General features: G+C 53.8%; 2 protein-coding genes and 1 long non-coding RNA gene across 3 annotated transcripts; 2 read left to right on the top strand and 1 right to left on the bottom strand.

Moving 5' to 3' along the window:
* Positions 1–14,389: 14,389 nt before the first annotated feature.
* LOC309684588 (acrosin-like) lies at positions 14,390–23,937 on the bottom strand (the record flags this gene model as incomplete). Its single annotated transcript, XM_082500475.1, has 4 exons — positions 14,390–14,749; positions 15,223–15,368; positions 15,634–15,838; positions 23,929–23,937. The coding sequence occupies 4 exons, from the start codon at positions 23,935–23,937 to the stop codon at positions 14,390–14,392; spliced, it is 720 nt and encodes a 239-aa protein (XP_082356601.1).
* Positions 23,938–31,568: 7,631 nt separating this feature from the next.
* Positions 31,569–32,592, top strand: LOC309684598. Its single transcript, XR_014270310.1, has 3 exons — positions 31,569–32,035; positions 32,243–32,404; positions 32,489–32,592. It is a non-coding gene; the product is annotated as an uncharacterized lncRNA (long non-coding RNA).
* Positions 32,593–33,104: 512 nt separating this feature from the next.
* On the top strand, positions 33,105–34,644 carry LOC309684594 (uncharacterized protein). The gene is made up of 5 exons (XM_082500480.1): positions 33,105–33,150; positions 33,377–33,494; positions 33,723–33,767; positions 34,328–34,419; positions 34,504–34,644. Exons 1-5 carry the CDS (start codon positions 33,130–33,132, stop codon positions 34,528–34,530), a joined length of 303 nt encoding a protein of 100 aa, XP_082356606.1. The 5' UTR covers positions 33,105–33,129; the 3' UTR covers positions 34,531–34,644.
* The last annotated feature ends 35,477 nt before the right edge of the window (positions 34,645–70,121 follow it).

Genomic DNA, 70,121 nt, shown 5'->3' on the forward strand with positions numbered 1-70,121 from the left:
GTGAGCCAGATGAGATCATGAGCAGTGCCTTCAAACTAAAGGTCACTCGCGAAGACATCCACACGCTCAGGAACCTTTGCTGGCTAAACGATGAGGTAAAACCAGCTGCAGCACAGGGCTAGTCTCACTCAGCCTTTATTGAAAAATACCCCTCCGCCCTGTACAGAAGTCGCGTCAACGTTCTTTGACGACCTCCGCTGCAGAGCCTAGAAATCTCTGTACACTTCTTATTTGAGGTGTTGAAGGGTCGAGCGTTTCGGGAAGTTCCGTTACTTCTTGTATGACGCAGCTTCCAGGAGTTCGTCCGGGTTATTGGCGTGGGTGGCAGGTGTTTTGATCAAACTGCCGATGTAGCCCCGTGTGAAATCCTGGGAACAAAAGCCTCCAGCTGAGGCTGGAGTTCTCTGCGCTGCGTGCTTAAGGGTGGCCAGAAAAGAGGTGGTGCTGTATTTTTGGTTGGGGAAGGCAGCGTCATATGTTTACACCTCACGTTTCCTCTTTATGGTACAGGTGGTTAATTTCTACATGGGTCTGCTGATGGAAAGAGGCAAGAAGGAAGGCTATCCAGCGGTCCACGCGTTCAGTACTTTCTTTTATGCCAAACTAACATCTGGGGGCTACGAAGCAGTAAGAAGATGGACCAGAAGTGTGGATGTCTTCAAGCAGGACATCATCTTTGTGCCTGTGAACTTGCAAGCACACTGGACACTAGCCGTGAGTCCCACGGGCTTTTTCTTTAGAATTGGACGGGGAGCAAAAACTGGCAAGAGAAGTCATGTAGGTGTTGGGGGGTGTGCGGCACAAGGTTGTGCTTTGCCTAACGGTCACCTTTTAATAACAGGTCATAGATCTGAGGAAGAACACCATCACGTACTTGGACTCGCTTGGGCAGAAAGGGGACAAGATTTGTCAGACTTTGCTGTAAGTAACCGCTCCGTCACTGCTTTTCTGGTGTGAATGAGGAGAGGGGTTTTAGATTTAGTCCCTGTAAGGCGACTGCCAGTTTTCACGTGGCTTGTAGATAACCAAGCAGGAATCTTGGCGTTGCTTGCTGCGACTTGTCTGGCATCGACTGCTTATCTGCTGTCACAGCGTCCCCTGCACCCAGGGTCTGGGGTGCCTGGATTCTGCCACCTTCCCGTGAGAGGCACAGCCAAATACGCCATAGCCCCGTGGCACACGTGTGCCGACTTTGTTAGTCGGAGCCCAGGATGTGGGATCAAGGCACCCGGTGGAATTACGGCATTACAGTTCCTTGCTTGGTTTGTCTCTTTGTGCTCTGATAACATGTGATTTGGGGCTTTTTGACCTCTCCGAAGCAATGGAGTCGTTGGCCTCGTTCTTGACCATTAGCTCACAGCCTCTCCCCGTGTTTGTAAGTTTCAGATTGGGATTTTTCCTCAAAATCAGCCTTAAATCAGCTGCGGTGAGGATCCTCTGACATTTTACCGTCCTGCCGTCCGTCTTCCTGTGATCCTTCAGCCGCTTTATTTTGTTGTTGGCCTAAATTACAGAGATGAAAAGGGATTTTTTTTTTTCCTTTTGTTTTAACCAGCCAATACCTGCAAAAAGAAAGCTGGGAAAAAAGACAGCTGGAGCTGGATGTTTCAGAGTGGACTCTTCACAGCATGGAGCCACGTGTACGTGAGCACCCCTTGGGTTTGAAATGGGAACTGTAAGTGCTTCTTTGGGGCCCAGATCCTGGCCCGTGGCAAAGAAAGGGTTGAGCTGATGTTTCTCGAGGAGTTGATAGTAAAAAGCAGTCCCTAAAGACCGGATTTAAGAAAGGTCACTTAAGAAAGAGGCGGTGCGAACCTTGAGACACCTCGCAGGGGGGAGGGCTGCTGCGCCTTCTGGGCCTGCCAAAAATTTGGATCGTAGTGTCCGAGTCCGGGAGGCAGAGGGGAGGGATGGTGAGCAGTGAACTGGGTCTGTTCCTCGTGGGCGGGAGTGGGTATCGGGGATTAGGCAAGTAGGGTCAGGAGTGTGCGGTGAGCGCAGTGTCGGTGTGGGTAATGTGCGCTGCTTCCAAGTTGCTTTTCTTTTGAGACAGAGGGAAATCCTCCATCTTCTTTGCATTTCTTAGGAGATCCCTCAGCAGCTGAATGGAAGCGACTGCGGCGTCTTTATGTGTAAATACGCAGATTACATCGCCAGAGAGAAACCATTCAACTTTAGCCAGGTGAGTGAAGGTCATAAACCCCTCCAAGCCCCTCTCGCCCAGGGACAGGAGCCAGGGAGGTTAGGCAGCAGCTCTTCATTGTGTCCGGGGCAGGGGCTGAGGTTTCGTACCCCGTTTCGGTGCGTAGTTGCTGGGGTCAGAACTTCCAAGTGGCCTGGGCAGGGCAGAGCTGTGGTTCTCCATCCCCGCCTTTGGGAGCTGCTGCCGGTGAGATTCCTCTTGGGCAAGATACTGCCGCCAGCGGGTTTGGCATATCTGGGCTCGATATCTTTTGGAGAAATGGCTTCTACCCTTTGACCAGTCAAGACACCGCTTCTTTTTATTGATTTCGTTTTAGACGGGTCTTTTATTAGCGTGCTTGTAAGCTGTCGCGCGGTCAAGTCAATCTGGTTTTGTCGGGTTGTCGTGTCACCCTCTTAGGAACCGCGTGGGGTGTTGTACCCAAACGGTTGACAGTTCCTAAAGGGAACTTCCTATTAAGGACTCCGCTGGGCGTTTATGCGTGTTTGCTGCCTCTTTCTACCGTGACGTCATTATTTAATTTCTCTTTTCTTTCTCTTCTCTTTTCAGACTCACATGCCATACTTCCGGAAGAAGATGGTGTGGGAGATAATCCACCAACAGCTGCTGTGACACGTGGACTCTTAGAGTTCTTATTTTGATTACGTTTCTTCGACCTTAGTTACTTTTCTTAGGCCTTTAGTTAGTTTTCTTAGACCTTTAGTTACATTTCTTAGACGAATTTTCCTCTTTAGGTTATGAAGTAGAAGTTAAGATGGTTTATTCCCCCCACCTCCCTTATTTTGGAGACAGTAACTCTGGGGTTTTGGTACACAAGTTTTCCTCTTTAGCTTATGAAGTAGAAGTTAAGATGGTTTGTTCCCCCCACCTCCCTTATTTTGGAGACAGTAACTCTGGGGTTTTGGTACACAAGTTTTCCTCTTTAGCTTATGAAGGAGAAGTTAAGATGGTTTATTCCCCCCACCTCCCTTATTTTGGAGACAGTAACTCTGGGGTTTTGGTACACAAGTTTTCCTCTTCAAGTTATGAAGTAGTGGTTAAGACAGTTTATTTCCCCACCACCACCCCCCACCCCCCCTTATTTTGGAGACAGTAACTCTCTGTTTCTGGAATATCTACCATCTCCTTGATTCCTAAAACTGGATTTGTCACGACCACGGAAAGAAAGCGTTTACCATCTCTTGATTTCTCACCAAAGCCCCTGTCCTTTGGGCTGGTTTGGGGTTGGCTTTTTTTGCTGCCTCCAGGGAGTGATCTAATGTGAAAAGAGAAGTATTTATTTCTTTATATAATATAAATATTTATTTTAATAAAAAGAGCCTTAATGGAAGGAAACTCTCCCTGTGTCCTGGTTTGAGGTAAAAGAGAACCAATTTTGTTCAGTAACTTGGCTTCTTAGCTGGGCCTCTTCTACCAACTGAAATTAACTGCCTATTGTGCCGTCAGCGTTCACTCTCTCAGAGCGATAAGAGCAATGGTTACAGCTGATGCCCAGGCATGGGATGCAGAGAGGCTCTTGCTTATACTTATTGCTATAACCCCCACGGCCAACCAGCTTTGTTATTTGCCCCGTTGGAGGGTCGGAAGCGGAAAAGCATAGTGGGGTCCCACCTGCGGGGAGGAGCGACAGGACAGGTGACCCAAAACTGACCAACAGGGTATTCCATCCCATCTGCCTCATGCTCAGTAGAAAAGGGACCAAAGGATCAAAGGGTTCTTCTACCTGGGGAATGTTTACTTCGCCCTTTGATAATTATGCTGATGTGACCCCATCAGAGCTGGGGCATGGCAACCTTCTGGGCTCTGAGGATAAGGACTGGTACCTTGTTAAGATCGTGATTTTGTTGTTGATGCTCCTGAATGTGGTGCAGGGGTGGTTTCTTGTGAAACATCTGTGCAGGGGCTGCTGGAGGGGACCGTGCGCTGCCGCCACTCAGACCCGCGCAGCCGCTCGGCGATCTGCAGCGGCGCGAACCGCGGCCCCGCCCGGCCCGGCCGCAGCTGCCCCCCCCGGAGCAACGGCACCACCGGCAGCCGTCTTCCGCACCGCCACGGCACAGGCGCCTCCGCCGCCGCCTGCACCGGCACCGGCACCCGCACCACCGGCAGCCGCCCCCCCCACCGCAACAACACCGGCCCCTCCGCCGCCCGTCCCGGCACAAGCCGCGCCCCCCCCTGCAGCGGCACAAGCCACGCCGCCGCCTCTCCCGGCACAACCTACTGCAGCCACTACAACCAGTACCAAAACTACTCCAACTCCATCAAAATCGGTACAAGCCGCCCCGGTAACCAGGAGCAGGAAGAGGAGGTCAACTCCTTCCCCTGCCCCTTACCACAAAGACCACCTCAAGTCACATAGCTTGGGGGAGAGTTCTGAACAAGATCCAGGGGAGGGTCCTTCAAGACCACAGAAGGGAAAGAGACCTTTGAAAACAGACAAAGGCCAGAGTCCTTCTAGAGCAGATGCTGGAGAGGCCCCTTCTGGGGCAGCCTCACCACAGGAGGACTCAGATGTAGAGGGAGTTGTTCAATCCTTCTCCGTGAAAGATCTGAGAAGTATCAGGAAGGACTTTAGTCGTCATGAAGGCGAAACACTTGTCTCCTGGTTGCTCCGATGCTGGGATAGCGGGGCAGATACCCTAGACTGAGATGGCAGAGAAGCTAGGCGATTGGGAAACCTGGCCAAGGATGGAGGGATTGATAAAGAAATTGGGAGAAAGACAAGCACTCTCAGTCTCTGGAGGCGACTGGTGTCAGCCATAAAGCGCAGGTATCCCTTCAAGGACGATATCGAATGCCGTCCAAGTAAATGGACCAACATGGGAAAAGGTATGAAGTACCTGAGAGAACTGCCTGTGCGAGAGGTGATTTATAGTGATGGGCAAGCGACAGTAGACCCTGATGAAATGCCATGCAAACGATCTCTGCTCAAAAAGTTTGTACAAAGTGCACCATCAACATATTCCCACACATTGTCAACAATGGTCTGGGGAGGATCCGATACTGACACACCAACTGTAAATGAAGGGGTTAAGAAGGTACGACAGTATGAAGACAGTCTCTCTGGTCCCTTCTCTATGGCAGCCATAGAAAAGCTGACTGTGACCACCGAGAAAATGACTGAGAAACTGACTGAGAAAATAGAGCAAATGACCCAGAGATTAGTTGAGCAAACCGATAAACTGTTTGATAAACTAACCAAGGTGGAGGAAAAACTCCATGCTTTCCCTGTACAGACTCATGTTGCAGCTGCTAAGAGGAAACGCCCTCCTACTCAAGAGAAAAACCACCCTCCGACTCAAGACAAATCAAAGCTGATGCGAGATATCCTGTGGGTTTGCCTCTGTGAATATGGAGAAGACATGAAGAAGTGGGATGGAGAACCTACCTCAGCCCTACAGGTACGGGTGCTTGAGCTGCAAAATGAAGCAGATAGGAGAAAGGATTCTTACAGGAAGAAGGCTGCTCCAACCTACAGTAGGCGATCCTACGGACCAGGTAGGAACCAATCTGATAATCGTAGGTACTACGGTCAACAGTAGAGGTGCCCTGCCTCCAGCCAGGAGGAGGAGAGGGACAACCGACTTTATTGGACTGTGTGGATTCGATGGCCTGGCACATGAGAGCCACAAAAGTATAAAGCCCTGGTGGACACTGGTGCACAGTGGTGGTGGGGTTTTTTTGCTGTCTCCAGGGAGTTATCTAATGTGAAAAGAGAAGTATTTATTTCTTTATATAATTTAAATATTTATTTTAATAAAAAGAGCCTTAATGGAACAAAACTCTACCTGGTAATAAGAGAGGGTGATTTATTCTTTTTTTTATTTAACTGAAAAAAAGTTGGATGTAGCGATGTGGTTTTTCGCTCCCTCACAATCCCCCAGGAAGAGGATTGGAGCCAGGATGAGCATCGGAGCACAAAAGCCACGAAGCGATGGTCACACAGTGCTGCAGGGGCAATCGAGGTGTCGTTCAGTGGTGAGATGAGCAAGCAGCATCCCGAAAATCCGCCCCTGGAGAGGGTTTAGTGGTGTACGGACACTCTCTGTGTTCTGTAAACCCCCTGTGGGGAGCCCCTGCTGCCCCCTTGGCAGCGCCCGGGTGGCTGTGACTGCTGAAAGCTGCTTTGGTGCGTTGAGGTGTTAGGTGGGGTGGCAGCAGCCCCTGCCCGCCCCGGGAGGGGGGACACCACCTCTCCGGTGGCACTGGATGGGTGGGAGGGAGGGAGGGAGCACAGCTCTGGAAGCCATGGAGAAAGGCATGGGGGTGTCCCTCATCGTGGCAGCCCCCAGCAGCCCTACCCCGCCACCCGGCCACCCCAAGGGACACCCAAGCCCCATCTTGGTCTTCTCCCCGTTGGGTGACGCCCTTCCACCCACCCCGGAGGTGCGCTCCTCTCCTGCGGGGGGGACGCCCAGCGCTCGCCTGGCTAGAGAAGCACCCGGGGAGGGGGGATGGGGGTGGGTGACTGGGGGCATCTGAGCTTCCCAGTTACACGGGCGTAATTAGTGCACCATTAATAACCATTAGTAACCACTTTGGCTCTGCTAACCAACTGCGGCGAGGCCCCCACCCCGCTTTAGCACAGGCTTCCTGATGCCAACACCTCCCCGAGCCACTGGGTAAAGCTGCGCCTGGCAAAAAACCACCACCACCCCAAAAAAACCCCACAGCACAGCCCCCACTCCCCACCCACCCCTTCTCCCCCCATCACAGCCATGGGGCAAACTCCCACCACCACCACCCCCCAATCTCAGCTCGGCCATGACCCCCCCGAGACACTGGAAAGAGCGCAACGGAGAGCGAGCTCAGGCTCGTGTGAGCTGCAGAGATTTCTCTTTTTCTTGTGATGATGTTGTCGTTGGGTGGGGTTTGGTTGTTTTTTTTTCACGGAACACTTTGCCCCCACTCCCCCCCCCCCCCCTTCGCTCCCGTCCCTCGTCCCTCCTCTTCCCAGCGGCTTTCACCACTTTCCTTGCTTGGTTTTGTTTTGTGTTTGTTTTTTTTTTTTTTTTTCTTACAACCTTTTTTTATATTTGAGTTGGGGTTCTTTTTCCCTTTTTTTTCCGCCTTTCTTCCCCCCCTTTTTTCTCTTTCTCTTTTTTTTTTCTTTTCTCCTTTTTTCTTTTGCTTTTTTTTCTTTTCCCCCTTTTTCTTTCCACCACTTTTTTCCCCTTTTTTTTTCTCCTTTTTAACATTTCTCAAGCTTTCTCCAAAGGAACAGCCCCTGGCTCTCAGCTAGCCAAAGGAGACTACGGAAGAGCATTGGCACCCGTGGGAGTGGTTTCCTTCTCCTGCTTCACACTCGGTCGAGATCGTTTTTTCCAACTCGTCTTTTTTTTTTTAACAAATTAAACAAAAAAAAAAGCTCCAAGTATCAGTTTTACAAGGCACACAAAATCTCTAGAAGGGAAACACAAACGCAAGGTGCTGAGGTATGAAAACCTGAGGTGTTTTTTTCTGTGTGGATGTGTGTGTGTCATCTGGGGTTGGGGGTTGTGTGTGCTTTATTTTTGAAATTTAAAAAAAATAATAATTTTGCTAGGTTTTTTGTTGGTTTTTTTTTTTTTTTTTTTTCCCCAGCCCTGGGCTGACAACCTCTTGGAAATCCGGTGTTTCCCCCGTCGTGGTTTGGCCTCAGCCGGCAACAAAGAACCACGCGGCCGCTCGCTCCACTCCCGCAGCCGGGGGCAAAATCGGAAGAAAAAGGCAAAAAACTCGCGGGTTGAGATAAAGGCAGTTTAAGAGAAGAGCAACGGGAAGGGCAAACAATCCCAATAACAGCGGTAAAGGAATAGACGGACGCGATGACAGCGCCTCCGCGCACCGACCGGCCCCGCACCGCCGCAGCCCGCTCCCAGCCGCGACTTCCCGCCCCCTCCCCCGGCGAGCTCCCCCCAGCCCCGGGCATGGCTCACAGGGGATGGGATACCTGTGTCCCTGCCGGCTCCTCGGGGAAATTAACCCCATCCCTGCCGGAACCAGGACACCCCCCGCCCCTCTTTCCCCCCTTCTCTCCTGCAACCCGCATCTTTCAGCCGCGTCGGGGCGGTGATGGAGAGCGAAGGGACAGAGGGACAGCCGGGACAGGGGGACGCAGCAGATGCCAACCCCAGTTTGGGACTCAGGGAAGCAAAGAGGAAAGGGCGCGTGAAAGAGAAATGCCTCTTTGAGGAGACGGGATCCCTTCTCTTGGCTCATACAGGCACTGCTCTTCTCAAAGCCCTTAAGAAATCGCTTTTTAACGCTCCTTTAATTATTATGGGGGGTTTCACCCCCTGCTGGCAATCCTACATCCCTGCTCTACTGGGCATTAGAGAACCACTGGACTAGTTCCTGTCCTTGAACCTCGAGAAAAGCCGGCTTTGGCTAAAAACCAAACATCCTCCTCCCGCCCCCACCCCCTCTGAAAAGAAAAAAAATAAATTAAAATCCAATACAAAACTGAAAAATCCTCTGGCTCCTCCGGCTGTGCCTGAGGTGAAAAACAGGTGGCTTTTAGTAAATTAAAAATAATAATAAAAAAAATACTAAAAACTCTCTCTCTCTCTGCCTCTGTTAGTCCAACTAAAGGGATAGCGTCGGGAGGCGACGGAGGAGGAAGGGGGAGGCTGTGGGATGGAGAGAGCCCTCCCCGTACCCCTCGGCTGTGCATCCTCGCAGCGCCGCGGGGAATGGGGGGCTGTGTGTTTGGGGGGGTCTTTGGTTTGCTCCCCTGACCTGCTGGGGGTGGGGGAGGAGGGTTTGGGGAGGGGGGGGTGGGATATCCGGCAGTGGGGTTACATTTATCGGGCGGTGCTGGGCGGCACGACAGGAGCATCACTTGCTGTGCTGCGAGGCCGGGGCTCCCGGAGCGTGTTTCTGCTCCTGCTGCTTCACCTGCTGGAGCATTTCCCTCATCTTGCGCTGTGCAGTCTTGGGGAAGAGAGGGGAAAAGCAAGAGGTGGGGGTCAGGGCACTGTTTCTCCCACCACCACCCACCCCCGAGCCCCCACCGAGCATCTCACTGCTCCCAACTTGTCACTCTGGACAAGCCATAATTAATTCTGGGGGCGGTTTTGGGTGTTGTTTTTTTTTGTTTGTTTTGTTTTTGTTTTTTTTAACTTGTGCTTCCTCCATCGCTCCTCAAGAGCACCTGAATTTTTCTGGGGGGCTGCGATCCTGCTTGAGTGGACAGGAGACAAGGTTATGGAAGATGCACCCAGGTGGGATGCGCATGGCTTTGCCTGCATAGAGGAGTCCATTCACACCCTGGGTGCTGCTCTGCACGGCATTCAAAACACCCATTTTTAGCTCAATCGAGCCAATCTTCAATTTCAGTTCTCGCACAGCCAGGGGGAGCTACCAAAACACCTTCAGTGCCTCTTGGGGGCACAGGGACCTCCCAAAAGAAGAGTGGCAGGACGCTCGGGTGCTGCTGGGCTCAGCAAGCCCTGTGCCTTTCCTCGGTAGACAAAAGCGGCCGGGGAGGATCGGGTAAAGCCACGGCCAAACTGTACCTGACTGGCAAAGAAATGCCCAATGATTTTAATGATGACCTCCTCGTTCTTGTCCGGGGTTTGGTCTCGTGGCACAAGGACTTCCGCGCTGGTTAAGTTTTACAGTTCGTTCACCTGGAGCGAACCACAAGAGGCTTCTGTTGTGGAAGAGCCAAAATCCTCCACTGCCACAGTCACGACAGCACCAGGCACCCTGTGTGTCTCCCCCTTCCTTGGGACCAACGAGAACCACCACCAGAACATGGGGGCTGAGGGTCAAGACATCGCTGAGACCACTGAGCACCCGGGATTTGTCCCCCTGGGGTGGGCAGGGGTGATAGGTGATTCCCAACTTTGCATGCCCGGGGCACCACCCCCCACCGTTTTGCCACCTTTGCCTGTCACGTGGCCGGCGGCGAAGGAAGGCACCTTGATGTGGACTTCAAGCTTCACTTCTTCTTTCAGGTTAAAGAAGTTATCCTCTTTCAGCTTCCCAAATATTCACCCCTGGGCCTGGGGAGGAGACGGACAGGAAGGAAAACCATCAGGCAGCGCCCGCTGTGCCCCTCCATCCCCAAAGCTGATGATGTCCCCACGTCCAGCAGCATCAAAACCACGGTACCCAACAAAGAGCTCCCCTGGTGCTGAGGGAGGCCAAGCCAGGCTGGCAGCACAGTGGTGACCACAGGGATGCTCTCGACTTGGCCCTTACTGTCCCCCCCACCCACAGCCCCCACCCAGCGCACCTTGAACTGAGTCTCGGGCGGCCCCATGATGATGACCATCCGCTCGCTGCCCTCGGGACCTTCTGACGGGGCGATCTGGGGAGGGATGAGGGAGAGGGAGCATGAGTGCGGCCCCCACTTCGGCAAGACCTTCCCTCGGTGGGATGTACCCCCCCAGCACAGGGCAACCTCCCCATGTAGGAGCATCCCCTCCCACCAGAGCTGGGCTGATAACCGGGGTGCTGCAGGCCTGGCCTTCTACTAACGACAGGCTGGAGAGGTGGGCACATGCCAACCTCATCAAGTTCAATGAGGCCCAGTGCAAGGTCCTGCACCTGGGTCGGGGCAATCCAAGCCCAAATCCAGGCTGGGCGGAGAATGGATGGAGAACAGCCCTGAGGAGAAGGTCCTGGGGGTGCTGACTGATGAGAAGCTCAACATGAGATGGCAATGCGTGATCACAGCCCAGAAAACCACACATATCCCAGCCTGCATCAGAAGTGTGGCCAGCAGGGCGAAGGATGGGGTTCTGTCACTCTGCTTTGCTCTGGTGATACACCACCTGGAGTACTGCATCCAGCTCTGGAGCCCACAACATAGGAAAGACATGGACCTGCTGGAGTGGGGCCAGAGGAGGCCACGGAGATGCTGTGAGGGCTGGAGCCCCTCTGCTGGGAGGACAGGCTGAGAGTTGAGGTTGTTCAGCCTGGAGCAGGCGCCGGCCAGGGGGACTCCGTACAGACCTGAGAGGTACGCCCAGGAGCTCTATGGTGGGAGAGAAAATGAGAGTCAGTGATGGCCCCAGCGTGCCAGACCCTTCCCGGCCACCCCCAGCCTGACGCAGAGCAGCATGCCACCACTGTGAGCCCGGCAGGGACACGGGGACAACCCTTCAAGCCCTGAAACCCTGGGGTGATGTGCAACCCCATCCCAGCGCGATGGGGCTGGGAGGCGGATGGGAGGTCCCAGTTACTCCCAGTCCCTCCCCACTGCCACGTTTCCACCCATGTCTTGCCTTTGTAGGGGAAAACCAGGACACAACTCTCTCCTGCTCTGCGTTCCAGCAAGTGCAACCAGATGCTACCTGCAAACCACCATTTCTCACATGGAGGACGAGCAGACCCAGCTCCCCTGCCCAGGCTGGACGCCACTCTCGCTCCCAGCCCTCTAGTTAAACCCGCTGCGCCGAGGTCATGCTCCCTCTCACATTGAGCCCATGCTCCCTGTGTCCACCCTCTGCTTCTGGCCACAGGCTGCTCCATGGCTCCTACACCAACATGTCCTCTCCTGCCCAGCCACTCCTCAAGGCCAGTGTGGACATCGCACCTCCTCACTTCCCTCCCTTCACCAGGAGCCTCATTCCTTCTCCTCCATCCTTGCCAGGTCTCTACAGCTCCACAGTTGAAGATACAGCCACAGGCCCCAGGTCCTGCTGAGGATGCAGTCAGAAATGACCACTCCATGGTGTGAAACATAAAGTACTTGGGTGGAAGGAGCAGAGGCCTCACCAGGGTGGCTTCAAAAAGGTCCCACAAAGCTTTGGGGTGAAGGAGGTCCCACCAAACGCTGCCCTTTGGGACACCTGCCCAGCTCTTCTCCAGCACACCAACAAACGCTCAACCAGATGCTTCCCCAAGGCCACGCTTGCTCAGGCGGTTGCCGCGGGCAGAACATCCTCCCGCACAGCCAGACCAACCGACCCTTCTCAGTGCCCTCCGGGGCCACCGCGCACATCACACTCACGCCCCTCCGCACCACCAGCCTGGCACTCACCCTTCTCCTCCGACCGCTCTGCTGCTGGCGTTGCCAGGAGAAGAAAACAGCACAAGTAAATGAACCCGCACGAAAATAGAAGTTAAAGAGGTCCGGCCAGTAAGGATAAAACAATATCCCGTATCTTATGAGGGGAGGAAAGGTCTAAAACCAGAAATTGATTCATTGTTGAAGGATGGATTGTTGGAACCCTGGATGTCACCTTACAATAGTCCAATTCTACCGGTCAGGATGGCTGAGGGGAGATAGAGATTAGTCACAGACCTACGAGAAGTCAATAAACAAGTACAGACTAGGCAGACTGTGGTTTCGAACCCATATACCCTCCTGAGTAAAATATCGCATAATCGTAAATGGTTTAGTGTAATAGACCTTAAAGATGCCTTTTGGGCCTGTCCATTAGCAGAGGAGACTAGAAACTTATTTGCCTTTGAATGGGAAGATCTGGACACTGGGAGGAAGCAGCAACTCCGCTGGACCTCCCTGCCTCAAGGGTTCACAGAATCCCCAAATCTATTTGGACAGACGCTAGAGAAAATTTTAGGGGAGTTCCAGGCAGAACCCCCAGTAAGAATCTTGCAATATGTAAATGATCTGTTGGTATCAGGAGAGAAAGAGCAGAAAGTCAGAGAGACATCGATACGTTCGCTGAATTTTTTAGGAGAACACGGATTAAGAGTGTCAAAGGCAAAACTGCAGTTTGTACAAAAGGAAGTAAGGTATTTAGAGCATTTAATTAGTGGAGGAAAAAGAGAAATCAATCCAGAACGAATTTCTGGGATTACAGCTTTAAGTGTCCCAAGAACAAAAAGAGAAATAAGGAAGATTTTAGGGTTACTAGGGTACTGTAGACTATGGGTTGAGGGATACACTCAATTAGTAAAATTTCTGTATGACAAACTAGTAAAAGAAGGTCCACTACAGTGGACAGAAGACAAACAGGAGCCATTACAAAAACTGAAGCAGAAGCTAATAAAAGCCCTGGTTTTAGCCCTCCCCTCCCTAGAAAAAAAAAAAAAGAAACCAAAACCATTTCACCTTCTTGTAAACGTGGAAGAAGGGATAGCGCATGGAGTCCTAATGGAGGGATGGGGCGGAGAAAGGAAACCAGTGGCATACCTGTCCAAATTAATGGACCCAGTACGTGGGGGTGGCCCACATGCATGCAGGCAGTGGCGGGGACCGAGGCAGTCCCAGGCGACCGAGCTACCAGCACCTGAAACACCCCATCTCTTCAGCGATGGAGCAAACCTTCTTCTGTGGGTACTCTGCTATTCCAGCACCACGTTTGGCAGGTGGTCAAGGAGGAATGATGAGAGTGGCCACACTGCACAGACAACTGGAGGAATGGTTGGGGTCCGTGTGGGCAGAGGCATCTAGCAGGGCCAGCAGTGCCCAGGAAGCCGCATCAGTAATGCCATGGCGGTCCCAGGCGACCGAGCTACCAGCACCTGAAACACCAAATCTCTTCAGCGATGGAGCAAACCTGGGAGGAGAGGAAGTGACCTGGGGTGGGTCCCTTGTTTGGGAGGAGAGACAAGGGAGGAGAAAGGGAGGAGTCAAGGAAGATGAGGGGGATGTTCAAGCAGGGAAAATGGAGACAAGGGGGGATCAATCCCCCGTTAACTACCCCTGAAATCCGGCTCTTCCTTCTGGGACTGAGAGCCCTGTTGGCTTCTCACTCTTTGCTGTGGTCAGCAATTTCTCTTGTCACGCTCAGCAGTTTCACACCGTCTGTTCAATTAGCTACGGCTTACACTGGGCCCTAATCTCCAGCTGTGTGCCTTAATGCATACCCCCAAAGTCATCTGCAGGTCACATCACTGTTTCCTATCCTCCATGTGCCAGTCTTCTCCGTCCCATGGTGGCTCTGAGCACCCTCCTCTCTGACCAGGCACCGTTTCAGCCCTTGGGAGTCACTCTTTCCCTTCGTGCCCTGCTGTCTGCCTGCGGCCTCATTGGCAGGCGCCGGGCACGCAAGTCCTTGCCTTGCACCGGAGACTGAATTGGACTCAAGCACGCTCAGCTGTGAAAATCAGGAACTTTATTTCTACAACCGAGTCAACATCAGCCCTTCTGCGCTCAGAGGAGCGCGGGCAGGACAGAGCAGGCCTTGGCACTGAGGCTGCCTTTGGCTCAGCAGGCATTGCCCCGGAAGGAAATGGTCGTGGAACAGGGCGGCCTGCTCTGGAGCCTCTTCGTCACGCTGCTCAAGCCTTTTTCCCCCACAGGACCTGCAGCAGCTCCTGCACCCGAGTAAAGAATTCCACCAGCTTCTGGAGTGGAAATGGGCAGGAGCTAATCGTGCCCGGTGGTGTTGGTGTTGGCCTTGGCCTCTGATAAGGGGTTGAGGCAGTGAGAAAATGACTCCAAGCCCGTGCTGTTGGAGTACCCCTTACTGCTGGGCTCAGTCCCATCTGGACCAGGATCCAGTTGTAGAAGTGCTGGGTGGAGGTGTAGACTCCGGGCCGTTTGGCTCTGGCACAGCCTCTCCCCCAGCTGGTCACCCCAACAAGCCAGAAGTAGTCCGCGTTGTTGTCTTTGCACACCAGAGGACCACCACTGTCACCCTGCAGGGAAGGAGAGAGGGTTGAGGTGGTGTTGGGTGGCCGCTGTCAGCGCTCTGGCCGGCTCCTTCTCTCTCCCAGCACCTGCCAGAGCTCTGCTCACTGCACACAACGGCGCTGCTCCGGTGCTGGAGCCTACAGAGCCTCGTGTGGGAGAGGGTGGAGGGCCTGTAAGGTCGGGCGCTCTCTCATCTCTGCACAGTGCTCCCGGCTGTGTGGAAGGGGGATGCTTTGGGATCTGGACCTATGGGCTGCCGGGAGCACAGGATGGGCTTTCTGGGCAGCGTCCCCGGGCTCTGGGACAAGGTGGGCACTGGGCAAGGACCTGCAGCTGGGGAAGGGGAGGTGAGCACCAGCAGCGGTGGAGACCCAGCGGTGGCAGGGTGACTTGCCAGGCCAAGCACGTGCCGGGCGATGTTTGGGCGTTGTGAGAGGGCTGCCGGTGCTGCCGGGGCTTGACTTGCAGCACGTCCTACCTGGCAGGTGTCGATGCCACCCTGCGGATAGCCAGCACACAGGTTGTGGCTGTGGACGGCCCCTCTGTACCACCCGCTGCTGTTGCAGAGGTTGACATCAATGAGCTGGACCTTGGCCTCCTGCAGGACATCCGTTGACCCTGCAGCTGTGAGCACAGAAAGCAATGAAGCCCCAGCAGCTCCCCCCCGTCTGGGTGAACCCCTTCCCTAGGGCTTGGCTTTGCGTCCTGAAGGCACTGTGCCCGTGTTTCCCCTCTGTCTGGCTTTGGGCGGTGGGTCAGCCCATTCTCTCCGGAGGCATACGTCCCCACAGCCTGACTGCGGCTTTCGCCTCCGCTCTCGGGAAGCCCAACCCCTCTCCCCAGTGTGCCGAGCTTGCACTCAGGACACCAGCACTTTTGGGGAACTCACATCTTGCAGTGGTGGCGCCCCAACCGCTGACGTAGCAGGTGTGCAGCTCTGACACTCTAAGTGAGGCGTCGGGCACACAGGCAAGCTGGGTGTAGGAGTTGCACTGGACCGGCTGGTCCAGCTCCAGCAGGGCGATGTCGTTCCTCTGCGTGATATTCCTGTAGTGCTCGTGAATCAGCAGCCGCTTAATATGGCGCACTTGGGCCTCGGGGCCCAGCCGAGTCAACTGGGTGGCCCCGATCACCACGCGCCACATGCTGATGTTCCTGGAAGGCAGATGGAGAGGGGGGTCAGAGGGAGCGGAGCCACGCGCTGCAGCAGCCCCGCCGTTCCCTGCCTTCTGCTTCCCAGGGCAGAGAGGAGAGCAGTGCCACGCAGGCTGCCACCGCCCTGGCATGCCTTAGGCACGAGCCATGTGGCGCTGGAGGCTGCTAGGAAGCAGTGGCCCGAGCCCAGCCTTCTCCTCAGCAGTCTCTGGGCTGGGCTCGGCAGTGCCCAGGCACTGGGCGTACTGGCAGGAACGGGGATGGGAGTAGCAGGCGGTGCTGCGCGCAGGGCACCCGCGAGGGTGGTGGGGACAGCCCCCTTCCCTGGCCCTCCTTACCTGGCCTCGATGAAGCAGTGTGCCGCCGTCAGCACCCACTGTGGGCTGATGAGGGACCCTCCGCAGATGTGCCCCGTGCCTGCTTCCCAGGGGTCCTGGATGCTGACGATCCAGGGCCAGGCTCCTGGACGGGCATTGGTGCCACCCACCACGCGCGACATGCCGTACTGGTAAGCCATGGGCCGGAGCCCGCAGGTCCCTCTGTAACCAGAAACTCATGACTGTCCTGCTCCACGCGTGCTGCGGTTCAGGCTGAAGGTCAGCCCTCTTCCCTCCCCACAAGGCGCTGCACGGACAGCAGGGCCAGGGAACCCCCTGGGGCGGGCGTGCGTGCGCCCCTGTTTCTGCCTGAGCCCCGCAGAGGAGCTGTGCCAGCAGCCGGGGTGCTGGCCAGGATCTGAGGCTCCCAGGCGGGGTTGGGGAAGCTGTGGCCACGGGGGACAAGCGGGCTCCCTCCAGTGAACCCCATCAGGGTTGCCCAAGCTCCCCCCCAGAGCCTGGGGCCACTTACCCACAGCTGTCCCACGCGCCTTGCACAGGCCAGCACAGGGCCAGCAGGACGACGACGAGGAGCAGTTTCATTGCTGCCAGTGGCGGCACGTGGCACCTGCAAGAAGCGAACCGAGGGCCTGTCGCCACCAGTGCCGCAGCCGACGTAGTGCCCGCAGTGCTCACGCTGCCCACGGTGCTCTTGTTCCCGGGGCTGATGTCACAGAGTCGCTGGTTCCGGGCACCGGGCCCGGTGGCCTCTTGGCAGAAGGGGGGGCACCATGGGGGGTTCCCGGCAGGAGGGGAGGCAGAAGCCGGCATGGGACACCCCCGACAGACCCCCGCTGAACGCTCTGCCTGCGGGACGAGGCTGTGCAGGCCCCACGGCAGGCAGCAGCGCCTGGCTGCGAGCGCTGCCTGCTGACAGCTGGCAGCAAAAAACCCCGTGTGGCATCGCGGCCTCTTGGGGAAGTTCACTGCCACCCCGCTCTCTGCAGCCCTGTGCCACCAGGGCCTTCCCAAAACACATACACCAGAGAACAGAACAGAACTGCTACAGGCAGCATGCACGGTTTTGGGTGTTGAGGGGCCCATCTGGCTACAGCCGCAGCAGGCAAGCGGTGATGTGCGAGCGGGACGAGTCCAGCACACCCACATGCTGCACTCCGTACCTATGCGCACGCCTGGGCGCACACACAGAATCACAGAATGGTTTAGGTTGGAAGGGACCTTGAACACCATCAAGTTCCAACCCCCCTGCCCTGGGCAGGGACACCTCCCACCAGCCCAGGTTGCTCCAAGCCCCGTCCAACCTGGCCTTGATCACTTCCAGGGATGGGGCAGCCACAGCTTCTCTGGGCAACCTGCGCCAGGGTCCAACAGCCTCACAGTCAACAATTTCTTCCTAAGATCTATTCTAAACCTCCCCTCTTCCAGTTTGAAGCCATTCCCCCTCACCCTGTCACTACACGCCCTTGTAAAAAGTCCCTCCCCAGCTCTCCCGTCGGCCCTTCAGGGACTGGGAAATGCCGGCACGTCAGTTTGTGTGCTGCACTCTGTGTGTGCACGCATCGTGTGTGCCCTGTGTGTGGGTGCACTCGGTGTCTGGGTGCACTCCGTGTCCCGGTACCCACACGGTGGGTGCACACTGTTTACGTGCAGTGTGGTGTAGATGAGCCTGTGAGCGTGCGCACTGCAGGTATGCGTTTACTGGGTCGAGCGCGTGCCGTGTGGGCGCGCATTTTGTGCGTATGCTGGCAGGCTGTGTGTGCCCGCACTGCGTGTGTGTGTGCGTGCTGCGTGTGCATGCCTTCCACGCTCTGTGCATGACGTGCACGAGCACTGTGTGCATTACGTGGGGTGTTCCATGTGTGGTGGGGGCGTGTGTGGGATGTTAGTGTGTGTTGGTCTGTATCAGTGTGTGTGTTCCTATGCAGTCGGGGTGTGTGTCAGTGTGTGTTGCTGTTGTAATAAGTAATTTAGCAAAAGAATTTTGCTTCAGCTCAAATGAATGTGTGCCCTCTATGGCTTCAGCTAAGATGGGTCTGTGCTCGCTGTGTGTTTGGGAAAGGGATAGCGTTAGACAGGATATCAGATGAGAGCAACAGTTGGAAGTACAGAAACTTGCAGGGCAAAGGGTGGTGTCGTTAGCTAAGATAACCACAGGAGTGTAAAGATTGAGGAAGCCACAAGAAGGACATGGTGGTAAAGACTTCGAGCCTCCCTCCAGTGACTGTCAGGAAGACCCCTGAGGCAGCACAGCGCCTGCGCCGCTGGAAGGGAGGGGGCATGTTCGGGGGTGGGCTGCATTCCAAGAACTCATTGATTATGTATTTCGGGGTGGGTTGTGTTCCAAAAACTCATTGATTATGTAAATTATGTTCCAAGAAAAAACATGAATAAATATAAGGAATACAAAATAAAAACAAGTGTTTGTGAAGGAAAAAATGAGCCACAGGAGGAGAAATCCCCCATGTAACTCCCAGCGCTGTAATAAATATTCTTTGCTCCACCGAATTTGCCCCGGACTAAAATTCAATACAGTGAGCGTGTTTCTCACAATCTGGGGGCTCGTCCGGGAGACCTGAAGCCCATGTTTGGAGCCTTGGACGGGTGAGTAGACCGGGACAGCGCGCCACTGCCGATTTCAGCAATCCTCGGATTCTCCCCGCCCTCAGTGACGGACCAGCGGCAACAGCCCAGTGAAGGGGCTCGTGGACACAAGGGGGGTCCCAGGGATAACCGCGGCAGCCGATAATACTTGTGCACGAGACCCGGGTAAGAAAATTGACTGTTAAGTATTGCTCAGGCGGCTGAGTGACGGGGGATTGAGAGTGGTGTGAGTGAGACGCGGACTAGATCTGCGAAGCGAGTGCGGAGTCTTTCTAACCGCGGTTCCATATCTCCGCGAGGAGACCGGCCAGTGAAGAGACGAAGCGAAAGGCTGGAGTTGAGAGATCCCCCGGGGGAAAAAAATGGGACAAGGGAAAAGTAAAGAGGAATCTAAGGGAAAAGCTGATCAGGGAATTCCAGAAATGCCTCCGGACAGTCCATTCGGGAGGATGTTGTTACAACGGGGGCAGGAAGGAGAGTCCTGCACCCGGGGTAAGGACAAAGCAAAGATGATCCATTACTGTATGTTTAAATGGACCAAAGAGCCCATAAGGCCAGAGAAGTACTGGCCAAAGTATGATTCTATAGAGGGACAGCTGTGTCAAGCACTAAATGTATACGTTAACTCTAAAGAATCATTTGATGAAGAAGAGAGCGAATATGCAGCGTGTTGGAAAGGAGCTGCAGGGGTTTTTAAATGGGAAATACAAAAGGAGAAGGAGGAGGACCAGAGACCAGTCTGGGATCCTCTTGAATACTTACCTCCCCCATATAACCCGGACCCTCCGGAAAGCGCAAGAGAGCCTCAGGTCCCCGTTAGAAGGGAAAGCCAGAGGAAATGGAGGTGGGAAGTGGGGAGGTCCATAGTGGAAGAAAATGAGAAGATGACAGAACCAATCGGGCTGCATCCTTTATGGGAAGTCCCGATTCCAGGAGTTCAAAATGGGGCAGGATTTGTGAATGTGCCCCTAACCAGTACAGAAGTCAAGAACTTTAAAAAAGAAATGAAGAAATTGTTGGAAGATCTCCTAAGTTTGTCAGAACAATTAGACCAATTTTTAAGTCCAAATGTATACACTTGGGAAGAAATGCAATCCATCATGGGAACTTTGTTCTCCCCGGAAGACAGACAAATGATTTGTTTAGCAGGGATGAGAATATGAGAAAGGAAAAACGTTCATAGAGTGGCGGGGGACCAAAAGTTACCCCTACGAAGAACTGATTGGAATCAAAATGACCCCGCAGGAAGGAGAAACGTGTCTGATTATCCGACGTTAATTATAAGGGGACTTAAAGAAGCAGCCCTGATGGAGTCAAATGTGAGCAAAACTTTTAATAAGTAAATAAGGGAAAGAGGAATCTCCGACGGAGTGGTTGGAGAGGCTCCGAAGGAATATTCAGCAGTTTTCTAAGAATGACCCAGAGACTGTGGCTGGCCAGGAATTATTAAAAAGTAAATTTTGTCACCCATGCCTGGCCAGATATTAAGAAAAAAAATGAAAAAGATGGAAAACTGACATAAGAGAAGAATCAATGAGTTGTTACGAGAAGCACAAAAAGTACATATGTGAGGCGTGATGAAGAGAAGCAGAGGGCAAAAGCAAAACTAATGGTAGCGACTGTAAAAGAAATAACAAAAACTAAAGCGCTCCAGAATCCAGGGCCAGGGATGAGACCATACAAGATACAAGGAGCCCATCTGCCACCGCTCAAAAAAGCCCATATGAATGAAATCAGGAGCCCCAGAGGGCGGAAAGTGTTACTATTGTGGGCAGGAAGAACATTTTAAGAAAGAGTGTCCCAGGCAAGAGAGAGATCGAGTGTTACCTCAACAGGAAGAATACACTACCAATTAAGGGTGTCAAAGGCTCTACCTCCTGGGGGAAGAAAGAATTAGTGAGCCCTTGATAAATTTGAAATTAGGCCCCCAGGAGGAAATTTACACCTTTTTAGTAGACTCAGGAGCTGAGAAGTCTTGTATTATGAAATTGCCTTTGAATGGGAAGATCCGGACACCGGGAAGAAGCAGCAAGTCCGCTGGACCTTCCTGCCTCAAGGATTCACAAAATCCCCAAATCTATTTGAACAGATGCTAGAGAAAATTTTAGAGGAGTTCCAGGCAGAACCCGGAGTAAGAATCTTGCAATATGGAAATGACCTGTTGGTATCAGGAGAGAGGGAGCAAAAAGTCAGAAGGAGACATCGATACGTTTGCTGTATTTTTTTTTTTGAAGAACAAGAGTTAAGAGTCTCAACAACAAAACTGCAGTTTGTACAAAAGAAAATAAGAGCATCTAATTAGTGAAAGAACAAGAAAAACCAATCCAGAACAAATTACAGCATTAAGTATCCCCCAAATGAAATGAGAAATAAAGAGGATTTTAAGGTTACTAGAGTACTGTAAATTATGGGTTAAAGGATACACTCAATCAATAAAATTTCTGTATGACAAACTTGTAAAAAAAAGTCCAATACAGTGGACAGAAGACAAACAAAACCAATTTAAAGAAGCAGAGATTAATACAAGCCCTAGTTTTAGCCCTCCCCTTCCTAGGAAAAAAAACCCAAAAACTTTCACCTTTTTGTAAACGCGACAGAAGGGATATGGAGTCATAATGCAGGAATGCGTCGGAAAAAGAAAACCGGTGACATATCTATTCAAAATTAATAGACCCAGTATGTTGGGGGTGGCCCACATGCATACAGGAAGTAGTGGCCACAGCAATATTAGTAGAAAAAAAGCCAAAAATTAACTTCCAGAAGAACCCTAATCATACATACCCCACACACACTGTAAGAACTATCTTATCTCAAAAGTCTGGCCGGTGGTTAACAGATTCCAGAATTGTGAAATACGAAACCATTTTAATAGAAAAGAATGATTTGACCCTCGTAATAGACGGAAACACAAATCCTTCACAATTCTTGTATAGACAGACAAGTGGGGAGATGGAACATGATTGTTTAGACTTTATAGATTACCAAACCAGGATAAGAGAAGACCTAATAAACTCGCTGATGCCATATATCTCTCTCTCTCTATATATATATATAAAACAACAACAACAACAAAAACAACAACAAAAATATAAAAAAAAATTTTTATAGACGATTCCTCCTGATGTATAGACGGAAAGAGAGCAAGTAGTTATGTCGTCATCGATGGGGAAAAAAAAGCAGTAATTGAAGAAGGAGGATTACCAGCAAATTAGTCAGCCCAGAGTTGTGAACTATACACTCTGAAGAGAGCTTTAGATTATCTCCAGGGAAAAGAAGGCATTATCTATACAGATTCAAAGTACGCATATGGAAATTAACCATGAGAAGGAAGTCTCGTGTTTTTGCTTTGACAGCAAAAAGCCCTGGAGAGCCTTCAGAAGGCGCATAAGAGTCAGTACTGCTGCATGAGAGCAACAGACAGCAAAAGCCTCGAAAGTGCCTTCGGACTGGGGCAGCACCAAACCCCTTCGACTCTACTTTGCTGCGATTGTAACTGTTGTGCGTATACACGGGTTAAGTGTAAGAATTGTAATAAGGTCATTTTAGGTCCCCGTGGCAGACAGGAGCAGTACCTCTCCCAAGTCCTCGATCTTTAGTGTATCCAATGTGAGTATACAACCCCAATAGATAAGTGTATTATTGTTGCAGAATCCACAGAAAATCACTTAATGTGGACCGACCCAACCAGAATGTTCACAGATCCTCGAAATATCAACTCCCATATGAGTTCCAGGACCAAAGATAGAACCCTATTGTGCCACAAGGACCAGAGATACCGAACTAAAGAGGATGGAGGGCAAGACCACGTTGGCCTCTGGACTTGCTGCCAAGAAGAACTATTTCTCGGCTGTTGGAGGCACCCCAATAGGCACGAGAGGTAGGAGTATAAGCCATGCTGGACCTCCACTTCTAGTGGTATTATCACTAGTGGTATCTCTAGTATCTGGTAACGAATGCCAGAAGTGCTCTCAGACGGTCTCCTGGGGTAGACGATCCTTTTATACTGTGACTGTGCACACGCATATCAATCACCAGTGTTATACCCGTGAGAGTTTAAAAGTGTGCAAATACGGCAGACAAGAATATTGGGTTGGACAGAATTTAGGAATAGGCGGAACAAGATTAGGAGTAGGGTGTCCTAGAGGGGAAAAATGGCTCTGCTTCACTAAGGCAGGACACTGGGATATTCCAGACGGAGGGGGAGTACAAGAGATGGTGAAGGAAGAACTAGTGAAGAGCGTGACAAAGGTCACAAAACAGAGAAGAAAAAAATTAAAAGTACAAAACGAGAGCATATACCAGAAGCTGCAAAAACAGTTACAAAAAGAGTTAGGATTCCCCACTCTTGGGCAAAACTTGTTTTTAAATCTAGCAACAGACATAGCTAAAGAATTAAATGTGACTGACTGCTGGGTCTGTGGGGGAGCTTGAATGGCTGAAGAGTGGCTGTGGAGAGGCACAAGTTTGAGTCCGATTGAAATCCTGGAATGGAATTATACCCTCACCATGAGAAAAAAAAAAAAAAAAAGGAGGCCTGACAAGTGAGTGATAAGTTCCACAGTAATTGGAAAAGTCAGTTTGACTTGGGAGGGAGGGAACTTTTCAGATCAAATGGGGGAGACCCCATGTAAAAAAAAAAAAAAAAAAAAAAGTCTTAAAAATAGATTCAAATTTCACCCAAACTTGGTTTCCTTGAAAACCAAGGTCATACCTAACGTTTCAAAACGAAACCAAAAATTGTACCCGGTGTCCTGGTTTGGGGTAAACCAGAACCAATTTGGTTCAGTAACTTTGTTTCTTAATTAATGAAAACATTCTGTCGGTCCCATCTGGGGTCAAATTTTGGCCTAAACCACAACACCCGGGTACCAAAAAATAGTCTCTTTAAACGTAAGAAGGAGGGTATGAATCCATTCTCAGGAATGAAAAACAGCTCACAATATTAAGAAAATGTAGAAGATACAATGAAAGAGTTTTGGCAGGCACCGGATGAGTTGTTCTGGATATGTAAAAACTGGGCATTCCCAGAATTACCACCTCACTGAAGAAAGACCTGCACCTTGAGAGTAATTCAACCAGGACACACAAACCAGCCACATGGGCCCAAGATGGTAGCTGGGGATATAAACCCCCACCTATATGCTGAATCAAATTATAAGACTACAAGCAGTAGTTGAGCTGATCACTAACAAAACGGCTTCAGGACTAAAACTGTTAACCCACCAACAAACTCAGACAACGGCGGCAGTCAACCAGAATCGGCTCGCAGTAGACTATCTGCTAGCAGTAAAAGGAGAGATGTGTAGAAAATTTAACATATCTGATTGTTGTTTAAAAATTGATGATAATGAAAAAGCAGTACGAGAAATCGCTGCTGATATCAAAAAAAAATAACATGTGCTGGTGCAAAAAAGAAATTAAATGGTAAACGCCAGTTGGTGAAATGAATTACTGAAAATCGCTTGGTGGAAGAAATTAAGACTGATTCTGCTGTGTGCCTTTTGAAAGTTTCTTATTTCTGCCTTGTTTAAATACCCCGTTTCATAAGATTAATTCACAGTGTAGTCCAAAGACTGCAAGTGGCAGCCGCTCCTCAGAAAATCATGATCTTGAGAAAAGCCAAAAAAGAAGAAAACCTCGAAGAAGCCACTCAAATTCTTGCTAAAATGGAAGAATCCTGTGAGATAGATGTAAAACGCTTCAGCAAAATTAGATGATAAAAAGAATAAGGATGGAATTGTAATAAGTAATTTGGCAAAAATTTTGCTTCAGCTCAAATGAATGTGTGCTCGCTATGGCTTCAGCTAAGATGGGTGTGCGCTCGCTGTGCGTTTGGGAAAGGGATAGTGTTAGACAGGATATCAGACGAGAGCAACAGTTGGAAGTATAGAAACTTGCAGGGCAAAGGGTGGTGTTACACAGGAGTGTAAGGAATGAAGAAGCCACAAGAAGGACATGGCGATAAAGACTTCAAACCTCCCTCCAACGACCACCAGGAGACCCCTGAGGAACAACGCCTGCGCCGCTGGAAGGGAGGGGGCATGTTTGGGCGTGGGCTGCATTGCAAGAACTTATTGATTATGTAAATTGACGGCTGAGTTGCATTCCAAGAACTTATTGATTATGTAATTAAGGGTTGGTTTATGTTCCGAAAACTCATTGATTATGCAAATTATGTTCCAAGAAGAAACATGAATAAGGAATACGAAATAAAAACAAACGGTTGTAAAGGGAAAAAGGAGCCACAGGAGGAGAAATCCCCTGTGTAACTCCCAGCACTGTAATAAATATTCTTTGCTCCACCGAATTTGCCCCGGACTAAAATTCAATAGAGTGAGGGCGCTTCTCACACCTCCCTCTGTCCCTCTCCGCTCCCCGTCCCCCTCCTCTCTCTCTGCTCTGTCCCTCTCCCCTATGTATTCTCCCCCCCCCTCTCTAATCTCTCGCCCCTCTCCACCCACCCCACCCCACCGCCCCATCCCACCCCTCTCCCCGCTCTCCCCCTCCCTCCCGCCCCTCCTCCCGGCCCCACCGGGGCTCCGGGGCCTGGCCCTGGGCCGGGGCAGCCCCGGGGAGGCGGCCATGGCTGCTGCGGGGGGCGGGGGGGGTGTCCCGCAGGGCCCGAGGGCGGGAAGGTGCGCGCGGGGCATGCTGGGAGCAGGCGCGCCCCGGGGCATGCCGGGAGCTGTAGTCCCGGGGCACGGGGCTGCCCGGCGGCCATGTTCCTTCCCGGGGCACGCCGGCAGCTGCCGTGGCCCCGCAGGCTGAGGGGAGGGCTGGGGCCGCCCCGAACCGCCCGCAGCGATGGGGTCCCGCTCAGCCAGAGCCGGGCAGAGGCAGCGGGCCCCCCGACCCCCTGAGCCCCCCTCAGCCGCCCCGGCCCCGCTCGCCCCCTGCAGCCGTCCCGGCCCCAGCGCCTCCCCCGAGGGCTGTCCCGCAGCCCCAGGCCGCCCCACGGCCTGTCCTGGCAGCAGCCAGCTGGGCCTCGGGCGCGCTCCATCCCCGGTAACGCAGTGCTGTCAGCGCCCGCGCGGGGAACGAGCGGTGTCTGCAGCAGCTCCTGCAGCAGGAGGGGCTCCAGCCCGGAGCCGGCTGAGGGGATCGCCGTTCTCTCCCTCTCCCAGAGGCCGCGCTGAGGGCTCGGTTGTCCCTCCCTCCCCCTGGGATGTTGGTGGCTGCCTCTGGCTCCGGCTAAAGTTGATCAGAAAAGGTGAAGCTGCTGGAGAAGGACACAAAGGGGATGGAGCTGGAAGCTGCCCCCAGCTGCAGACAAGAGACAGCCGCCCTCTCCAGGTGAGGAAGGGTCCCTGTGAGTGGTCCTCAGCAGACCTGATCGCAACATGCACCGTGGGGTCCATATCCGTAACCAAAAGTATGGTACGGCCACATAGTGTGAGTGTGCATGTGCGAGGCTGTGTCTCTGGAAAGCTTCGTGTTGTAAGAGCTGAGAGAGGCAGAGAGAAGCGCCTGAACTGTCAAATTCTGCTGGTAGCACCAAGAGCAGGAACTGCGTTGAGTCCTGTGCCCCTGGGGCTGTGTCGCCCCTCTGCCGCGTCCGGGTCCCTCCCTGTGGCTGTGCCCCCCGGCCTTTCCCTCGCTGGTGTCACATTTTTGCTTCCCTGTACCTCTCTTCATCTGGCGATTCTTGTATCCTGCTGCCTGCCCCTGCTCTAGTCTCCGGCCCCTCTCTTTCTTTGGCATGCTACCTGTCACTTTTTTTTTCTTGTTCCTTCTCTGTCCTGCTCCCTGCTCCTCTTTTTCTCTTTTTTTGTCTCTGTCCTGAAGCACATTGATGTTTTTTTCATTCTCTGCCTCTTTGTCCTGCTCTGCATCCCTCTGTTTTTCACAGTCTCTCTGGCCTCTTCCCTGTCCTGCTTTTTCTCTCTCATCCTGTATGTCTCCCTGTACCCATCCTCCTTTTTGTCTTGCTCCTTCCTTATCATCATAGAATCACAGACCGGTTTAGGTCAGAAGGGACCTTGAAGATCATCCAGTTCCACCCCCTCCGCCCTGGGCAGGGACACCTCCCACCAGACCAGGTTGCTCCACCTGTCCAACCTGGCCTTGAACACCTCCGGGGATGGGGCCTCCACAACTTCCCTGGGCAGCCTCATCACCCTCAGAGTGAAAAACTTCTTCCTAATATCTAATCTAAATCTACCCTCTTCCGGTTTGAAACCATTCCCCCTCATCCTATCACTACATGCCCTTGTAAAAAGTCCCTCCCAGCTCTCCTGTAGGGTCCCTTTAGGGACTGGAAGGGGCTCTAAGGTCTCCCTGGAGCCCATCAGATCCCATGGACTTGTGCACCTTCAGGTGGTCTCAGACTTGATCTTCACCTACAGTGGGTAGTTCTTCATTTTCCCAGTCCTTGCCTTTGCCTTCTGCCTCACGGGTAGTGTGGCTGCAGTCTTTGCCAGTGAAGACTGAGGCAAAAGTCCAGTGGAGCAGGTTGCTCACACACAGCCCGCTGTGACTTTCAGTGCTGCTGGGCCTGTGGGGATGGTTCGGGGGACAAAGGATCAAACCTGAATGACCTCCCTGAAATCCAGCTGTCCGCTAGCCTTGGTTCACGTGGAGCCGGGAGGTGGTCCTGCAAACCACCAATCCAGGACACAGAAAGCTTTTAGCGACTGTGGCTATTTGGGAATAGATTGTGCTAAAGCTGAAAAGGAATTTGAGCTCTTGCTCATGGCCAAAGGAGGATGGTGGCCTCAGATGGCGGCTGGGGCTTGGGGCTTGCATTGCCTATGATCAGCCATCCCCACAGCCTGACAGAGGAAAGACTTTCCCAGGGAAGAGGAACCTGCGAGTTGTAGAGATGGAGGAAAACGTCAGCATGGTTTTGTAAGTAGGTGGAAGGTTCTGGATGAGGGAAGAATTCTGCATCTTCCATAGCATAGCAGGGGTAACTGCCTGTGCAACAAGTTTTTTTCTTTGTTTACTTTTTCCTGGAAGAGTCTTACGTTGGTACCCATCAGACAAAGTGGCTCATTGAATGGGAATGATACAGGGAAAATTACTTGGCTATTAGAAGCCCCATTGCTCTGGAAGTTGTTGGTTGTTTTTTTCTAGTGCTTTCTGTTTTTTGGAAGGGGGTGAGGGGAAGGGCTAGAATAATTTAGCTTCATACCTCCTAAAACATGCATTGTGGCAGTCCAGGTAGAACACGCCTTTCTCATGTACCTTTTCTTTTTCTGAATGTGGCGAATTCAATCTGCTGATCAAAAGCCCACTGAGTTCATTGGAGCCCTTGGATTTTTATCCTTTGGCTCAAGCGCTAAATGCAACCTCCTGTCAATTCTGTTAGCACAACTAATGCAGGTAATCTGCTACCTACTATCGAATAATCTCGGCTACCTACTGTCTAACGATCTATGCAAGAATACAACCCGATCCGATGTTCCACGTAACATCAGAACTATGAAGAGACGTGATGTTCAAATGAAAAATGAGACAGTTTGTACACCTTTTAATAGCTTGAATGAATAAAAAGGGGAAGCACTGTATAGATAATAAAAAAATCACATGGATTTTTCCCCTAAATTTCTGAACCTTCTGTGACAAGTCATGCCACATCAAGGTGCATGTCTGCAACCCCCTGCGCTGCACGATGTGGGTCCTGTTGGCATTCAGTGATGTGGAGGACGGGGCAGCGCCCCCTCAGACAGCTTGCAGGTGGCACAAAACCGGGAGGAGAGGCTCATGCACTGGAGGGTGGTGCTGCCAAGCAGAGGGGGCTTGACAGGCTGGAGAAAGGGGCTGGCAGGAACCTGGTACAGTTCAACAAGGGGAAGAGCCAAGTCCTGCACCCGGGGAGGAACGAGCCCTTGCACCAGTATATGCTTGGGGAAACCCAGCTGGACACCTGGGCTCACAGCGGACCCCGTGCTGACCGATTTGGAGCCCGCAAAGTGCCCTCAGGGCCAGGAAGGTGAACTGTGTCCTGGGCTGCAATAGGCAAAGCCGTAGCAGCAGGTGGAGGGAGGTGATGCTTACCTTCTGCTGCGTCCACCCCTGGGCTCCCCAGTGCCAGACAGACATGGCCCTACTGGAGAGAACCCCCAGCCCAGCTCTGCCCCCAGCTCCCCCCCCCGAGTTTCAGTTGGGGTCGGAACGTTGGTCTGTTGGAGCCAACAGCCACCAGTGCGGCAGGACGGAGCTGTGCTGGTGCAGAGCGGCGTTTGGAGGAGGCAGGGTCTGGCCGAGCAGCGCTGCTCGGGCACCACCACTGGCACCGGTTTCCCAGCCACGCTCCTGCACACTGGCCCACGTCCTTGGTGTCAGCCAGCGCTGCACACCGTGACGGTCCTCCTGGCCTGGGCGGGATGGGCCAGGCCAACTGCTGCTGCAGGCCCAGGTGGGCTCCCCCCACAGAGGAGGGACACGGGGGCACAGCGGGGCCCCTCAGCGCTCATGCCCCCCACTCTCTGCTCTGCAGGGAGGCTCTCACTGACGTTGAGCCGGTGCTGAGCACGGGCGTGCAGCTGACCCGGGGCCGCAAGAGGAATGAGAGGCGCCTGCTCCTCCTGCAGGAGGAACTGGTGATCGCCAAGCGGCAGTAAGCCCCTGAGACCCCGGCTGCCTTTGCCCCATCCCCGGCCCTGGGACCAGGGCACGGACACCCTGCCACCAGCCCCAGGCCCTGTGGTGTCCAACCCAAGGGCAGGTGGAGACAGGGCTTTGGCCAGGGCCTGAGGAGGCCACCTCCAGCTCACTGCCTGCCTCTTCTCTCAGCAGACATGGCACCAGCGTGCGCCCGCAGCTCCGCCTGGCCCTGGACCAGCTGTGGGTGCTGAGCAGGAGGATGGACGCAGGAGGGGAGGAAGAAGAAGACGAGGATGGCAGCAGCGAGGGCAGCAACTCCCTCATCCTTGTCTGGCCCACAGGCTACTGCCTTGCCACTTTCAAGTAAGTCATGATGCCACATCCCATGGGCTGGGCAGTGCAGGGCGGTGCTGGCCCCCATCATCTCTGGGGTCTGGCAGCTGCAGTCAGGGCTGGCAAGAAGCAGGAGAGGATCCCTACCATGCCCACGCCATCCTGTGAAGGGCCTCTGGTTGCCATGCAGACCCTGGGCGGGGAGCAGGCAGTACACCGGCAGGGAGGGAGGGAGGCCGGGTTGGCTGAGGGGTGGGCCTGCAGGCAGCTGGAAGGAGAGGGGTGGGGGCGTTTCTGTGTCCTGCATCCCCTGGTCACCTTTTGGTCACCTTTTGGTCACCAGAAGGGAAGGCCAAAAGCAGCTGCTCTGGCATGACAGAGGGAGCCAGGGCTTTGGCAGCGCCTCTGTCCTGCCCCACGGGGCTTCATCCTGCCACTGTGTCCCTCCCCACAGGGCAGGGCTGTGCAGGTGCCCGCTCTGCCCACGGGCTGGGGGGCAGTGGGGCCTGACGCTGTTTCTCCTCTCTTTCTGCAGCTCATGCGTGGTGAAGGAGCTGTGGGTGGACACGCTGCTGGGGTAAGCTGAGGGGATGCTCCAGGTGCATCCGTACAGGGGAACACAGCTCTGCATGGCTATGGGCAGCTCTTGGGCAGACGAGGGATGAGCGGGAATGGAAAGCCTCTTCTTCCTCTGTTTACAGCAAGGAGGAGAAGAGGGAGAAGTAGGGTGGAGTGCTTGGCAGGCAGGAGCTCTGCAGGCAGCTCTGTTCTCTGCTTGGCGCTGGGGTGGTACCCAGGGAGGGTCAGGATCCCTTTCACTGGAGAGAGAAGAGGTGGCTTGGGGCTCACTCTTTCTCTCTCTTCTGCTGCATAGGCCACCAGGTGGAGTGAAGAGAGCCCGGGTGACGCGACTGCCCTCCCTCAAACTCCTAGAGAAGCAGCTGTGCAACTGCCATGCTGTGAGTGTCTCTCTCATCTCAGCTCTGTCCCCTGAGCGCTGCTCCTCCAGCCGAGCAGCAGAGGCATCGCTTCTCACCTTCTTCCACTCCTTCTCTCTTGCCCAGTGGAGGACATTAAGCACCAGGAGCCTGGAGACCCTGATCGAGGGCCAGGCAAAGGTGAGAGTGGCTGCCTTTCACCCGCCTCTCGCTGTGCTGGAGTGGCAGGCATCTCTGGCGAGTGGGGTGAGCTTCTGCGGGAGGGTCCCAAGGTACCACCTGGGGAGCTGAGAGGGTTGGCGAGCCACCAGGAACGCTGGCATGTCCTTGCTGGCGACGCTGGGAGGAAACCTGCTGCACAGGGCAGAGAGTCTGTCAGGGCTGACGGTCCCAGCTCTGCCACGTTCAGGCTGCTGGTGCCAGGTGGCAGCTCGCTGGTGGCCCTTTCTGCTGCAGGGCTGCTCTCTAAGCACAGCCTGGTTCTTGCAGGATGATCTCAAGCAAGGGCCTCTGCCAGTCCCTTCTGGCAAAGAAGGAGGATGTTGCCACTCGGAAGGTGAGTTTTTGAAAAAAAGGTGGGGAAAGGCACCTTTGCTCCTGCAACCAGCACTTCTGCAGAAGATGGGATGCTGCTGCAGCTGCCCTTCGCCTTGAGCAAGTCGGTCCCCATCGCTGTAGAGCAGGAGAGAGCTGAGCCCTTGAGGTCCCTTCGCTCCCACCTGACATTTGTCCCTTGCGTGCAGGGCAGCGTGCTCGAGGTGATGCCTGCCTCTGCTCCATCCCGAGAGCCAGGCAGATGGCTCTCTGCCCCTCGGCTGGAGTCAGCGGGAGCTCTGCTCACTTGTCCCCTGAGTGTCGCCATGCAGGTTTGGCCCCCCAAGGAAGGATGTCACCTGGATGAGGAAGGACACTCGCTGGGCAGCGGCTGCTGAATGTGGTTCTCCAAGGAGACAGAGCCTCTGCTGCTGCGCAGAGCTGGGTGGAGGGCAGGGCGAGGGCTGGGCCAGGCTGTCCCGGTGGCACGCTGGCTGTCAGGAGCCTCCGAGCTGGAGCCGCTGAGCAGCAGAGGCGGTTCCAGCTGTTGGCTCCCTGCCCGTCCTGCTGCACCACTCATCACTGCGCTGCAGGCAGGGCAGGGCAGGGCAGGCTCCAAGAGTGCTGCTCCAGTGGTCTCCACTGAGGGGCTCTTGCTGTGTTTTCCTTTGTGGCAGGAGGGACCGGGAGGAGGAGGAGGAGAGGGCTGCCCTGGCCCTTTGCTTTGCGGCGGACCCCGCTCGCTGCCCAGGCTCCCGGGCAGGCAGACTGCCGCAGGGCACTCTTTGGACAGCCCCTTGCAGCCCTCTGCGGGGATGATGGCACGCTGCCCCAGCCCATCCAGGTAAGCCAGTCTGGACAGGGGGCCCCAGCCCTGTGTCCCGAGGAGCACCGAGGACGGGGCATTGGGCTCTTCACCCCTGGCTCATGCTTCTGGCCCCAGCCCCTTTGCAGGGGAGGCAGCCGGGTCTGGGGCAGAGCTCTGGCCACGGACACTGCTGTCAGAAGGCAGCTTTTCAGCCAAGCAACTGTTCTGCTGCGTCTCCTGCAGGAGCTCCTGAATATCCTGCACCAACAAGGACCGTCGACGGAGGGAATATTCCGGAGAGCTGCCAGTGGGACAGCAGTTCGGGAGCTGAAGGAGGCCCTCGACAGTGGCGCAGATGTCGACCTGGGCAGCCAGCCTGTGCTTTTGCTGGCCGTCATCTTGAAGGTGAGCGCTTCTGACCTGCAGCTGGAAGAGCTCCTGGCTGGCCTGGAGTGTTCAAAGACTCACCTGGAGCTCTTGGCACTGCAGGACTTCCTCCGAAGCATCCCCGCCAAGCTCCTCGTCGTTGACCTCTATGGGGACTGGATGCAAGCCATGGAGAAGCCAAGCAAGAAGGTGGAAGAGCTGAAAGCGTAAGTGTGGCCAGCAGCTTGCCTTTTGAGCAGCAACTGGTAGAGGCCTGGGACTTGCCTGCAAAGGGACAGGCTCCTTAAAAAGCCGTGTTTCCTGGCAGCCCAGTGTTGCTGGGGGGTGGAGTTGGGTTTTGGGGAAAAGCACACGGACAGGGAGCCTTCCCTTGCGTGGGCTTGGGGGAAATCAGGAGCTGGAGAGCAACGCCGTGCTTCCTTCCTGAAGCGCAGGAGCACTGACCGCTGGCTGAGAGCACCTGGAAAGCTGCAGAGCACAGCCGCTGGCTCCCACCTGCCTTGTGCAAGTTTTGGGGACAGCTGTGGGCAACATTGACTTTTTAAACATTGTGTTCCTGTTCCCTCAGGGTGGCCGGCAAGTTGCCTGCAGCAAATCTCCTCCTTCTCGAGCGGCTGCTGTCCCTTCTCCAGCATATTGGCCACAACGCATCCACCAGCAGGATGAGCTGCAGCAATCTGGCCATCTGCGTTGGGCCAAACCTGCTGAGCCCGCCCAACGAGGACCTGCTCCCACTGGAGGCCATGCTGGAGGTGTCTGAGAAGGTACGCTGTATTGACCAGCCAGCTGCAGCCTTCCTGGCCCATCAGAGCTTGGCTGTGCAGAGGTCCCTGGCTGCCCCCTTTCTCCAACAAGCGCTGGTGGGGTGGCTACCTGGAAGAGCAGCCCGCAGCGACAGCCTTCTGCGCAGAGGCAGGGGTCAGGAGTAGGAAAGGCTGCTCGACGTGTTTTCAGGCACCTGCGCTGAAACCAAGGCTGTCGTGTGTGCAGGTGAAGACGCTGGTGGAGTTTCTGACTGAAAACTGCCATGAAATCTTTGGGACGAAGATGGCTGGCCTTTCCAGTCCCTCAGCTGAGGAGGTGCCAGCACCCGTGGGCAGACCCACAGGTATGAGGAGGCCCTGAGGGTTGTCACAGCCTGAGCAGGCAGCTGGTGTAGGGCTTCGGGTGGGTTTTGCTTTAGCTGTTGCTCACTTCCAACAAGTCACTTTGCTGCACCTGCTTTTGCTCTCCAGAGCTGCCTTTGGAAGAGCAACATGGCCGTGGAGGCAAAGCAGATGTGGAGCACCAGGCAAAAGCCTTCCTTGACACACCGCCCTCTCTGCTTGTCCTCCAGAAAGCAGCAGGGGCAGACACAGCGGTGGGATCAGAAACAGCAGAGGTATGGCAGCTCCGCAACCGCTGAGACAACCTGTCTCGTGTGGAAGGTAGTTCCTGAGGAGTCCAAGTAGCTGCTGTGCCTCTTCCTGGCATTCCATCTCATGTGGCTTTGTGTGGGTTTATTTATCCCCCGAATGATACACTGTAATTAAAAGAGGAAAGGTTGTTTCTCAAAAGGGTTAGGCATCAAAGGAAACACCTACAGAAAGACACATTTCCAAAGCAAGGCCTCCCACCACAGGAGGTGGGATTGCACCAAAGGGGTATCCGCAGAGCTCTGTCTTGGGAGGGCAGAAGAAACCCCGGCAGAATGACGTGGGCAAGCCTTTTCTTGGCGTGAGAGGGACCGCGGGCTCCCCGCTGAGTGGCCCCCACAAACGAACTGAGTGTCACACACCCGCGTGAACACTGTGTTCCAAAGTGAGGCCCTTGGAAGAAAGGGCTGATGCAAACCAGCCGAAGGGATCTTCTCTGCAGGGCCAAGGGAGCCATTTGCCAAACAGTCACCTGCTACTCCAGGCCGTCCCAAGCCACCTGCTAACGCTGACATTCCTGTTTTAGGCACCCGTTGCTTTGCCTCCTATCACCCCAGAGACCACGGTAGACTCCCCGGTACGTGCAGAAGAACTAAAGAGCCTTTCAGAGGAAAAAAGGTAAAACGAGTCAGCTTTGGTTAAACCAAGAACTGGTTCCGGTTGATCCTGGCTTTACCTGTCTAATCACACTGGGATGGAAAGGTTTGCAGGCTCCTGCCAGGAAACTGAAAACCAAAGAAAAAGAAAGAGAAAGGAGGCCTGGGCAGAGGCGAGGGAATGCCAACGAGACAAAAAAAGAAGGAAGATAGGAAAAGATGGGGACTGGAAAAAAATCAGTCAGGTCTAGAAGGTGAAGAAGCCCAGGTGCGTACCAGGCTCTGCTGCCCATCTTTCACCACTCGGACACTGCTCTTGGTCAGCCGAACTCGCGGGCGAGGGACTGTGAGGGATAGTGCTGCGCAGGGCTTGGAAGTAACTCCCCAGGGGCTGCCCATGGAGCACTGCTGTGTGGCACAGGGCCACGGCGCATCTCTGTACACTCGCGGGGCGCTCAGGGTGTTACCCATGGGGATAAGGCGCCAGAGCCCTCCCACAGTCACTGCCAGCAGTCGCTCTCTCTTCTGGGCTATAAACCATTCCTGGCCAGCTGTGTTCCCCAAGGAAAGGGGAACAGCGTCATGCCTCTTCTTCTTTCGTGGATTTATCGGTGCTTCTGACTTTGTCGTTGTAGGTGCAGATTTCCTGTTACTGCCTGAACCCCTGTGACTCCCGGGCTCCCACACTTGATACCCACAATAAAAGGATATTTTCTCTCTCCTGACTGTGTCTGCCGTACGATGTTCTGGACTAGGCAGATGTTTTGTGATGAATGGTATTGGAGGAGTTTGGGATCATCCCTTGTCCCAGAATCCTTTCCAGGGGGCATCAGGGCTTAGTTCAAAGGCTTTAGGAGTCTCACCAAAGCAGAGAATCACACAGAGTGGCTGAGGTTGTGGAGACTGTGTGAGACTTGTGGAGACTGGTCCATCCCCTCTGCTCAAGGAGCATCATCTAGATCCAGTAAAATATATCACCCCAAGATTAAAATACTGGTTTCTCATGTGCAGCTGGAATATCCTGTCTTCTAATTGGTGCCCCTTTCCTCTGGTCCTCTCAGTGCACACTCTTAAACAGAGCCTGGCTCCCTCTTCTTGTTTCCTTCTCAGCAGGTGTTTATACACATTGATAAGACACCCCACCCACCCCCAGCCCCAGTCTTCTCTTCTCCCAGCTGAGGAGTGCCAGCTCTTGCAGCCTCTCCTCACGTGGCAACGAGAAGGAGAATTTCCGCTGGTCCCCTTTTGGAAAATTTTGGAAGTCCTTCCTCTCCAGTATGAAATTTGAGACGTTAGTTTTCATCTCAGATACTTCATGAGCTATGTGGTTTCAGTTTGGTGTAGAAGTGCCAGAGCACATCATTAATGGGGTGTTAATTGGGCAGTTCTGGCCATGAAGCTCCTTGGAGCACTAAGCTGGACACCTGGAGACTGCACCTGCGTGTCAGCCAGGCTGGATGCTCAGGGTGCAGCACAGCAGCGCGACCGCCACTGCTCGAGCACGTGTGCACTGGCGACTTGCCCCTGAGCATCCTCGTGCCCTGAGGGTTTGGATCTCTCGGGTTGTCCTGACAAAATGTTATTGACAAAGGTATGAAGGTGGTGCAAGGAAGAGCTGTTGGGAGAATCTGCCACCATCCTTCTCCTGGTGGGAAGGTGTTGGCAGTGAGAGCTCTATAATGGGGGACATTGCTTATCGCTAGCGCAGCAACCGAGTGAGGAAGGTGCTCCCATTTACCACCTGTAGGATTTTGGTCCAAGGCATTACAAGGCTTCACTCTACATTATACCCCAACTTCTCCTCTTATTTGACATCACTTGTTCATATCAGATTCTTGAGTTCGTGTATTTCAGGTATCTTCGACAAATACCTGCATCTTACCCAGAGGAGACGGCACTGGAACAGTGTTGCAAACACAACATCCCATTGAAGTTCCATCTGAAAAAGTGCATGCCACAGCTCTCCAGTCTGTGTGGGCAATTACCCCACATGAGGGTATCAAACCCGGAGTAATATTGCTGAAGGAGCTGGAGCAACGCGATGTATCACTGGAAGGAGATGACACTGCTGCTTTTCTCCCCTGTCACAGGTTGGCTCCTTGGGCTTTGTAGTCTTGTGCTGTACCCTTGTGCCCTGGGTACAGCTCTGACACACCAACACGCAAATACTGAGATTTGGTCAGCCTTGACTGTCACTAACTCATCTGTTTTTTGTATCAAGGGAAGATGAGCAGCTGCAGATCTTTTGGTACCTTGTTTCCGTGGCATACCAACCCCAGCAGCTGTACTATAGAACTACACTGTGCTACATGATTTTGGTGATAATGTCTCTCATTGCTCTCTCTCCTGAGTAGGTAATGGCTGTTATCTGCCAATGAATATCACAAACCCAACTGATGGGGGACTGTTTCCTTCCTCGACGTCAGAAACGCTGCTTCGACTTTGAAGCAACATTTCCAACTTTGTCAGCTCCAGGAGAAGCGGTCTCTTGAGCGAGAGGGTGCAATGTGGGAAAGTAACAGAAGATTGGCGAGGAGGACTGTAAACACGCCCAAGTGACTTGCACCTGGGGTGAGGACAACACATCTATCACACTAATTGTTGTTCAACCTTGTGTGCTCACAAGTGGGATATCTGCACTTAGATAACGTAAAAAATCATTTCTCAGTGTGGACTCAAAAACGTTGCCTTGTTATTTTGTGTGGCAGTGTTTTGCTCTGTTATCAGGTCGTTTGTAATCTTTTAGTTATTTGTCACCTATGTAATGGCATCTCAAAAATCACAGAGGTCAGACCATCTCAGGATGGTGGGAGGCCACTGTTGACCATTGTGCATTGGGTTATGTTATGGGCCATTTAGCAAAGGAGGGGATGTCTCTTGAGAATTTGTATATACCAATGTCAGGAGCCTAGCATTCTTCCTCCCCAGGTGCAGGACCTTGCACTTGCTTTTGTTGAACCTCATTAGGTTCTTCTCTGCCCAGCTCTCCAGCCTGTCCAGGTCACGCTGGATGGCAGCACGGCCCTCTGGGGTGTCAGCCATCCCACCCAGTATGGTATCATCAGCAAACTTGTTGAGGATACACTGTGCCCCCTCATCCAGGTCATTAATGAATATATTAAACAAAATTGGACCGAGTATTGACCCCTGGGGGACACCGCTGGTTACAGGCCTCCAACTAGACTCTGTGCCGCTGACCACAACCCTCTGAGTTCTGTCCCACAGCCAACTCTCAGTCCACCTCACTGTCGCCTCATCTAGCCCATACTTCCTCAGCTGGCTAATTTGAGCAGAGCAATGAAGTTAGTCGTAGGAGTACCAGAAAGGTAAGTGCTTGAACTGGTAAATAGCAAATAGCGAGTTCCCCCCAAATCGTGTGTGTGTCAAACCTGTCAAAGTTTTATTGCCAAATGTTGTTTGGCAGTACTTTCCAAGTGGCTCTTTTTGGTAAACATAACTTTTCAGGAGATTCAGGGTTGTGTGTGGCAAAACGCATGCCTCTGTCTGCGTGCCCCACTCCACAAACGTCCAGCAGCGGGGCTGTTGGTCCCCACTCTGGGTATTGCCACGGTGGTGCTGCGATATTGTCCTGGTTTGAGCGACTCGGGGCTAATTTCTCTTCTAATACTTGGGGAAGGTTGCACTTTTAGAAGACTCTAGTGTCTGAGCTTGTGAAAATATTTACTTTCTAGCCAGCTATGGTGTGTGGATTTCAAGGTCTCACTGTTTTCGAGCTAGCCAGGTGCAGGGATGAGGAGGAGCGAGACCCGGGCACTTGACCCAAGCTGGCCAACAGGATTATTTCATACCATCAGCATCACACTCGCTATAAATTAGAAAGTTCACTGGGAAGTTCTCTCTCTCCCTTGATGGCTGCCATCCTGAGAGCTGCGTATTCTGTATGGGTATCGGGATCAATATTGGTTCTTTAGCGCTTTGAAGGAGGCAGGTGGTGAAAGGCAGGAGGGGAAACCAGGGTGACCTGGAGGAGGGATACAGATCTCTCTTGGGTCCTGAAGAAAAGCAGCCTCTGCCTCCGCTTTGTGATGCGGGCTTCAAGGCAAAATGAGGAAACTGCCCTGGCGCAGGCTTTCCTGGGAAAATGCTGCCAGCGTTTGTGGGGAGGCCGAAGTCCAGGGCCAGCAGCTGTTGCCAAAGCGCAGGTGTTCTCCAGTGGGGCTGTAGCTTAGCCACAGGGCAGCCCTACGAGAGGCATTGCTGGGGCAGTGAGCTGGACAAGTCACTAGCTGGGCTTCTGTTGCAAGCCCTGGAGTGTTTGGGTGTTTAGTTTGGGGTCTGAGACCTGCTGTGGCTGGCAGCTCTCTGGGGGACTGTCGTTGTTGGGACGGACACGACACTGAACATCAAGTTGCAGCAATCCAATTTCTTCATTTAACAAGCAGTGCTTTTTTATATTCTTTTACCCAGGTGCTTATCTATGCATATATTCAGCATTCTACTTTTGCCCAATACGCTTTCACATCACACGCTGTTCGTGCTCTGGTCAAAGCCAGGATGTTTGCCAACCCTTATCCTTTTACTTAGCTCTTCTCAGGACTCCCCAGTCTCTTCAAGGGTACACGGATATCTGCTCAAGGTCAATGTTAAACTTGCATTCTGATCCCTTGGACCAGCCGAGGTTTCCCACAATTCCCCCTTTTTGTATTTGTGCTACAAATGCCGCCCCCATCACCCGCTGCAGGGCCCTTTGCAGTAGGGAGATGAGACATGGCACCATCATTAGCACAACTACAATTATCAACAATATTATTAATCCTGCTTTGACCTTTGAAACCAGCCATCCCGAGAGTCCCCAGTTTTGCAAAAGGTGATCAAAAGAGAAGAACCCATCCTCTTCCTTTAACTTTTTTGTTCGTTCCATTAACTCTTGTATGCGTGCATGAATGGATTGAGAATGGTCCGATAAGTTCATGCAGCACATCCCATCAAAATCTTGACAACCATGACCTTGAGCCAGCAACAAAAAATCTATTGCAGCTCGATTCTGCAGTGTGGCATGTCTGACTGAGTCTACATCTAGTAGTAAACTACTTAAAGCTGAAGATGTAGCATTAGATTGCTTGGCCAGCCAACACCCAAGCTTGTTAAGCGTAGCGAGCGCTTTAGCTGATGCCACTCCGGGGGCTAAAAAGGATGCCGCGATTATTAGGTCTCACAGCAGCACTTTTGCTCCAGGACCCACCCGTTCCTGGGTCACAAGGGAACCAAAGTGCCGAAGAAGGGGTGGCACCACAGCAGGAGTATCATCAGCAAACTGCAAAAAGTTTAATACATATACAGCTTTAGTTAATCGTGCTTCAGGGCTTTCCCCTATCATTCCCCCTTTTTGTTTTTTGCAAAGGCGTTTTAGAGTCCCGTGTGCACACTCAACAATACTCTGACCCGTGGGTGAGTGGGGGATGCCTGTGACATGTGTCACGCCCCAGAGTTGTAAAAAACAAGCTACCTTAATTGCCTTGGCCGTTAATTTCTCTTGGCCAAGGGGCAACTGATCAGCCCACACCGGTTTTTCTGTTAGCCATTTTAGGGCTAAAGTGTGTTGAGAAACACCCTGCAATACAGTGGCCCCGACTAAAAATCCGTAGTTATGCGAACTCCCCATTGGCCTAAGCAGTCCCTTCCCCATAGGTTTAAAGGAGTCGAGGTCACATATGGCCGCACTGTAGCCCTTTGCCCTTCTGAGTTTACAATCACAATAGGGTTAGTGGACATATAACTGTTGGCAACTCCTCCGAGTCCTGCCACTCCCAAGGCATTGGAGGTTAATGGCCAAGCAACAGGCCACTCCCGTAAAGAGATGATCGTCACATCTGCTCCAGTGTCTAATAATCCAGTCAGTCGGATCTTCTTGGGGGTGGCATCGTTAAGTTCAAGAACACAATGCATTTGTGGGCGTTGATTAGATACTCTTTGCACCCAATAGACTTGTGGCTTTCCTGTAGAGCCAAAACCACCATTACCACATGTAACGTTCGTTCGTGGAACACAACTTTGAAATGGGATTAACTGAGCAAGTCGAGTTCCCTTCTCAATAGTCACAGGTGGTGTAGCTGTTGATACCATGGTACATATTTGTCCTGTGTAATCAGCATCAATCACTCCAACATGTACCATGAGGCCTTGTAAGGTGGTACTAGATCTTCCTATCAGTAAGGCACTTAAACCTTTGCCAGTTGGTCCCCAAGCGTCCAGGGGCACCTTGTGTACCTCTTTACTACAGGAAAAGCAGCAGGCTCGGCAATTTCAGTACTAGGAGACTCGGCATGAGAAAGTGAAACAGGTATTTTCTCTGACAAGTCCCATTCACCCAATTCCATCGCTTTTTGCTTCACCTCCTCCAAAATCGGACAGGGTTTTGGGGTTTAACCGTCACTTGAACTGGTGGTAAGTCCCAAGTTTGGGGATACTTTGAACAACAGAGAGGACCCCCTTGTTCTATTTGCGATTTTACATCAATTGGAGAAGGCCAAGGAGGAGGTGGGGCAGAAGGGACAGAAACTGGAGGAGAATTGCTCCAGTCAATCAAATTGCTTTCCTCCTCATTGTCCGATTCAGGGGGCAAAGGTGGATAAGGGAACAGTGGATTAGGAGGTTCACAAGGGATGGGCACCTCCTCCGGAGGGGTCTTTTGGACCTCTTCACTGCTTTTGATTTGGTCTCTAGGCAATACAAATCCCGATCAGTTAGCACCTTCACTTGCAGCTTGGTCGCGAGGTAATACATATTTATATTGTTTATCTTTTGTGTTCATCGGGATCAGTCCTTTATTTTCCTGAGCAGCAATCTCCTGCCCCTTTAAATCATCAACACGAGGTTTAGAGACAAACGGCGCAGGGGCTGCGGATGGCTGTTCACAACCTCCTGCTAAATCTCTCTGCTCCTTAAAGTTCTTTAATGTCTCTAATAAAAGTTGCCACGTAGTTAACAACACAGCAGCCGTTTTTGAGCCGCGCGTAGCTTCCTCAAATAAAGTCTGCCCTAGCTTTGTCCATTGCGTTATACTAAATGCTGTAAGCGACGTTACTTCTACTCCCTGTTCTTTTCCCCAAAATACCATTTTTCACAAAATCACTTCAGGGAGGATTACACCTTGCCATTTCAACATTCTAGCATTCTAGAATAGCATATATTCAGCATTCTACTTTTGCCCAATACGCTCTCCCATCACACGCTGTTCATGCTCTGGTCAGAGCCAGGATGTTTGCCAACCCTTATCTTTTTACTCAGCTCTTCTCAGGACTCCCCAGTCTCTTCAAGGGTACACGGATATCTGCTCAAGGTCAATGTTAAACTCGCATTCTGATCCCTTGGACCAGCCGAGGTTTCCCACAGGGGACAAGAGTCCCCTGGTCCATGGTGCTGCACTGCCTCAGCTAAGCAGCGTTGGGTTTTGTTTGCAGTACAACCTGTGCAAAGTGAGGAAGATCTTCGTGGGCACCAAAGGAATCCCTCATCTGGTCACCCACAATGCCTGCACCATCCGCTATCCAGACCCCCTCTTCAAGGTGAATGATATGGTCCAGACTGACCTGGAGACAGGCAAGATCACAGATTTCATCAAGTTTGACATAGGTGGGTCTTGCACCCCATGTGGCAGTTCCCCACTGTGGAAAGCAGTACAGAAGTACAAATGCCAAACAGCTTTCCTCTAAAATAGAGAAGCAGTGGTTGCAGTCTTCGGAAAGGGGTGGTTTCCCAAGAAACCACCTGGAGCAGGGTTTCCTCCCGTGTAGGAGGTGTTTGGCATAGGGACTTGGAGGGATTCCAAAAGCAAGCAGGCACCAGGTAAAAGCAATGAGCTGGTGGAGGGGTTGCTTGGGTCTTGGGACCAGAGAGCTCTTTGGCTCCTTGAAGTGTGCCAGTGTTCCTGTGGGACACGCAGGTGTCCCCAGGTGCTCTGGTGGCCGCTCCGTGGGCCAGTGTGGCCCTGTCGCTGCCCTTCTCCAGTGGTGCTCCTCAAGGAGCCAAGCAGAAGGCCTTCACCACGGCTCCTGGTGCCAGCTCTTCTCACACCTGTATTCCGTGCCAACTTGGGCCGTATTGGAGTGATCACCAATCAGGAGACACCCGGGGTCATCATAGAATCATAGAATCATAGAATCAGTGAGGTTGGAAGGGACCTTTAAGATCATCAAGTCCAAAGATCATCATGGTTCACGTGAAGGATGCCAATGGCAATAGCTTTGCTACCAGGCTCTCCAACATCTTTGTTATTGGCAAAGTAAGGCTGCGCGGGCACAAGGCGGGTGGGTGCTCTCCTAGCTCCCCAGGGCTCGGTGCTGGGGCCGGTTCTGTTTAATGTCTTTATCAATGATGTGGAGGAGGTGATCGAGTGCAGCCTCGCTAAGTTTGTAGAGGACACCAAGTTGGGTGAGAATGTTGATCTAGTGGTGGGTAGGAAGGCTCTACAGAGGGATCTGGACAGGCTGGCTGGCTGGGCTGCAGACGATGGTATGAGTTTCAACAAGGCCAAGTGTCCGGTCTTGCACTTGGGTGACAACCCCATGCAGTGCTACGGGCTTGGGGAAGTGTGGCTGGAAAGCTGCCTGGCAGAAAGGGACCTGGGGGTGTTGGTCAATAGCCATCTTTCTCCTGAGATGGGCCAGGCACAGACAAGCATTGGGGGAAAATTGTCATCTTTTATTGGCCTCAGAAAGCCTCCATAGCCGAGCGGAGGCTGGCAGCACGATGTCCTCAGGGCAGATGAATGTCTGGGGCGCTGTCCATGCACCCATCCTTCGGTTGCCTGGATGCTGTGCAGGCTCAGGGCCAGGTGCCATCTCTGGGGACCCGCCTGGCACTGGCAGCAGGACACTACTGTTCTTTCTGTCCCGCTATGCAGGTACAGCGGAAAGCCCTGCGCAGAGCCCTGAGCGCACTCCTGAAGAAGGAGGGCCGTCGCTGTCGAGCCGGGGTGTGTGGCAGGGCCACGATGCCTGCGGGGAACAGAGAGCTGTAGGTGAGGGGCTGGGCAGGCAACGGGCAAGCCACTGCCAGCCCCCTGCCACCGAGGCGGTTCCCCAGGGAGGGGTGGCCACAGCACGGCCAGTCCCCGTGTGTGCAGTGCTGCCGACCTGCCCTGGGTGCCGCTCGCCGGGATGAGCAGCACCCAGCCAGGCCTGCCCTCGGCTCAGGGACCTACCTGGGACATCCTCCGGCGCGTCCCTGCAGCTGCAGGAGGGCTGTGCACCGCCTGGATGCTCGGAGAGCGCCTGCAGGGGAAGAGCAAGAGCAGAGGTAGGGGAGGGAGGGGATGTCAGCGGGAGACCTGGAGGGCACCAGGCAGCAGCCTGGGCGCTGTGCCTGCCTTTGGCAACTCAGGATGCCCGGTGCTGGCCACGTGCGCCTGGCTCACCTGGTGCTGAGGTTCCCGAGCCACGGGAGAAGCTGCTGCACCTCCCTGGTCGTCTGCGGCTGGGGCGAGAGGGGCTGTGCTGGCCTCTACGTGAGGCTCTGCAGCCAAGAGACGCTCGGTGTCTTGGTGTGCTGCAGGTGTTCTCGCAGCCGTCTCTGCATCCGCGCGCTGTGCCTGCTCCTGCTGGATCACAAGCACAGCACCGTCCACGGCCTCCCGCACAGTGTGCCAGGCAACGTCCTGCAGAGCCTCCTCATATGCTGTGGGGCTGTGCGGGGCAGGTGCCTGGCTCTCTGCCTCTTCTGCTGGGGCAAAGTGGGGTGCGCCAACGTCTGCCGGAGCGTTTTGGAGCACTGAAGCAGCCACTTCATCCTCCTGCGCTGCCGGGGAGACAACAGCTGTGCTGTCCTCTCCATGAGCCTCTGCGGTCACCGGACCCTCGGTGCCCTGAGGTACTGCCGGGGTTCTTGCTGCCTGTTCTTGTTGGAATACAAGCACAGCGCTGGCCACAACCTCCCTCACAATGCACCAGGCTGTGTCCTGCAGTGCTGCCTCGTAGCCTGCGGGGTTGTGTGGGGCAGCTGCCCGGCTCTTTGCCTCTGCTGCTGGGGCCTGCTCGCCAAAGGCAGAAGCTGGCTCCTCTGCCTCCTCTTGTGCCACAGGAGCGAGTGGTGCGCGCTGCCCCTCTTCCTCAGGAGCTCCGGCCAGGCCAGAAGCTGTTGGTTCAATGTCCCTGGGACCATAGCTGGGACTTTGCAGATCCCCAGCTCTGTCTCCGGTCCCCTCTGTGTCCATGCTGCTGGGCCAGCCAGGCCCCTCCTGGGGACTAGAGTGGGCATCCTGGAAGAGCTCCTGGACCAAGGAGTTGTTGACACAGATGCTGGGGATGTTGATGTCTTCCCCCTGGGTCAGCTCTTTGTCACTGTCGTTCTGACACTCCTCCTCGGCCAAGGCCTTTTCCTCTGGGCAGTCCTGCTGACACTGCAGGCTGGCATTCCTGAGCTGGGCCAGACTGTGCCCGGTGCGGGCCAGGAAGCTCCTCCCCAGCTCCTCCGGAGCCTGCATCTTGATGGATAGGATGTCCACATGCTCTGCGGAAGCCTGGTGGTGCACCCCCGGTGATCTCTTGTAGAGGTCGCACCTGATCCACATCGCCCACGTTGCTGGGTTGGGCTCCGCTGCGTGTCCCCAGCACCCTGGCCTCGTATGCTGTCCCCGGGCAGCTGGTGCAGGGCCCCTGAGGGCAGCATCAGTGTCCCCCCCATGCATGGGGATCAGGCGAGAGCTGAGCTGCAGGAGCCTTGCTCCCATTGACACCTGGACCTCGTCTGTTCTTGCTGTTATTGACAGGGCCCTGTTACGTGCCCAGTCCCACGGTGCCACTGCCTGCTGGCTGTGACTCCAGCTCCCACGGAAAACCTTGCCTGGGACCTCACTGGTGAGGCACGGAGCTGTCCCCTTCACAGCTGGTGTATAGGCCGCAGGGCTCTGCGTGGCAGGCCTGAATCTCCTGACCCTCGCAGGTCTGCCCCGCTCACCGCAGGTGCCCCGAGGAGGTGGGACTGGCTGTGGGTGTCTGATGGCTGCACTGCTGCTGGCCGTGTCCCATGCCCCGGCAGAAGGTGCAGCGGGTGCTGCTGGCAGAGCAGGCAGCCTGCAGCGGGTGCTGTCAGCTGCTGGTAGCCGAGCTGCGGGTGCGTATCTGGGTGCCGCTGCCCGCCCGGGCAGAGTCTCCAGTTTCTCCACGATGCTGGGCAGTACCATCCGGTTGCAGGGCAGTGCCTCCATGTGTGCCACGCTGTCTGTCTGCAAAAGAAGCTGAGGAGAGAGGCTGTGAGACGGTGGCCCTTGCCCCCCTTGTAACAGCTGGAAGAGCTCCTGTGTCTGGGCTCCCCCGCCAGCCCCCAGGGCAGCGCTCAGCCCCACAGGCAGCTGCCGCCCTGTTCCCACAGCCGGCTGGGAGAGGGCTGGTCCCCGCAGGAGCATCCCCGGCATGCCCAGGCAGCCTGATGGGCATGGCACAGGGGGTCCAGCTTGCTACAGGGGCCGAGCCCGCCTGTCCTCTCCTGCACCTCCCACCTGCCCATTGGCAGCTCCCCAGGGTCGGGAAAACATTCAGCCCCGTCTCTCGCAGGTTCCCTACCTGTGCGTGGCGACTCCCAGCGGCCTGCAAGCTCTCTGGGCAGTGCAGGTCTGGCAGCCTGACCCCGTGGAGGGACGAGGCCGGGCTCTGCCTGCCCTGCGGCGCTGGCGTTGGTGGCCTCTGGCCCACCTGCGGGCAGAAGAAGGAGAAGGCATGGGATGGAGGTGGCTGCCTTGGCACAGTGGCCCCCAGAGTGCCATCCAGCCCGGCCTCGGCACCAAGGCAGCTCAGTGTGGCCCCGTCCCACCAGCAGCCTCTCCCTCCTGCCCTATCCCTCACCTGGCGCCTCTTCCGCAGGCTCGGCAGCCCCTTGTTGGGCTGAGATGGCATATTCGCCTCTCTGTCCATGGGCGTCTTCGGCGTCCTGTGCCGTAGAGCCGCTGTGGGCACCCAGGGGAGATGCTGCCTCCTGAGGCAGGTGCTCTCCTGGGAGTGGGCACCCCAGGGCTCTGGCCCCTTCTATACCCCACGGTCACTGTGGCCACCCATGTCACAATGGCCGCTGGGCATGATGCGGTGCCCCCGTCACAAAGCGCTGGCAGTCGCCGTGGTGATGCCCACGCCCGTGACCGGCTGGGACCAGCTGGGACTGGTTGTGCCATGGCTCCGAGGTGGCCATGCCTGGCATGGGTCAGCCCCTGCTCTCCCCTCAGAGAGCCCCTGGGAGGCCCGAGCCAATGCCTCCTGCACAGCTCGGTGCCAGCGGCCTCTGCAGAGCTCAGACCTGGGTGCCTTCAGCAGCTCGGAGTGCCACCGCCCTGGGCCTTATCCCCCGGCATTGCTCCTGTCCGGCTCCTGGAGGTGTGCCAGCGTTCCTGCGGGACATGTAGGTTGAGCCTGGTGGCTCTATTCATGGTCTCCATCCCTCTCCCGGTGCTGTCAGGGGTCTTTGCCATGAAAAATTGGAATGAAAACTATGGGAATTAATGAGCTATCTCCAAAACCTGTGGCAATGGTTTGAAGTGCCTCCTCTCCAACTGGCACATCCTTCTCCTGGGTGCCATCCAGACTCCTTTTGAAAGTGTTATCTACATCTTCATCTTCCTCTGGACCCCTGTCCTGGATCCCCATGGCACTCCCTTGGGCATCAGCTTCCCACTGTATCACCTGGCCATCTCCCAGAGGTACCACCTCCAGCCTGTCCACCTCCTCTCCCTTGCCAGCCTCCTGGTCTTCTGCCTTTTCATGCTTGCCTTCTCCACCAAGCCCAGCCAGGAGCCCTGCTGAGTCCTTCCTCAACTTCCTCCTCATTGAACTCTACTGTGGGCTCTACTTCCCGGCCATTGGTTTGCTCTGATGGAAAGTGGTGCCTGAGAAGGATGACTTGGGGGTGAAGAACTGGATTTTCCTCCCCCTGAACTTACTGGCCTGTCTGGATCTACTGGCTCTCCATGACAGCAACCATCAGACAGGCACCAGGAGCATGTTCGGTGTCTGCGCAGCTGTCGCACTGCTGGCTGTTGGCTGCCTCTTTGCCCTCAGCTGCCACAATGCTGAGCTCTGCACTGCCGGACAAGCTGATGCCGACACCACACGTGAGCTGTGATGGGGTCCTGCGACGGGTGTCACCCCCCTGAGGGACCGGGAAAGGGTCATGGGGACACCCTGACCCGCTGCTACAGGATGAGTGGCCCCCCCTGGGTGGCTGGTGACCCCCAAAGCATCCTTGTCCCCAGTGCCTCTGTGGTGGCAGGGGGGGTTGGAAGCATGTGGGGAGGTGTATTCTCCCTATTTAAAAAAAGAAAAAAAAGGTGTTTCTGCAGATCCCCAACCTTCCTCTGCATGTTTTTTTTTGGGGGGGAACCTACTCCAGATCTGCCCCCTGCCCAGCACGGGGCTCTGTGCACGTGCGAGTTGCACGGTGGATCCGCGTTGTCCCGCACAGCGGTGCCGGAGTCAGGCTCACATGAGTGTTCCTGGTACACGGGGCGCCTCTGTGCAAACCCGCTGTTGTGTTGCACAATCGCCCCTGGTGCAGGGTGGGGGTTCCGTGAGCACCAATGCTTCTGTTGCACAATGGTCCCTGGTGCACGGGGGAGTTTCTGCGTCCACAGACACTGCACAAACACGCGCCGGCACCACACTCCGCCCGTTCTGCTCCCGAGCCCTAGCGGCTCTGCCCCGGGCAGCGCGGTACAGCGGGGACGGCATGAGGCGTCGTGCGGATGCGCACCCCAAGGGAATGGCACAGGGACTACAACTCCCCGTGTGCCCCGCACCGCCAGCCGGCCGAAACCGCACTCGAGGCTGCGAGTGGGGCTCTGTGTGTGTCAGAGTGGGCGATGGTGTCATTTGGGGCAGCCCAAGGTCACCGGGGGTGGGGGGTGGGGGGCAGTGCTGCGGTGGAGGAGCAGGGGAGTGGGGGATGGGGAGGGTCACGCAGGGGTTGCTCCAAAAGAGGTGGGTCACAGCCCCCAAATGTCTGGAAGTTCATGGGGGGATTAAATACCATTAAAACCTGTGAATGTGGGTGTGAGGCACTGAAATGGAGAAAAAGCCCTTATTTTAATCTGTGTTGATAAATGAGCATTCATTTATGTATATCGAAGGAGTTCAAAATAAAAACCTACTCTAAAAAAAATATCTACTCTATTATATAGGAGAAAGGTTAACAAAACTGCCACCTTAGATTTCCGGAGGGCAAATTTTAACCTATTCAGAAGACTGCTAGACAGAATCCCTTGGGAGGATGCCCTGATGGATACAGGAGTCCAGGAAGGATGGACATACTTCAAGAAAGAAGTCTTAAAGGCACAGGAGCAGGCTGTTCCCATGTGCCGAAAAACAAGTAGGCGGGTGTCCTGGTTTGAGAGACACAGGACTAATTTCTCTTCTAACACTTGGGAAAACTGCACTTTTTGAAGACTCCAGTGTCTGAATTTGTGAAAATATTTACTTTACAGCCAGCTATGGTGTGTGGGTCTCAAGGTCTCAGTGTTTTCGAGCTCGCCAGGTGCAGGGATGAGGAGGAGCGAGACCCGGGCACTTGACCCAAGCTGGCCAACAGGATTATTTCATACCATCAACGTCACACTCATTATAAATTAGAAAGTTTGCTGCGAAGTGCTCTCTCTCCCTTGATGGCTGCCATCCTGAGAACTTCGTGCCCTGGTGCCGGAGCCCTGAGGCCTTCCCTTCCTCCTGAAGCCGTAGCACTCGCAGTGTCCCACATTTGCTGTCCACTGCTGGGAGTGCACAGCTTCCTACTGATAGAATTGGCTGAGTATAATCTTTGCATATTCTGTGTTGGTGTCGGGATCAATATCAGTTCTTTAGTGCTGTTAATGTTAATTATCTAATCTTATTCTATTAAATCTGTTTATAGTTCATCTCTCGGGTTTTCTTGTTTTTCCCAATTTCCCTTTCCCAGGTGGGGAGGGGTCATCGGGTGATAGAATGATTGTCTAAATGACAACAAATTGTTATGGGTCTCTCAAACCGTAACACTCCTGAAGACACCATTGCAAACTGAAATTAACATCACCGTGCACCAGTTATTCTTTATGTTGTCTCTATTTTTTTCAGTCTTTCCCTGTCTGTTTTGTGCTGGGGTTGTGTCTTTCTGGTGGCCAGAAATGGCCTTGTCATTACAATTCTCAGAGAAGGACTGGCAGTGTAACGTGCTCTTGTTGTTGTTTCCCCAGCATCATCTTTTTGCCACTCCAGCATCTTTTTGGTGGAAAGAACTGACCTGGAAGCACTGATTGTTGTGGAAAGGTAAACTTGTAGTGTGACTGTTTGGTGGTATTGTTTCTTGTGTAACTCTGCTTTTCACATGGCTTGTCTCAGCTAGTGAATGCTTTAAGTGAAATGCTACTTTGTTTATGTTTCCAAATTGATGTACTGAAGGTGTTGGGTTGGAATGTGTTTTTCTGCACAACCTAGAGTTTTGGGGAAAAGAGCAACAAGCTTTAAGATTTTGATCCTTGCGTGTCACAAAGTGGCAATGTGACTTTGAAAAACTGTTCTATGGGATTCTAATAAAAGAAGCAGCAACTTGGAACTTGGTGTTATTTTAATCAGTCTTTAATCAGTCTTACCCCGGCAGAAAACACTCATTCCCTCCAAGAAGCAGCAGAGGTTTCTAGTATGAGCCGGGCCTCTGCTTCCCAGCATGAAAAGGTCAAGATTGGTGAAGATACGGCGGCCTTGTGGAAGGAAAGGGAAAGGTACTGGAAGCAGAGGAGCCGCAGCAAGGCAGCGGGGCTGCGTCTGGGGGCCTCTTCCCGCTCTTGCCCTCGGCATCCCGTCGGGGCGGGAAGAGGCGGACGCCTCCAGCGGCGCCTGTGCTGTCGGCACCGGTGACTCGGGGCCCGATGCTCCTGGCTGCCGCCGTCAGTGCCACCGGCCCCGAGCTCGCTGGCGGGAGCAGTCGGGGCGGGAAAAGGCTTCTGCGTTGCTCCTCTTGCGCAGACGTGGCTGTGCTACTTACCCGCCCCGACGGGGGCTCCCCCGGCCGGGGGCTGCCCCTCCTGCCGCTGCCTGTGCCGCTGCGCTGCGCTGCGCTGCGGGGGCTGCTCTGGGCGGCCCCTCGGGCTCCTTTCGCTCCGCATCGGGCAACCTGCGGCGCTCGGTGACTCCCGGGCGCAGCCCCACAGGGCTCTGCCCGCCCCGCGGTGGCCCCACCGCCCTCCCAGCGGGGGAGAGGGCGGGTACGGACGGGACGGTGTGTGCGGCACAGAGCCCGTGCGGCGGGGCCCGGGGCAGGCAGGAGGGGGGGATGGCCGCCGGGACGGAGCCGGCCCCAGCCCAGCCCAGCCCCGGGGCTGCCCCGACGCCCGGACAGCGGGGACCCGAGGGACACCGAGCGGCTGCCCCGGACCGGCCGGGACCTCGGGGCAGCGCAGGAGGGGAGCGCCCCGCGGCCGCCTCCCGGGGCGGCTCGGCCCCTCCGCCCGCCGCTCCTCTGCCCGCCCTGCGCCAGCCCGGCCCCGCCGCCGCGCTCGGGGACGGCCCTGACCGGCCGAGAGGGGCCGCGAGATGACGAGCCGATCCGAGCGGGGCCGAGTGTTGCCGAGCGGAGCCGAGCGGCAGCCGGTACCTCTCGCCACAGCCGCTGGCGAGACCTGGGCGTTGCCCGGGCAACGGCGGGAGGCTCAAACGCGCCGCAGCGGAGGGAGCGGCCGGTGGCCGAGGGAGCCGCTCCGGGGCCGGCCCGCTCCGCGGCGGAGAGCAGCGCAGCGTGAGGGGGGAGCAGGGGGACGGTGCGCTCGGCCTGGCGGCGGAGCCGGGGGGGAAGGAGAAAGGCTGAGGAGCAGTCGGGAGCGTGAGCGAGAGAGAGAGGGGCCGCTGGAGCCACGCTCTGCCCTCCCGGAGACGGGAACAGAGGACCCGATCTGCCGGTGACATGCGGAAAGGAAACTCCAGAGACTCCACAACCGGGAAGGTTGTAAAGTGGGTATGTTTATTCAGCGCTGGGCAGCACGGGGGGGTCGCCCCACCACAATCGTGCGCGCCCAATGCAGCGGCTTTCTCAAATATATATAGTTCTTAATTACATAAGCATAAGATTTCCCAATACGCCTATACATATGCATAACCTGTCCCCACTTCGTATTAAAATTAGCTCTAAGAAGTCATTTCCATAAACTCCTCCCAACTGCGCTTGTGCAATGCCTCCTGGTGGTGGCCGCTGAGGGTCGTGACCACGAAGGCTGATGATTCCTCTTCATCACCGCAAGTAACTCTTTGTCCTTGCGCAGACTCAGTTCTTCTTTGGTCTTTGTCCAGACCGCAGGGTTGGTTTCAGCCGCTTTTCAAGGCACACTCTTATTCGTTATCAGGAGCTGTCCTTGGCAATCTCAAGACTTCTTGCTTCGTCCATGTCCTTTAGGTTATGAATCACTGCTAGTCAATCAGTGCACAATGTGTTATTGTCTCTATCACATACCCCTGAATCACCGGGCAGACCCTCCTCTTGGGGAAGTCTGCTGCCCCCCTGGGCCCGGGTTAAGGACGTCACTAGGAAACTTCCCGGCCTGGTACGGCCCTCGGACTATTGCCCAGCGCTGCTCTTCCCTGTGGGTGGCCACGAGGTCACAATGCGTAGTCCGAGGGCGATCCGGAGAGACTTCAGGGCCTTGGGATGGGTGGTAAGGGAATCTGGAGCGCTGGCTATTTTTCCTCTCTCCTTCCAGTTATGCGCAGCGACACTGGAAGGAACAGACAGACCTGGTCTCTTAATACATGGCTCCGTGGCTGCTGTCACCGCCACAATTTTCGGTTTTTTGCACAAATAGGGAGGCCTCCATGGTGCCAGGCCTGCTGGGGTCAGATGGGATTGAGCTTTCTGAAAGGGGGAAGAGGGTCTTTGCTCAGGAGCCAGTGGGACTCATTGGCAGAGCTTTAAACTAGACTTGAAGGGGTCAGGGATAGGATCAGACTTGAAGGGGTCAGGGATAGGATCAGGCTTGAAGGGGTCAGGGATAGGATCAGGCTTGCCCATGACAAGCTGCGGGAACATGCTAAGGTCAGGGGGACGGGGCGCCAGCGAGGACCCTCAGCCTGTTGGTCTGAGACGTGCTGGGTGCAGCACACTCGGAGTCTTATGGAGATGAGCCAGGGGCTTCTGACGGAACAGAAGCCAACAGGGAAACATCAGTGAAATCACAGTGTCATAGAATCATTTGGGTTGGAAGGGACCTTTAGAGGTTGTTGAGTCCAACCCCCTGCAATAAGCAGGGATGGGGCATCTGGGAAGATTATGTTTTTTGATGATGAGGGTGGGGAGACACTGGCCCAGGTTGCCCAAAGAGGTGGGAGATGGCCCATACCTGGAAACATTCCAGGTCAGGTTGGATGGGGCTCTGAGCAACCAGATCCAATTGAAGACGACCCAGATCATTCTATGATTAAGTACCGCTTGGAAGAAACATACAAAGGAAAACTGAGTTAGAATCAAGTTAGGCTGATTCACACAGAGACTGGAGACGCAAAGAGTAAGGAAGACCCTCCCATTGAGTCACGAGGTACAGAGTGGATCCCCTTGCCTTCTAAACTCCTTATGGAGCCCCGGTCTCACACTTGGAGAACAGCTTATGTCTAACGGAATTATCTATACAATGTTTGCAATAATATTGAGTAGCTGCATGGATTAGTAATGTCTCATTAGTACTAATTCAGCACGCTCTCAGTCACTTACTGAGGATCTGCCGCAGCTAAGGCATCTCTCCGCCGTGGGTGAGGAAGGCTCTCAGTCTCAGGTAAGGAATCTCTAACCTTGAGAGTCGCCCCTGCCCACGGGGAGAGTCGCCTGGCGTGCAGTCCAGCTGCCATTCAGGGAGAGGTCAAATTGGGCTCCTCCTGACGGTGATATTTATCGAGGGGAGTAGTTGGCTGCTAGGCGATAGCACAGACGAGAGAGATGTCTTTTGTTTAGCTTGGGTATCTCGTTCTGTACTTTGGTTACCTTGCATTTTTAGGGTTTGAAACCACCTTTAGTTCTTAAAGCAAGCAAACAAATAAACTTCTCCTGTACAACAGAATTTTACATTGTGTAACAGTTCTTTGGTTCCTTTTCCTTTCAGAATTCCTCCAAAGAAAAGGAGTGTGACTTTAGTCCAGCATCCCTTAGCGTGGGCTGTAGCCAAGTGAGATTCTGTAAGTAAAGAATTCCTGGATTGTTTCATTCAGTTCGGTCATATTAGACTGCTTGCCCTCACTATCCCTCGGCAGCACTTTCACAGCCCGACCAACACTGGGGCTCTGCGCTTTCCTTGCACCGTAACGCTCCCAACACTCTCTCCCACACTCGCCAGAGCCCCGCTCCAAAATGGAAAACATCCAGCGACTGCTCCTACACAAAAGGAGCAAGGATGGAAAGCTGTTCCTGCCTTCACCATCCCGTAGCAGCGCTTTGACAGGCAGCTAATGGCAGCGTGGGCTGAGGCTGAGATCCCCAGCAGCACGGGTGGCCCAGAGGAGAGAGGTGTCTGTTGCGGATGGAGCGATGCACTTCACTCGTAGAGAGGAGCAGTGACACGTTTATTGATACAAAACAGGGATTTAACAAAGTTTGAGAGTAAATGCGACAGTGCTTTAGCAGGATTCGATTGCAAGGTACACTTGGTTATTTCCTGCATGGAGGACAGGGTCAGGCAGAACTGCCAGGGAGACCCTCCTGTTGGGCTGAGGTTCGGAAAGGAGCCCCTTGCTTTCTAACCTCCTTCTCAGAGAGGAGTCTGGGTGCGGCTGGATCCAATCCTGGTCCCAGACTGGGTCAACGGTTTATGTCTAAGGGATTATATATGTGCAATCAATCCTTTCTATCACTTAGCTAAGATTTCACAGTTTCGCATGATATTAGTCACTGACCGAGGATCTGTTGCGGCAAAGAATCTGTGAAGCTCGAGGAGTAACCTTGAGAGGCGTCCCCGCTCATGGGGAGATCCTGGTGTGCAGGGGAGCTCAAAGGGCTCTTGGGCTGTTCACTATTGATGTGGGTGAGATGATTGACCTATAGTCATATCTGCATATTGGCCACAGTACCAGCACTGCTCAAGTTAGCCCTTGGCTACTGTGGTGTTATGTTTCCCCGAAACCACATCGAGCCGGGGGCAGCCATCACATGTACACGTGCCCATTGTGACCACCACAGGTGTTAGTGCTTGGGCAGGGTCACGGGAGATAAAGGTCAGGTTGGAAGGTGGGGAGGGGGAGCACACCATCACAGTGTCAAGGAAGCGATGTTGGTGCAATACCGTTCCCTCCTCGACATATCTTTTCCAGCCACGTGTCCCTGGAGCTGTGGGATTCTCATACAGAACGCACACCCTAACCTAACCCTAATGGGAGGGTTGGATGGATCCAGGAACAGAGACCTATTGGCAAAACAGAAGGAAGCTTCCTTGGAGGAGTCTTGGTAGCTACATCTGATATCAGGTCCCTCAACTAGAGATCAAAAGTCTGTGGGAGATGCCTGGGAGGAGTCATGGGTTTGTCGCAGGGTAAAAAGCTTTGCCAAAAAGAGAAAAAACATTTCCCAATGAGAAAAAAAAATCACAGTTATCTCCCTTTGGAGAGTCTGGAGGTCCTACCAGAGATCTGAGGTCCCTAAAATACATGACAAAAGACAACACCAGAAGACTGGAAGGAGTCTAGGGTGAAACCCAGAGGATGGAACATAGTCCAAGGAGAAAAATCATATCAGCTATCTTCCCTGGAGGAGTCTGGGATTGGTACCCAGGATTACAGGGTCATAAACCAAAGGATAAACTGTGTGGGAGATGCCTAGGAGGAGTCTAAGGTGCATCCCGCAGGATGAACAATAGTCCAAGGAGAAAAAGGTATTTTCCCTGGAGGAGTCTGGGGTTCCTTCCCGGGATCACAGGGCCGCAAACCACCCGAATAAAGACTCAGGGACATAACTGCAAGGAGTCTTGGATACATCCCAGAGGATGGAGCATTGTCCAAAGATAAAAATCACCTCAGGTATCTTCCCTGGAGTAGTCTGGGGTGCCTACCTGGGATTTCAGATGCCCAAACCACTGGAGAAAAGTCTGCGGGAGAACCCTGGGAGGAGTTCTGGGAAGATCCCATAGGATGGGCCACTGTCAAGAGAGAAAAATCATCTCAGGTATCTTCCCTGGAGGAGTCTGGGGTTGCTACCCGGGATTACAAAGCCCTAAATTAACGGAAAAATGTCCGCGGGACACGCCTGGGAGGAATCTCGGGTGAATCCCAGAGGATGGAGCATTGTCCAAGGAGAAAAATCATCTTGGGTATCTTCCCTGGAGGAGTCTGGGGTTTCTACCCGGAATGACAGGGTCCTAAATCACCGAAAAAAAGACTCGGGGACACAACTGCAAGGAGGCTCATGTAAATCCCAGAGGATTGAGCATTGTCCAAGGAGAAAAATCATATTGGGTATCTTCCCTGGAGGAGTCTGGGGTTGCTACCCGGGATCACAGGGCCCTAGAGCATTGGAGAAAAGACTCGGGGACATACCTGCGAGGAGTCTCGGGTAGATCCCAGAGGATGGAGCATTGTCCAAGGAGAAAAATAATCTTGGGTATCTTCCCTGGAGGAGTCTAGGGTTGCTACCTGGGATCACAGGGCCCTAAACCCCAGGAAGAAAACATTCAGAAACAGAGCTGGGAGGAGTCTCGGGTGCATCCTGCAGGATGGACAATAGTCCAAGGAGAAAAATCATCTTGGGTATCTTCCCTGGAGGAGTCTGGGGTTTCTACCGGGGATCACAAGGCCCCAAACCACAGGAATGCTGTCTGCGCAAGATGCCTGGGAGGAATCTCGGATGCATCCCAGAGGATGGAGCATTGCCCAAGGAGAAAAATCATCTCGGGTATCTTCCCTGGAGGAGTCTGGGGTTGCTACCCAAGATTACAGGGCCCCAAACCACAGGAAACATGTCTGCGGGAGACGGCTGGGAAGAATCTAAGGTTCATCCCAGACGATGGAGCATTGTCCAAGGAGAAAAATCATCTTGGGTATCTTCCCTGGAGGAGTCTGGGGTTGCTACCCGGGATCAGAGGACCGCAAACCACCAGAATAAAGACTCAGGGACATACCTGCAAGGAGGCTCCGATGCATCGCAGAGGATGGACAATAGTCCAAGGAGAAAAATCATCTTGGGTATCTTCCCTGGAGGAGTCTGGGGCTTCTACCCGGGATCACAGGGTCCTAAATCACCGAAAAAAAGACTCGGGGACACAACTGCAAGGAGGCTCATGTGAATCCCAGAGGATGGAGCATTGTCCAAGGATACAAATCATCTTGGGTATCTTCCCTGGAGGAGTCTGGGATTGCTACCCGGGATCACAGGGCCCCAGACCACCGCAATAAAGACTCAGGGCCATAACTGAAAGGAGTCTCAGATGCATCCCAGAGGATGGAGCATTGCCCAAGGATAAAAATCATCTCGGGTATCTTCCCTGGAGGAGTCTGGGTTTGCTACTCGGGATTGGGAGCTGACCTCTTCTCCCTGGCGACAAGTGATAGGACAAGAGGAAATGGGTTCAAGTTATGTCAGGGCAGGTTTAGATTAGATGTTAGGAAGCATTTTTTCACTGAAAGGGTTATTAAACATTGGAATAAGCTGCCCAGAGAGGTGGTGGATTCACCATCCCTGGAGGTGTTTAAGAAAAGGGTAGATGAGGTGCTTAGGGACATGGTTTAGGAGTGGTGGTGTTTTTATCAGGGTAGGTTAATGGTTGGACTTGATGATCTTAAAGGTCCCTTCCAACCTCACTGATTCTATGATTCTATGATTCTATGATTACAGGGCCCCAAACCACAGGAAAAATGTCTGCGGGAGACCTCTGGGAGGAATCTCAGATGCATCCCAGATGATGGAGCATTGCCCAAAGAGAAAAATCATCTTGGGTATCTACCCTGGAGGAGTCTGGGGTTGCTACTCGGGATCAGAGGACCCCAAACCACCGGAATAAAGCCTCAGGGACATACCTGCAAGGAGTCTCCGATGCATCGCAGAGGATGGAGCATTGTCCAAGGATAAAATTCATCTTGGGTATCTACCCAGGAGGAGTCTGGGGTTGCTACCCAGGATGAGAGGACCGCAAACCACCAGAATAAAGACTCAGGGACATACCTGCAAGGAGTCTCCGATGCATCCCAGAGGATGGACCACTGTCAAGAGAGAAAAATCATCTCAGGTATCTTCCCTGGAGGAGTCTGGGGTTGCTACCCGGGATCACAGGGCCCTAAAGCATTGCAGAAATCTCTGCGGGAGACGCCTGGGAGGAGTTCTGGGTAGATCCCGCAGGATGGACCACTGTCAAGAGAGAAAAAGCATCTTGCGTATCTTCCCTGGAGGAGTCTGGGGCTTCTACCCGGGATCACAGGGTCCTAAATCACCAAAAAAAAAGACTCAGGGACACAACTGCAAGGAGGATCATGTGAATCCCAGAGGATGGAGCATTGTCCAAGGATACAAATCATCTTGGGTATCTTCCCTGGAGGAGTCTGGGATTGCTACCGGGATGACAGGACCCCAAATCACCGGATAAAAGACTCGGGGACATACCTGCGAGGAGTCTCGGGTGAATCCCAGAGGATGGAGCATTGTCCAGGGAGAAAAATCATCTTGGGTATCTTCCCTGGAGGAGTCTGGGGTTGCTACCCGGGATCAGAGGACCGCAAACCACCAGAATAAAGACTCAGGGACATACCTGCAAGGACTCTCCGATGCATCCCAGAGGATGGACCACTGTCAAGAGAGAAAAAGCATCTTGGGTATCTTCCCTGGAGGAGTCTGGGGTTGCTACCTGGGATCACAGGGCCCTAAACCCCAGGAAGAAAAAATTCAGAAACACAGCTGGGAGGAGTCTCGGGTGCATCCTGCAGGATGGACAATAGTCAAGGAGAAAAATCATCTCAGGTATCTTCCCTGGAGGAGTCTGGAGTTGCTACCCGGGATGACAGGACCCCAAACCACAGGAATAATATCTGCGGAAGACGCCTGGGAGGAATCTCGGATGCATCCCAGAGGATGGAGCATTGCCCAAGGAGAAAAATCATCTCGGGTATCTTCCCTGGAGGAGTCTGGGGTTGCTACCTCGGATCACAGGGCCCTAAAGCATTGCTGAAAACTCTGCGGGAGACGCCTGGGAGGAGTTCTGGGTAGATCCCGCAGGATGGACATCTGTCAAGAGAGAAAAATCATCTTGGGTATCTTCCCTGGAGGAGTCTGGGGTTGCTACCCGGGATTACAGGGCCCCAAACGACCAGAATAAAGACTCAGGGACATACCTGCAAGGAGTCTCCGATGCATCCCAGAGGATGGACCACTGTCAAGAGAGAAAAATCATCTTGGGTATCTTCCCTGGAGGAGTCTGGGGTTGCTACCCGGGAACACAGGGCCCTAAAGCATTGGAGAAAACTCTGCGAGAGACGCCTGGGAGGAGTTCTGGGTAGATCCCGCAGGATGGACCACTGTCAAGAGAGAAAAATCATCTTGGGTATCTTCCCTGGAGGAGTCTGGGGTTGCTACCCGGGATCACAGGGCCCCAGACCACCGGAATAAAGACTCAGGGACATAACTGCAAGGAGTCTCGGATGCATCCCAGAGGATGGACAATAGTCCAAGGAGAAAAATCATCTTGGGTATCTTCCCTGGAGGAGTCTGGGGTTGCTACCCGGGATGACAGGACCCCAAACCACCGGATAAAAGACTCGGGGATATACCTGCAAGGCGTCTCGGGTGACTACCAGAGGATGGAGCATTGTCCAAGGATAAAAATCATCTTGGGTATCTTCCCTGGAGGAGTCTGGGGTTGCTACCCGGGATCAGAGGACCGCAAACCACCAGAATAAAGACTCAGGGACATACCTACAAGGAGTCTCCGATGCATCGCAGAGGATGGACAACAGTCCAAGGAGAAAAATCATCTTGGGTATCTTCCCTGGAGGAGTCTGGGGTTGCTACCCGGGATGACAGGACCCCAAACCACAGGAAACATGTCTGCGGGAGACGGCTGGGAAGAATCTAAGGTGCATCTCAGACGATGGAGCATTGTCCAAGGAGAAAAATCATCTTGGGTATCTTCCCTGGAGGAGTCTGGGGTTGCTACCCGGGATTACAGGGCCCCAAACGACCAGAATAAAGACTCAGGGACATACCTGCAAGGAGTCTCCGATGCATCCCAGAGGATGGACCACTGTCAAGAGAGAAAAATCATCTTGGGTATCTTCCCTGGAGGAGTCTGGGGTTGCTACCCGGGATCACAGGGCCCTAAAGCATTGCAGAAAACTCTGCGGGAGACGCCTGGGAGGAGTTCTGGGTAGATCCCGCAGGATGGACCACTGTCAAGAGAGAAAAAGCATCTTGGTTATCTTCCCTGGAGGAGTCTGGGGTTGCTACCCGGGATGACAGGACCCCAAACCACCGGATAAAAGACTCGGGGATATACCTGCAAGGCGTCTCGGGTGAATACCAGAGGATGGAGCATTGTGCAAGGATAAAAATCATCTTGGCTATCTTGCCTGGAGGAGTCTGGGGTTGCTACCCGGGATCAGAGGACCGCAAAACACCAGAATAAAGGCTCAGGGACATACCTGCAAGGACTCTCCGATGCATCCCAGAGGATGGACCACTGTCAAGAGAGAAAAGCATCTTGGGTATCTTCCCTGGAGGAGTCTGGGGTTGCAAACCGGGATCACAGGGCCCCAGACCATCGGAATAAAGACTCAGGGACATAACTGCAAGGAGTCTCGGATGCATCCCAGAGGATGGACAATAGTCCAAGGAGAAAAATCATCTTGGGTATCTTCCCTGGAGGAGTCTGGGGTTGCTACCCGGCATTACAGGGCCCCAAACCACAGGAACCATCTCTGCGGGAGACGGCTGGGAAGAATCTAAGGTTCATCCCAGAGGATGGAGCATTGCCCAAGGAGAAAAATCATCTTGGCTATCTTCCCTGGAGGAGTCTGGGGTTGCTACCCGGGATCAGAGGACCGCAAACCACCGGATAAAAGACTCGGGGACATACCTGCAAGGAGTCTCCGATGCATCCCAGAGGATGGACCACTGTCAAGAGAGAAAAATCATCTCCGGTATCTTCCCTGGAGGAGTCTGGGGTTGCTACCCGGGATTACAGGGCCCCAAACGACCAGAATAAAGACTCAGGGACATACCTGCAAGGAGTCTCCGATGCATCCCAGAGGATGGACCACTGTCAAGAGAGAAAAATCATCTTGGGTATCTTCCCTGGAGGAGTCTGGGGTTGCTACCCGGGATCACAGGGCCCTAAAGCATTGGAGAAAACTCTGCGAGAGACGCCTGGGAGGAGTTCTGGGTAGATCCCGCAGGATGGACCACTGTCAAGAGAGAAAAATCATCTTGGGTATCTTCCCTGGAGGAGTCTGGGGTTGCTACCCGGGATCACAGGGCCCCAGACCACCGGAATAAAGACTCAGGGACATAACTGCAAGGAGTCTCGGATGCATCCCAGAGGATGGACAATAGTCCAAGGAGAAAAATCATCTTGGGTATCTTCCCTGGAGGAGTCTGGGGTTGCTACCCGGGATGACAGGACCCCAAACCACCGGATAAAAGACTCGGGGATATACCTGCAAGGCGTCTCGGGTGAATCCCAGAGGATGGAGCATTGTGCAAGGATAAAAATCATCTTGGCTATCTTCCCTGGAGGAGTCTGGGGTTGCTACCCGGGATCAGAGGACCGCAAAACACCAGAATAAAGACTCAGGGACATACCTGGAAGGAGTTTCCGATACATCCCAGACGATGGACCACTGTCAAGAGAGAAAAATCATCTTGGGTATCTTCCCTGGAGGAGTCTGGGGTTGCTACCCGGGATCACAGGGCCCTAAAGCATTGCAGAAAACTCTGCGGGAGACGCCTGGGAGGAGTTCTGGGTAGATCCCGCAGGATGGACCACTGTCAAGAGAGAAAAAGCATCTTGGTTATCTTCCCTGGAGGAGTCTGGGGTTGCTACCCGGGATCACAGGGCCCTAAATCCCAGGAAGAAAACATTCAGAAACAGAGCTGGGAGGAGTCTCGGGTGCATCCTGCAGGATGGACAATAGTCCAAGGAGAAAAATCATCTCAGGTATCTTCCCTGGAGGAGTCTGGGGTTGCTACCCGGGATCACAGGGACCCAGACCACCGGAATAAAGACTCAGGGACATAACTGCAAGGAGTCTCGGATGCATCCCAGAGGATGGAGCATTGCTCAAGGATACAAATCATCTTGCGTATCTTCCCAGTAGGAGTCTGGGGTTGCTACCTCGGATCACAGGGCCCTAAAGCATTGCAGAAAACTCTGCGGGAGACGCCTGGGAGGAGTTCTGGGTATATCCTGCAGGATGGACCACTGTCAAGAGAGAAAAATCATCTTGGGTATCTTCCCTGGAGGAGTCTGGGGTTGCTACCCGGGATGACAGGACCCCAAACCACCGGAAAAAAGACTCGGGGACATACCTGCGAGGAGTCTCGGGTGAATCCCAGAGGATGGAGCATTGTCCAAGGAGAAAAATCATCTTGGGTATCTTCCCTGGAGGAGTCTGGGGTTGCTACCCGGGATCAGAGGACCGCAAACCACCAGAATAAAGACTCAGGGACATACCTGCAAGGAGTCTCCGATGCATCCCAGAGGATGGACCACTGTCAAGAGAGAAAAATCATCTTGGGTATCTTCCCTGGAGGAGTCTGGGGTTGCTACCCGGGATCACAGGGCCCTAAAGCATTGGAGAAAACTCTGCGGGAGACGCCTGGGAGGAGTTCTGGGTAGATCCCGCAGGATGGACCACTGTCAAGAGAGAAAAATCATCCTGGTATCTTCCCTGGAGGAGTCTGGGGTTGCTACCCGGGATCACAGGGCCCCAGACCACCGGAATAAAGTCTCAGGGACATAACTGCAAGGAGTCTCGGATGCATCCCAGAGGATGGACAATAGTCCAAGGAGAAAAATCATCTTGGGTATCTTCCCTGGAGGAGTCTGGGGTTGCTACCCGGGATGACAGGACCCCAAACCACCGGATAAAAGACTCGGGGATATACCTGCAAGGCGTCTTGGGTGAATCCCAGAGGATGGAGCATTGTCCAAGGATAAAAATCATCTTGGGTATCTTCCCTGGAGGAGTCTGGGGTTGCTACCCGGGATCAGAGGACCGCAAAACACCAGAATAAAGACTCAGGGACATACCTGGAAGGAGTCTCCGATGCATCCCAGAGGATGGACCACTGTCAAGAGAGAACAAGCATCTTGGGTATCTTCCCTGGAGGAGTCTGGGGTTGAAACCCGGGATCACAGGGCCCCAGACCACCGGAATAAAGACTCAGGGACATAACTGCAAGGAGTCTCGGATGCATCCCAGAGGATGGACAATAGTCCAAGGAGAAAAATCATCTTGGGTATCTTCCCTGGAGGAGTCTGGGGTTGCTACCCGGGATTACAGGGCCCCAAACCACAGGAAACATGTCTGCGGGAGACGGCTGGGAAGAATCTAAGTTTCATCCCAGACGATGGGGCATTGTCCAAGGAGAAAAATCATCTTGGGTATCTTCCCTGGAGGAGTCTGGGGTTGCTACCCGGGATCAGAGGACCGCAAACCACCAGAATAAAGACTCAGGGACATACCTACAAGGAGTCTCCGATGCATCGCAGAGGATGGACAACAGTCCAAGGAGAAAAATCATCTTGGGTATCTTCCCTGGAGGAGTCTGGGGTTGCTACCCGGGATGACAGGACCCCAAACCACAGGAAACATGTCTGCGGGAGACGGCTGGGAAGAATCTAAGGTGCATCTCAGACGATGGAGCATTGTCCAAGGAGAAAAATCATCTTGGGTATCTTCCCTGGAGGAGTCTGGGGTTGCTACCCGGGATTACAGGGCCCCAAACGACCAGAATAAAGACTCAGGGACATACCTGCAAGGAGTCTCCGATGCATCCCAGAGGATGGACCACTGTCAAGAGAGAAAAATCATCTTGGGTATCTTCCCTGGAGGAGTCTGGGGTTGCTACCCGGGATCACAGGGCCCTAAAGCATTGGAGAAAACTCTGTGGGAGACGCCTGGGAGGAGTTCTGGGTAGATCCCGCAGGATGGACCACTGTCAAGAGAGAAAAAGCATCTTGGTTATCTTCCCTGGAGGAGTCTGGGGTTGCTACCCGGGATGACAGGACCCCAAACCACCGGATAAAAGACTCGGGGATATACCTGCAAGGCGTCTCGGGTGAATACCAGAGGATGGAGCATTGTGCAAGGATAAAAATCATCTTGGGTATCTTCCGTGGAGGAGTCTGGGGTTGCTACCCGGGATCAGAGGACCGCAAACCACCAGAATAAAGACTCAGGGACATACCTGCAAGGACTCTCCGATGCATCCCAGAGGATGGACCACTGTCAAGAGAGAAAAGCATCTTGGGTATCTTCCCTGGAGGAGTCTGGGGTTGCAAACCGGGATCACAGGGCCCCAGACCATCGGAATAAAGACTCAGGGACATAACTGCAAGGAGTCTCGGATGCATCCCAGAGGATGGACAATAGTCCAAGGAGAAAAATCATCTTGGGTATCTTCCCTGGAGGAGTCTGGGGTTGCTACCCGGCATTACAGGGCCCCAAACCACAGGAACCATCTCTGCGGGAGACGGCTGGGAAGAATCTAAGGTTCATCCCAGAGGATGGAGCATTGCCCAAGGAGAAAAATCATCTTGGCTATCTTCCCTGGAGGAGTCTGGGGTTGCTACCCGGGATCAGAGGACCGCAAACCACCGGATAAAAGACTCGGGGACATACCTGCAAGGAGTCTCCGATGCATCCCAGAGGATGGACCACTGTCAAGAGAGAAAAATCATCTCCGGTATCTTCCCTGGAGGAGTCTGGGGTTGCTACCCGGGATTACAGGGCCCCAAACGACCAGAATAAAGACTCAGGGACATACCTGCAAGGAGTCTCCGATGCATCCCAGAGGATGGACCACTGTCAAGAGAGAAAAATCATCTTGGGTATCTTCCCTGGAGGAGTCTGGGGTTGCTACCCGGGATCACAGGGCCCTAAAGCATTGGAGAAAACTCTGCGAGAGACGCCTGGGAGGAGTTCTGGGTAGATCCCGCAGGATGGACCACTGTCAAGAGAGAAAAATCATCTTGGGTATCTTCCCTGGAGGAGTCTGGGGTTGCTACCCGGGATCACAGGGCCCCAGACCACCGGAATAAAGACTCAGGGACATAACTGCAAGGAGTCTCGGATGCATCCCAGAGGATGGACAATAGTCCAAGGAGAAAAATCATCTTGGGTATCTTCCCTGGAGGAGTCTGGGGTTGCTACCCGGGATGACAGGACCCCAAACCACCGGATAAAAGACTCGGGGATATACCTGCAAGGCGTCTTGGGTGAATCCCAGAGGATGGAGCATTGTGCAAGGATAAAAATCATCTTGGCTATCTTCCCTGGAGGAGTCTGGGGTTGCTACCCGGGATCAGAGGACCGCAAAACACCAGAATAAAGACTCAGGGACATACCTGGAAGGAGTTTCCGATACATCCCAGACGATGGACCACTGTCAAGAGAGAAAAATCATCTTGGGTATCTTCCCTGGAGGAGTCTGGGGTTGCTACCCGGGATCACAGGGCCCTAAAGCATTGGAGAAAACTCTGCGGGAGACGCCTGGGAGGAGTTCTGGGTAGATCCCGCAGGATGGACCACTGTCAAGAGAGAAAAAGCATCTTGGTTATCTTCCCTGGAGGAGTCTGGGGTTGCTACCCGGGATCACAGGGCCCTAAACCCCAGGAAGAAAACATTCAGAAACAGAGCTGGGAGGAGTCTCGGGTGCATCCTGCAGGATGGACAATAGTCCAAGGAGAAAAATCATCTCAGGTATCTTCCCTGGAGGAGTCTGGGGTTGCTACCCGGGATCACAGGGACCCAGACCACCGGAATAAAGACTCAGGGACATAACTGCAAGGAGTCTCGGATGCATCCCAGAGGATGGAGCATTGCTCAAGGATACAAATCATCTTGCGTATCTTCCCAGTAGGAGTCTGGGGTTGCTACCTCGGATCACAGGGCCCTAAAGCATTGCAGAAAACTCTGCGGGAGACGCCTGGGAGGAGTTCTGGGTATATCCTGCAGGATGGACCACTGTCAAGAGAGAAAAATCATCTTGGGTATCTTCCCTGGAGGAGTCTGGGGTTGCTACCCGGGATGACAGGACCCCAAACCACCGGAAAAAAGACTCGGGGACATACCTGCGAGGAGTCTCGGGTGAATCCCAGAGGATGGAGCATTGTCCAAGGAGAAAAATCATCTTGGGTATCTTCCCTGGAGGAGTCTGGGGTTGCTACCCGGGATCAGAGGACCGCAAACCACCAGAATAAAGACTCAGGGACATACCTGCAAGGAGTCTCCGATGCATCCCAGAGGATGGACCACTGTCAAGAGAGAAAAATCATCTTGGGTATCTTCCCTGGAGGAGTCTGGGGTTGCTACCCGGGATCACAGGGCCCTAAAGCATTGGAGAAAACTCTGCGGGAGACGCCTGGGAGGAGTTCTGGGTAGATCCCGCAGGATGGACCACTGTCAAGAGAGAAAAATCATCCTGGTATCTTCCCTGGAGGAGTCTGGGGTTGCTACCCGGGATCACAGGGCCCCAGACCACCGGAATAAAGTCTCAGGGACATAACTGCAAGGAGTCTCGGATGCATCCCAGAGGATGGACAATAGTCCAAGGAGAAAAATCATCTTGGGTATCTTCCCTGGAGGAGTCTGGGGTTGCTACCCGGGATGACAGGACCCCAAACCACCGGATAAAAGACTCGGGGATATACCTGCAAGGCGTCTTGGGTGAATCCCAGAGGATGGAGCATTGTCCAAGGATAAAAATCATCTTGGGTATCTTCCCTGGAGGAGTCTGGGGTTGCTACCCGGGATCAGAGGACCGCAAAACACCAGAATAAAGACTCAGGGACATACCTGGAAGGAGTCTCCGATGCATCCCAGAGGATGGACCACTGTCAAGAGAGAACAAGCATCTTGGGTATCTTCCCTGGAGGAGTCTGGGGTTGAAACCCGGGATCACAGGGCCCCAGACCACCGGAATAAAGACTCAGGGACATAACTGCAAGGAGTCTCGGATGCATCCCAGAGGATGGACAATAGTCCAAGGAGAAAAATCATCTTGGGTATCTTCCCTGGAGGAGTCTGGGGTTGCTACCCGGGATTACAGGGCCCCAAACCACAGGAAACATGTCTGCGGGAGACGGCTGGGAAGAATCTAAGTTTCATCCCAGACGATGGGGCATTGTCCAAGGAGAAAAATCATCTTGGGTATCTTCCCTGGAGGAGTCTGGGGTTGCTACCCGGGATCAGAGGACCGCAAACCACCAGAATAAAGACTCAGGGACATACCTACAAGGAGTCTCCGATGCATCGCAGAGGATGGACAACAGTCCAAGGAGAAAAATCATCTTGGGTATCTTCCCTGGAGGAGTCTGGGGTTGCTACCCGGGATGACAGGACCCCAAACCACAGGAAACATGTCTGCGGGAGACGGCTGGGAAGAATCTAAGGTGCATCTCAGACGATGGAGCATTGTCCAAGGAGAAAAATCATCTTGGGTATCTTCCCTGGAGGAGTCTGGGGTTGCTACCCGGGATTACAGGGCCCCAAACGACCAGAATAAAGACTCAGGGACATACCTGCAAGGAGTCTCCGATGCATCCCAGAGGATGGACCACTGTCAAGAGAGAAAAATCATCTTGGGTATCTTCCCTGGAGGAGTCTGGGGTTGCTACCCGGGATCACAGGGCCCTAAAGCATTGGAGAAAACTCTGTGGGAGACGCCTGGGAGGAGTTCTGGGTAGATCCCGCAGGATGGACCACTGTCAAGAGAGAAAAAGCATCTTGGTTATCTTCCCTGGAGGAGTCTGGGGTTGCTACCCGGGATGACAGGACCCCAAACCACCGGATAAAAGACTCGGGGATATACCTGCAAGGCGTCTCGGGTGAATACCAGAGGATGGAGCATTGTGCAAGGATAAAAATCATCTTGGGTATCTTCCGTGGAGGAGTCTGGGGTTGCTACCCGGGATCAGAGGACCGCAAACCACCAGAATAAAGACTCAGGGACATACCTGCAAGGACTCTCCGATGCATCCCAGAGGATGGACCACTGTCAAGAGAGAAAAGCATCTTGGGTATCTTCCCTGGAGGAGTCTGGGGTTGCAAACCGGGATCACAGGGCCCCAGACCATCGGAATAAAGACTCAGGGACATAACTGCAAGGAGTCTCGGATGCATCCCAGAGGATGGACAATAGTCCAAGGAGAAAAATCATCTTGGGTATCTTCCCTGGAGGAGTCTGGGGTTGCTACCCGGCATTACAGGGCCCCAAACCACAGGAACCATCTCTGCGGGAGACGGCTGGGAAGAATCTAAGGTTCATCCCAGAGGATGGAGCATTGCCCAAGGAGAAAAATCATCTTGGCTATCTTCCCTGGAGGAGTCTGGGGTTGCTACCCGGGATCAGAGGACCGCAAACCACCGGATAAAAGACTCGGGGACATACCTGCAAGGAGTCTCCGATGCATCCCAGAGGATGGACCACTGTCAAGAGAGAAAAATCATCTCCGGTATCTTCCCTGGAGGAGTCTGGGGTTGCTACCCGGGATTACAGGGCCCCAAACGACCAGAATAAAGACTCAGGGACATACCTGCAAGGAGTCTCCGATGCATCCCAGAGGATGGACCACTGTCAAGAGAGAAAAATCATCTTGGGTATCTTCCCTGGAGGAGTCTGGGGTTGCTACCCGGGATCACAGGGCCCTAAAGCATTGGAGAAAACTCTGCGAGAGACGCCTGGGAGGAGTTCTGGGTAGATCCCGCAGGATGGACCACTGTCAAGAGAGAAAAATCATCTTGGGTATCTTCCCTGGAGGAGTCTGGGGTTGCTACCCGGGATCACAGGGCCCCAGACCACCGGAATAAAGACTCAGGGACATAACTGCAAGGAGTCTCGGATGCATCCCAGAGGATGGACAATAGTCCAAGGAGAAAAATCATCTTGGGTATCTTCCCTGGAGGAGTCTGGGGTTGCTACCCGGGATGACAGGACCCCAAACCACCGGATAAAAGACTCGGGGATATACCTGCAAGGCGTCTTGGGTGAATCCCAGAGGATGGAGCATTGTGCAAGGATAAAAATCATCTTGGCTATCTTCCCTGGAGGAGTCTGGGGTTGCTACCCGGGATCAGAGGACCGCAAAACACCAGAATAAAGACTCAGGGACATACCTGGAAGGAGTTTCCGATACATCCCAGACGATGGACCACTGTCAAGAGAGAAAAATCATCTTGGGTATCTTCCCTGGAGGAGTCTGGGGTTGCTACCCGGGATCACAGGGCCCTAAAGCATTGGAGAAAACTCTGCGGGAGACGCCTGGGAGGAGTTCTGGGTAGATCCCGCAGGATGGACCACTGTCAAGAGAGAAAAAGCATCTTGGTTATCTTCCCTGGAGGAGTCTGGGGTTGCTACCCGGGATCACAGGGCCCTAAACCCCAGGAAGAAAACATTCAGAAACAGAGCTGGGAGGAGTCTCGGGTGCATCCTGCAGGATGGACAATAGTCCAAGGAGAAAAATCATCTCAGGTATCTTCCCTGGAGGAGTCTGGGGTTGCTACCCGGGATCACAGGGACCCAGACCACCGGAATAAAGACTCAGGGACATAACTGCAAGGAGTCTCGGATGCATCCCAGAGGATGGAGCATTGCTCAAGGATACAAATCATCTTGCGTATCTTCCCAGTAGGAGTCTGGGGTTGCTACCTCGGATCACAGGGCCCTAAAGCATTGCAGAAAACTCTGCGGGAGACGCCTGGGAGGAGTTCTGGGTATATCCTGCAGGATGGACCACTGTCAAGAGAGAAAAATCATCTTGGGTATCTTCCCTGGAGGAGTCTGGGGTTGCTACCCGGGATGACAGGACCCCAAACCACCGGAAAAAAGACTCGGGGACATACCTGCGAGGAGTCTCGGGTGAATCCCAGAGGATGGACCATAGTCCAAGGAGAAAAATCATCTTGGGTATCTTCCCTGGAGGAGTCTGGGGTTGCTACCCGGGATGACAGGACCCCAAACCACCGGATAAAAGACTCGGGGATATACCTGCAAGGCGTCTCGGGTGAATACCAGAGGATGGAGCATTGTGCAAGGATAAAAATCATCTTGGGTATCTTCCGTGGAGGAGTCTGGGGTTGCTACCCGGGATCAGAGGACCGCAAACCACCAGAATAAAGACTCAGGGACATACCTGCAAGGACTCTCCGATGCATCCCAGAGGATGGACCACTGTCAAGAGAGAAAAGCATCTTGGGTATCTTCCCTGGAGGAGTCTGGGGTTGCAAACCGGGATCACAGGGCCCCAGACCATCGGAATAAAGACTCAGGGACATAACTGCAAGGAGTCTCGGATGCATCCCAGAGGATGGACAATAGTCCAAGGAGAAAAATCATCTTGGGTATCTTCCCTGGAGGAGTCTGGGGTTGCTACCCGGCATTACAGGGCCCCAAACCACAGGAACCATCTCTGCGGGAGACGGCTGGGAAGAATCTAAGGTTCATCCCAGAGGATGGAGCATTGCCCAAGGAGAAAAATCATCTTGGCTATCTTCCCTGGAGGAGTCTGGGGTTGCTACCCGGGATCAGAGGACCGCAAACCACCGGATAAAAGACTCGGGGACATACCTGCAAGGAGTCTCCGATGCATCCCAG

Source organism: Vanellus vanellus (assembly GCF_965231255.1).
Source record: "Vanellus vanellus genome assembly, contig: HAP1_SCAFFOLD_33, whole genome shotgun sequence".
Taxonomy (NCBI): Eukaryota; Metazoa; Chordata; class Aves; order Charadriiformes; family Charadriidae; genus Vanellus; species Vanellus vanellus.

Excerpts from the sequence above, each read along its gene's own strand:
- LOC309684594 (XM_082500480.1), top strand. The coding sequence starts at position 33,130 with ATGCTGGAGGTGTCTGAGAAG. Across the intron at positions 33,151-33,376 it reads TGCTGGAGGTGTCTGAGAAG|GTGAAGACGCTGGTGGAGTT; the intron begins GTACGCTGTATT and ends TCGTGTGTGCAG. Across the intron at positions 33,768-34,327 it reads TGGGATCAGAAACAGCAGAG|GCACCCGTTGCTTTGCCTCC; the intron begins GTATGGCAGCTC and ends TTCCTGTTTTAG.